A 72089-nucleotide genomic window follows, 5' to 3' on the forward strand; every position below is an offset into this window, starting at 1 on the left:
CCCGAAGAGAAATTACTGCAGTCTTTGAGGAGTTGAACATTATGCAACAAAGTGCCAACTATTGCTGGATGGCTGAGGGATAGCCGGAAATCCTTGATGAGAGGTTAGAGGTGCAGTAAGGAAAGTGGATGAAGATTTGGGTGTGGTCAGCATAAAAGCTTAAAGGTGGCAGGAAAGCCAAAAGACAGAGATGACTTTGCAGAGGGAGGATGTATACAGTATGAAATGCAGGGACCCCAAGTCCAGAATAATGGTGGTCTCCCATCGAGAGAAGTGTGGAATTAGAGGTTTTGGTGTTCCAAAAGATGGAGCACTAATGACCTGTGAGACAATCCAATCGAGAACAGTGTCTTGGATTCCATGGTTAGGGTGGGTTAGCAGGAGGAAGGGGTGGCTGACAGTGTCAAAGGCAGCAGAGTGTTTCATAAAGATGAGAACGGAGGAGAGCTTGAAGTGGTAAGCAAAGGTCAGGAAGCCAGAGACTGGACAGAGTGCTGTTTCAGTGTTGTGGTGGCTGAGGAGCCCTGATTGATGGGGAGGGGAGGTCAGTGAGATTGTTACTCACCAGGAAACTAGTGACCCTGTGGTTAACTAAATACTCAAGGAATTTAGAATAGCGAGGGACAAGAGAGATGGGGGGGGAGTAGGCAAGATCGTTTGGATCCAGAGGAGGCTTCATAAGAATAAGTAGAATGGTGGCTACCATGAAGCAAGCTAGAAATATCCCCCATAGAATGAGAGAGCTTACAGTGAGTGTGAGATAAGAGCAGATTAGCAGTGCTAGCTCTTTCATAGAGGACCAGAACGGTCCACTGTGGGGCTCTAGGGGTCGGCTGTCCATTGGATTGGAGTCAACTCACCATGTGATATAGAGGAACAGGAGTGAAGGCAGGAAAGAGAAGTGATAACAGGAGTAGGTTAGAAAGAGAAAGAGAAGGAAAAGGGTACATCTAGCATGTCAGAAGTAGAGGGAAAAATAATTAGTTCAGAGAGAAGGTTATATGGTTCAAGTCAGAGTTGGAGCCAGAATGGCTTGAAGAGAACAGTAGATTTTGAAATGTGAGAGTGGAAGGATTAAAGGGGTCAGTGAGTTAGATGAACAGCATCTAGGGCTATCGAAGGGATATGCCAGAAGAACCAGAGGGGTGCAAGATGAATGTGAACTCACAGGTCAGTCGTAAACTGGAGGTTCTCTGAGGTAATTCAGTGCTGGAGAGAAAGGTAGATTCAGTGAAGGCATAGGTGGGATAGTGGTTCTTGGAGTTATGAGACAGGCGGGTTTTCATGGAAGGCCAGTTTGATAGAGGAGGCCTCAGGAAGAGACAGAGCCATGAGGAATATTCTTACATCGGCCAGATGGAGGGAAAAAAATATAGTTTTAAACTTGCATTTTAAAATGAAAACTGTAGGGGGAAGGTAGTGAGGGGAGTAAGACAGGTATGTGAATTAGGGAGTGGGCAGGTGAGGAGGGGTCAATAGTTAAGTTAGAAGAGGTAAGGGAGGAGGAAATTAAAACAATTTCAAAATTGTTGCATTGAACCTAAATGGGGAGGACTTTTAGAGAGGTTTGAGAGAGGTCAGAAAGGACACAAATTCTATTTGCCGGGGGAGTTAAGATTTTAGGGAAGTTGAAGTCCTGAAAGAGAGCAGTAGGGGCATCTGTTGGACGGGTCTCAAGAGAAGATCAACATCAGAGAAAATAGATTTGTTTGGGCCAGGGAACTGTAGAACAGTGGGATGATGGGGGGTCGAGAGTGAGGGATTGGGCAGTGTGCTCAAGGGAGAGTGGGAAATGTCAGATGGTGGAAGGGGTTGACTGAATTATCCATGTTAATCATTAGGCCAACCCTTTTGTCTTTCTTGGCTATCTGGGATGAGTGAACAAAAGTAGCATAGTCAATGTAGAGGCTTGCAGGGATTAGGGTATCATGGAGGAGTAATCATTTTCATTTACACCTTAGCCACAAACAGATGGGTATGAAGTCAAAGTGGTCTGCAAAGTAGAATGCTTTCTTACAGCATTATTGGTCATTCTATATGCCTAGAGCTACGGAATGAGGAGAAAGAGTGCTGTACATTTGATGCATGGTTACAAGAGGTAAAAACACTGGTTGCAGCTCGTTAGAATCTTGTGGCTGGTGCGAAGGACAGGGATGGGGTAGGAGGAGGACATAATGGAGGAGCATGGGGGCTGTTAGAAAGGATGTGATGGCATTGGGGTAATGTAGGGAGAGAGTAGTGAGTAGCGGCAACGGGAAATGTAGATGCATGGCAGAGCAGGGGACTGGGAACAGAAAGGAAGAGGGCTGGGCACTAGCATCCTAAGTGCAGAATACAAGATAACATGGCCACCACTGACCAAACACAAAGAGACAGGGTCACTTTCAACCGGGCCAGTAGTGATGAAAAAAAGAAATGACCAGGTGACCAATGACCATATACAAAATGGAGAGATGGTTAATTTGAGCTTAGATTACAAGGGCTCTGAACTAACAACTGTAGAACTGATTCAGGTCGTTTAGCCTAAGTGCCCTTTAACCTTTGAAGAAAGGAACAAGAGAGAGAAGGCATAGGAATTGTGTGTCAATTTTTCTAATAATAATATCATATGTAAGTGTCCCAAGAGTAAGACTAAGAAGAAGGAGGAAAAAGCCAAGACCCGCCACTTGTAAAGGGAAACCTCCTCGTTCTACACTCCCTTCTTTGCCTAGGCTAATTATCTCAGCAGCTAATTTATTTTTCGAGATTGAACTGGCACTCTCCCCAGCCTGTACATTCGATCTATCGAATGTACAGGCTCTCATTGACTGTGGTACCACAGGCAAATTCATGGATACAAGTTTTGGGCAATTACATAAGATTCTATTGATACAAAATCGAAAATCTGAGGCATTCCAAGTGGTAGATGAAAATGGTTTAACATCTTCTTTAATCATGCATTACACTCGGGCAATACCCCTAGTTTGTTAATACTGGCATAATCAGATGTTAATTTATAGTTCCAATAAGGCACCCCATTTTCAACTGATACTGGGAATACTATTCTTGGGGATTGGTAAAGACAAAGAATTCTATTCCAATTTAGTTACTGCAATAATCATTGCCCACTACAAACTGACACAGGGCCAGAGAAATCTGAGGAGTTGTCGCTATAAAGAATGACCAAGACCATTCATTGGGAGAGCTCTTTAATCTCAAGGAAACAGAGAGACTTCCTCCAGATACATCTTATGATTGTCAAATATGTCTAAAACCAGGAGTGAACATTCTGGTCGAAAGGCTCTTACCCCACTTGAAGACAAAAAAAATCTGGCTAAAGGTTTCAAAAGGCCTTCTATATCCTTAGCGTTGACATCCATCTTCATCAAACCTATGGAGAAGGGGACCAAATTAAAATGATTAATCAAGTGTAGGGATGTGTAATCTATTCCTAGTTGGATTTAAAGGGAGCATATCATTTGATTAGAATGAATGCAATGGAAGAATGGAAGGTGGCTTTCAAGAGGAATTTTAAGCCCTGTAATGCCCTGGAGTGCTTCCAAATATGTACAAATGAGATCCTTTAAGGCATTCTACAATCAGAGGCTATCCTGTTCTACTCAGGAATATTGGAACACTTTCCACATGTACAGCAATGTCTACAGGACCTACAACTGCAGCATTGGTTATTTACTACATTTAGCAAATGCACATTTCAACACATCTCTGTAAACTATTGGGCATATATTTTATCTCTGAATGGAAAATCAGTGGATACTTCCATGATGACGTGTATATTATGTTGTTATCTAGACATTTGTCAAAGTCCTGCAATGATTACTGGAAATGACTAATATATACAGATGTTTTATCACCCATTATTTATGAGTCACTACCTACTGACACACCTGTTGAAGAAAGGAAATTAATTTGAGTTGTCAACAGTCACACACGGCCTGTGAAAGATTGCATAATTATCTTACTATACTCATTCTGACTGATCCCAATGCTCATCTTCCTTTTGTTGTTGAAGCAAATTCCTCAGGGACAGCATCAGGATAACTTGGAGCACACAGAGAGGGAAGAAGAGACATTACAATCATGAGTACAGAATCCTGCCCCCCGCACCTGCATAAAGAAAGCAGTATATAAGTCTCTTTCAGTCTCAAATGCAATAAGATCATTTTTAAGGCACCATGGAAATGAAGTAACACTATATGTGGACCAATTCATTCAAGCCACAATTGAAGGAGAGGCACAGCTCACCTCACTGATGAGGCCCTACAAGGCTGAAACACGTGTATGGGGTTGCTGTTGGTACTCTTGTTCAGAAGGGAATTGCCATAGCATTTCGGTGCTGGACTGCCCATGTGGGTGGGACAAAGACTGATATGCAAATGGATATTTCACATCTGTGAAAGGTACAGTGAGCTAAAGTGTGGCTGCGGACTCTTCAGTGGGTACCTTCCCAAGAACAGGTCAATGGGCCGTGCTCGTACTCGCAGAGGGGCGTCTATGGACTATTTTTTGATTGTTTAAGGGACTTCGGTTTTGTCACCCTAAATTTCCTAGGGCCATCCAGACCTGGACCCCTTGCTCACTGTGCTCAGAGAGGCACAGCTCCACCTCACTGATGTGGCCCAATAAGGCTGAAATATGTGTATGGGGTTGCTGTTGGTACTCTTGTTCAGAAGGGAATTGCCATAGCATTTCAGTGCTAGACTGCCCATGTGGGCGGGACAAAGACTGATATGCAAATGGATATTTCCCATCTGTGAAAGGTACAGTGAGCTAAAGTGTGGCTGCGGACTCTCGAGTGGATACCTTCCCGAAGAACAGGTAATGGGCCGTGTTCGTTCTCACAGAGGGGCTCCTATGGACTATTTTTTTTCTCCACAATTGAAGGAATATTGGCATTTGGAGGGGAATTGTAGGGCTGAGAGTGAGTGAAAGAAGACCACGGAAAACCTCTAGAGTTTCACTGAAATTTTTCAACTTTGGTGTTCGAGAAACATGTAGAGTCAAGGAAACTGCTGCCAAATATGCTGTCAAAAGGGTGCATTTGATTAAAAGCATCTTGGTGGATAGCGCGTGGATAGTGCGTGGAGAGGGCATGCCACCCTCGATCCACCAGCACCCACTCTCAGTCTCTATGAGGAGGAACCAAAAGTCAACAGTCTGCCAAAATATTAGATTAGATCAGGACAGGCAAGAAGCACCATAGAGTCACAGATACACATCTTAAATTGGAAGTATTGCGAGAATACTTTGAAAGAAAGAGAGGAAAACTGGGAGAAAAAAATATTCTTAAAATGGAAGATGTTCACCTTCGCTCAAATAGCACATCCTTACCTGGAGTCTCTGACCGGAGAAGAAAAAAAAGCTGATCGGGCGTACTTGTTCCCCTCCTCACCCTCCCTCGCACTTCCGTTTGTACACTTGCACGAACCTGAATGTTTGTTTGTCCTGTCTCCCCCTTTGTCTTCCCTCCCTAGCGTGGTTGCGCCTGAAACACTTCACTCACTTGAACTAGGAGAAATGCTGCCAGGCCTAGTACGCTAATTATTTATTTTTTGTTAGATCATTCGGAAACTTCTAGGCCTAAGAATGACTATTGTACTGTACTACTTTCCCTTGCTCCCTTCCCGCCTTGAAGCGCTTTGAAGCACTTCACCTGTGTATAAGCGCTTTACAAATAAACAATAAATAAATATTACCACATGTGGTAATATGACATTCCAAATTGAGTCTAACTGCAGGTTCAAATCATTCAAACCTTTCCAAACACGCTATATAGTAAATTTGATTCTTCCCAGCTAGTTTGATATCTCTTGTTCCTAGTTTCAAACTGGTAAGTCCACCTGGAGTCAAAAGCATTAGAAGAAATGGTAATGGTACACAGGCTTGCCTTTTAATAAAATCACAGCTAAGATATCCTTCTGACCCTGACAGTTTATCTTTACAATGTAAAGCTTCATAGTTGTAACCAGAACAACAGCTACTAAAAAAGGCTGGCACTTCCCCATGACTGAGTGGTCTCAACAGGGAAGCAATTCATGTTGGCAGAAATGCAACGTGAACGTCTTCTGACTGGAGACAATCAGTATCATGATGATAGTGGCCCCTGTACTTGGAATGGCGCTCCCCCTCTACATCCCGGCTGCGTACATGAATTACAACCACACGCCCATCGTCAAAACATTTGGTAGCTTTATATTTCACTGCTCTATTCTGAGCAGAGGTCGAAGTGGGCGGGAGCGGTCGGGAGCGGTGCTCCTGTACTTTTATTTTAAAAAGAAACCGTTCCGGAACGGTTTAGTTTTAAAATAAATGTGTAGAAAGAAGTTGAAGCTTGCACTTCAGTGCACTGCACTGAAAATTCCCTTAAATAATAAATGTGTTTGTTTGGGGGTTTCGACTGTGTGTGGGAGGGGTGCAGCGATAGGGTTTGTGGAGAGTGGGGCAGACCGGCAGGGAACATAGCTCCACTACTTCTTTTCGTACACTTCGACCACTGATTCTGAGGCCCTTTGCTCTTTCTGCTCTTTCACAGGGATCTTTTTTTATCACTGGAGAGCCGAAGGACTGGAAATGCATGCTTCGCAGGTCTGTCTTTGGAATGATTGTTGCTGTGTGCCTTTCTAGTGTGGGCACCAGCACAATTTGTATACTCCATGCTTGTTCACGGCCTAGAGGAAAGACTTCGAAATCCCAAGCCTGGCTGTATCATCTAGCTATGTTAGCAGGACCTTTCTTACAGTGATTAAGATGTGAAATATGGATGACTTTGGATTCACCCAAGGTCAAAGTCAATTTCCTAGACAGTGACCCTATCTAGAGAACTATCTAGAGTGTACTAATGAGTCCGATATGTTTTCATGTTTGGTGCAGGGCTATCTCTGGTGGTATGCCAACACATTTGACCCGTGATAATCTGTAGCAATTCAACACCGAACTGCATTACTTTATCTAGGATTTTTCCACAGAATGACGCCACAACGAATGGCTGATGGTATGCACACACATCCCCTAAGGAGGCATCACTGCTCACAAACTAAAAGCTGCGTCACTTTAAACGTGCATTTGATGGCTAACGGCAGACCTCTCCAAAAGTCGTTCAATAATTCCAGACATGTTTTAGCGTTCTTTCAACTCTTTGAAGTTGAAGGTAGGGTTTATGTTATGCAGCCTTAATGATAAAACCAGGGAAATCTCCTATTGGAATGCCTATTAAGAAACCTGTTCTCCACTATAATGTATTGGCAACCCTGCTGCCGCCCCAACCACAATCATTTACCTGTGTTGTACTGTATTCATTCTTTCAATTCCGACTACTATATTTTGATTCTGTGAGAAGATGCGTGCTCTTGGGGACGCAAGTTAACTGAAACCCCAGAAAATATAATTGCCTTAAACTATACCAGATCAATGCATTTTTGTTGTTGACATATACAGGTGGGTTTTCAGAGCGGTAGGCAAGGGTCCCCAAATGGGCCCCTGCATATCTTCTGCCGCTCCTGCGGAAGTGGATTGATGGGGATAACAAAACATTTATCTGGAACTGAGGCTGTGCAGGGGAGCGGATCGGGACATATTAGCAGAGCACACTGGGCCTCATAGGGCAGGAATAGCACAACCTTTTCTCACACTCTTTCCAGTGTGGGTCAACAGAGACTAGGGGCCCGATTCTGAGCTCATGATAAAAAGAGTGTGGAAAGCTGACATTCTCCTCTCCAGTATCCAGCACAACCATTCTGAAGTGGGTGGAAGTATTGGAGGGGAGAGGTCCAGCAGCACAAAATATCTTGTTGTGCGGGAAACATCTACTCTAGTGGCATTGCGGACATTTCTTAAAAGACTGCCTGGTTCTCTCTAGCCTTGACTATTGCAATAGCCTCCTCCTGAATCTACCTTCTTCCACTCTGCGACCCCTCCAGCTAATCCGGAATAGGGCAGCAAGACTTATCCTTGGCCTTAAGCCCAGGAACTGCATCGCTCCTGCCCTAAAAAGTCTTCAATGGCTCCCGGTTGCTGCACAGATTCAATTAAAATCCCTCTGCATCATCCACAAGGCTGTCTGGGCCCGGGGACCACACTATCTTCAACTTTATCTTACTCTCCCACTCGACCACTACGTTCCTCTGGAACCAACTCTTTGTGTGTAAAGCGATTTGCTAAACAGAGGGTAGGTGGTCAATCTCTTTCCTCAGCTGGCTCCCTCATATGGAACAGCCTCCCCCTGACTCTGCGCCTTGAGCAGGACTTTCTTAAATTCCGGAAGCTCCTCAAGACTTTCCTCTTTACCTCCTCCTTCCCTTCTTCTCTCCTCTGCTAATCCCACAGTTGTAGTGATTGGTGTTTGTTACCCTAATGCATCCTCGGGGCGCCTGACCTCCCACACCCAATCAGCCCAGCTCCTGTCTACCCTCAGCACTTGCTTTGGCACTCCCTCCGCCCTGGAGGTTTGCACTTACTCCTAACATGGCTCCTGGCCAAGTAGCACTCAACAACCATAGCACTTCATCTGTGGCTCACCCATGAGCTCGGACTCCCCAGCACTTACCCCCTCTACCCTCTTCCTTTCTGCACTTGCACGTTCTTAATACTAAGGCATAGTAAGTCTGTTCTTTCATTTGTTTCCACCACTGTTCTTATTAAATATTGTGTTCTGTATTGTATTTCAATCCCTTGTTCCCTCCCCTTGCACTGCGAGCGGTTTGAAACAGTATTTCACTTGCTGTATAAGCGCCTAACAAGCAAACAATAAATAAATAAACAGCCTCTACCTTGGAATACTGGAACACCTGCTGAGGAAACTGCAACATATCAAAAACACGGCAGCCAGACTCCTCCTTAAACTATCACGAGGGGACCACATCACCCCAGCGCTAAAAATGCTACACTGGCTGCCAATCAAACAACAAATCATGTTCAAAATGATGTGCATAATGCACAGAGCAATCCATGGCCAAGGAGGAGAATTCCCACAAAAGAAAATAACCATCTACTAACCAACAAGAACATTCAGATCAAGCAACAACATCTGCCTGGAACCAAAACCATACACAAGAAAAAAACTTGGGAGATCCTCATTCTCCCACCTGGCAGCAAAAACTTGGAACACCATTCCGAAAGAAATACACAATACAAAGGACCACCTAAAATTCAGGAAACTACTCAAAACCTGGCCCTTCACCTCAGAACCAGACGGAATCAACTAACAGACACCAATGGAAAAAGAACGCGCCACAAACGCACGTGGCAAGAAGTAGCTGGGGAGGGAGGAGGTCCAGTATTCACCCTGTCCCACGCCAAACCCCTATGCTAGGCAAAGCCCAAGGGACAGGGACCGTAGTTGGAGCTGAAGGAGCATTAATCATTAACTAGCACCCAACAGGACAGGGAATGCTTAGGACTTGAAGGTAAGGGACCGCGCCCTGGGAGCTCAAGAACGCAATGGCAGGAAGACCCAACTGACAACCAAAAAGCAACCCAAAACGTAGTGCTCTCAACCTGGGGAGGCCCTCACCACCTTCACACCCACAGATCACTAGATAGTCACAGAGGCATGCCACTGCCTCGCGCAAAACCAGACTAATGAACCACCAAGTAATGCTCCAGCAGACAGCAAGAGCAGAGACACCTAACAAAGATGTCCCAAACAACGAGATAACCCCACTAACCCACTTGCTAAAAACCTCAATTCTCTGCTTACACCGCTTCACGCCGTAAACAAACACAACCACTTTCTTGCACAGCAAACAGCATGCACTTCACTACACTGCAACAACAAAACAAACCACACATTATCTATCACAACAGCCTGTGGGAGCCTGCTGATCCGTAAACTGCACCCATGCTCAGCTTTGTTAAACGGACTGAAGCTGCCAACAGGACATCTCAAATCTCGCTCTACCTTTATCCCGCTACACCCTACTAACCCTCCCCTACCCTCTTACTTATTCAGATCCGCAAGAGCGCCTGGGGACCACTCCGGTGGTGTTAGTGCACGGTATAAATATCTTTTAACATTAACATGTAACTATATTTATGTTGCCTTTGCCCTTAACACCAGTAAAATAAAAAGCCAAGTCACAATAAGGAAACATGCCCTCCCCATGGAAGAACACTCATGTTGGCTTTCCCCTTAATGTGAGTACAACCTTCCATGCCACAGTAAGACCTAGCCAGGCCAGCCCCACTGTAGTATTCGACCCACTCCCACTCCAACCTCACCATCACATAAAAACACTCAAGTTGGCTTTCCTTTGCGCAAAAACAGCAGTAAAACATGCCATGCTCTTGTCAAAAAATTGTCATGCTTCAATATCCCTCCGCAGGCCCCAGTGTGCATACACACAGATACGCACAGAGATATAGACACATTCAGACAGATTCACCCACCAGTCATGCACCCACACAGCTGATCTGTCATTCACAGGAGCACACATAACGTTTAGACTGTGCGCTCATTAACACGTGCAGTCACACCCATGTACACCATTCACAGTGCATTCATTCATAGGTGTGCACTTTCAGACACCTCCTAGCATACAAACATACACCCACTTACACCCTCCCTTGCATCTATGCATACATGCATCCATACATGCATGTATACATACAATCCCTGCATGCACAGAAATACACCTTTTTAAGTAAATGGTAATTATTGAAAGCATGGGCCATGTAAAGGCTGAGCCAGCAGTTAAGCCTTTAACTGCAACATGGGGGTTGCAGGGTCTACTGATGGCAGGCTTTTGTCCTCTGCCTCTACCTTCACTTAATTACCTGTTTTCTCACCTTGGAAAGCGTTGTATTTGCATACAAAGCTCTCCGAGGTGATGAAATGTGACAGGTTCTAGCAGTCTGAGCCCTGGGCTGGGCGTAATGACAGAGTGTTGCCTGATGCATCAAAGTGGGGCGGGGGGCTTTAGCCCTCCCAAGCCCATGCCTGGCGCTGCCCTAGACTGTAAACATTTGCAAACCCAAGAAAATATTATACTTGTTTCGTATTTTAAGGGCTAGGCCATTGCGAAATGGAAATTATCTTCTTAGAGCCCATTGAGATACTTTGAGGAGTATGAAACCCAGGAATTTCGCTTCAGTGGTGTGGACAATATGCTTCTCCACTTTAGCGAACTGGCTGTGATTTTGTAAGCATACTAACACGTTTAACATGTTTCACGGGCTCTTTTCTTTGGCTGATCAAAAAACCAGAATATCATCAACGTAGATCACTGCAAATAGGTCCAGACATCCCCCTTTGTACCTTCTTTATGAAGTATTCAAATGCGGCAGGCGTGTTGCACAATACAAAAGGGATCACCTGATAGTCATACAGGGAAAATGTGTCCTAAACACGGTTTCCCCAGTTCGTCTCCAGGCCTTACACAGCTGATAAACCCCCCTCAGGCCTAACTTTGTGAAAATGATTAACCTCGAAGGAAAAATGCAAATAAATGTGCACTAAGGATCTTTATGGTAAATGCCATTGCAAGTTGAAATAATGTAGCCATGGAAAGTGTGTGCATTAGAAAAACAAGGCCTCAAATTAGTCGAGAAATGGAAACCATTTTGAATAGTGTGTATTCAAGCAGAATGGAGGTGAAAAGCTTTGCAAACAATGATGCACTTACTCACACGTTTGGAACTTCTGCACCAGCACTTTATTTAAAGGAACATCCACTACCAAAAGATATTGATAAAGACTGCTTTTCTACTGCCACTGTTAAGAACATTTTCTATGCTTAATTATACTTGTTGCTTGCAGCTGCAAAGTTATCTCACGTACACTTAGTTTTGACCTTGAGCATCTGGGATGACCTAGCTACATTTGCTAATGTACTTATTGTACTAGACCAGCCCTCCCCGGTGATCTCATGGAAATATTTCTGTTGCTGTATCGAAACTACTGGAATGATGAATGAAGAGAAATAATTGTAGGGGGGCAGGAGATAATGAAGGTGACGAAGGGTGAGCGCAGCGAGTGGAGGAGGCACCCCGATAACCGGGGCAGGGGCCTTCCTCCTTTACGCGCTCTTGCCCCTCCCCCCCAGGGGTAGGGGAGAGGGCGGCAAAGGAGCCAGAAGAAAGGGCGCCAAGAGCCCCGGAAAGCCCGCGAAGGGCAACAAAAGAAGGAGGCGGGGCTTGGAGCATAAATACAGCGGGCGCCCGGCTTAGGAGCACTTGCAGCTCTTCCAGCAGCCGGGCGCCCGCCAAGAGAGGAGGACTTCGTTTTCGTTCGTCGTGGGAGGAGAAGCCAGTAAGCAGAGCAGAGAGGCAGCCGGGATCTGCAGGTCACGGCCAGCGAAGGGAGGCCAAAAGGTTTACGCGGAAGAAAACCCCGGCAGCCGATCGGCGAGGCGGCAAGGAGCTGCAGGCCCACGGACAGCAAGGGCGGAGGAACGGCTTCCCTCGGAGGAGACGCAGCGGCGGATCGGCGCGGGACGAGAGAGGTCTAATCTTTGGCAGAGGAGCAACCCGGGGAAGCATGCGGTGAGCCAAGGCATCAGCTGAGCGCCGAGGGAAGAGGCGGCCGAAATAGCGCAGTTGGAAGAGCGTTAGACCGAAGAGCTAAAGGTCGGTAGTTCGATCCCGGGGATCGGCTGGGGATATTTGACTTAAAAAACACCGACAGCATCGGAAGGAAGGAACGTGGGGTGCGCACTCCTCAACCAGCCCAAAGAACGTTTAAAGAGCAGCGCTAAGGCAGAAGCCCGAGGAGCGGCACGAGTTGAGCAACAAGTAGTGTTCGTGTCGACAAACTTTTGCCAAAACTTTAGCAGGAAGGACAACAATTGCGAACACTGCCATTTCGCCACACCTTTTGGAACTAATTAGCTGTGCGGGCGGCATTTGAACGCAGTAAAGCAAGTAAGACATTGATTGAGAGGACATTGGTTAAGGGGAATCATGCAGATGCAAGGGAAAAACCAGGAGGACCAACAGAAGGATGACTTGGAGGCATTTTTGATGATGGCAAGGAGGGCTAGGGACAAATATGGCACCAGCTGGGTGCAGTTGATGGCAGCACAGGTGGGAGCTGAGGTTGCAGGGCGCAACCAGAGGTCCGAGTCACCGCTCTTGTTTCCACCTACACCCATCGAGGAGGCATGGGTGGAGGTGCACGCACAGGAGGGGGAAGAGCTGGACATCGCGGAGCTCGAGGAAGAGGAGGAGCCAGTCGTTAAAAGGAAAAGAGTGATGACCAAGAAAGTGAGGGACAGCCAGCAGCAAGCGTCTGCAGCTCAGAAGCGGAAAGCCAAGCCCAAAGGAAGGGGGAGGGCGCAGGAGGTTGAAGCCACTCCGGCACCTGTTCCTGCTGAGAATCCAAGGCCAGTGGGAGGTCCTCGCAGCACACCTGTAGCCACACCGGCGGTAGCAGCTGAGGTGCCAACCACCTTGGAGATGGTGAAAGGTATGTTCAGGGAGTGTATGGAAGCCTGGGAGACAGGTGTAAATGGTCAGTTACCTGTGAATAATAATGCTTTGAATCTAACAGGTAAAGGGACACAAGGGGGAAGTGGGGTCATGGAGCAGCTTGTCCCGGGGGGAATCAGCCTGGGGTAAGCGTGGGTCAACCAGTGGTGGGGGTGAACCCGTGGCAGGTGGCGACGCAGGGGGCAAACACCGCCTACACGCCGCAAATAGGGGGAACACCTTGGTGGGGAGCACAGGCTCCGCCACAGGTGCAGGGGCAAGAGCCGGCCAGCAATAACACAATATACGGGAGGCCCATGCCGGGGTTTGCACCGGCCAGAGTGGCGATTAATGCATTGGCTTGGCACATCCCGCTGGCATACAAAGAGCGGGTATGGAGGAAGGAGTTCATGGATATTATGGAGTTGTTGGGGATGGTTCCATCGGGGCAAGGTTTCAGTGAACCCACCGAGAGGGAAAAGGAGAAGAGGGAGAGGCCTAAAGTAGAGCTCAATATCCACACCTGGTTGAGGGCGTTCAGGGTCTATGCCACCATTATGTTAGAAAAATACCCACAAGATGGCGTGGCATTGTTGGCATACGAACAGTATATTCATGAGCAGTACTTGAAGCATGGGGGAGATGCATGGAGTAATTATGATAAGGGTTTTAGACTCAAAATGCAGGTATGGCCAGCAATGACTTGGGATGAGTTAGATGTGGGGGGGCGCATAGACACGAAAATGGTCCCAGCCAGGCCAGTAGATGAGAGTGTTGCAACCGAGAGATCGGCCCTGAGCAGGGGCAGGGGGTCCTACTCGAAGGGGAAGGGGTCCTTTCGTGGGAACTCCTCTTGGAACAACCGGGCCAACTACCAAGGGGATTTGCCAGAATGGTGGTTGTTTGCAGAGGGGAGGTGCACCTATGGAAATGCATGTAGATTCAAGCACTCAAAAGCTGCAAGCGCAGGGAGGCACATCCTCGCCAGCCGAGAGGGTAAGGCAAGGGCCAGCGCAAAAAGCAGGGATAAAAGCAAGCAGGATTAAAACAGAGCTGCCAACGCCTACACGGTTGCAGGCCATGATTCCTTTTCTGAATACATATTGTGACAGGGGTGATGCAAAATTGTTATGGGAGGGTTTCAGGTGGGGTTTTAAGATTCCCTTCCACGGGCAAGTAGAAACAAAGGAGGCGTGTAATTTGAAATCGGCGTTAGCAATGCCTGAAGTCTTGATACAGAAGGTAGGGAAAGAGGTGCAGTTGGGGAGGGTGGCTGGCCCCTTCCGCTCACCTCCACTAAAAAATGTTGTTGTGTCTCCGTTGGGCCTGGTACCTAAAAAGGAGAAGGGGCAGTTCAGACTGATACAGCACCTATCTTTTCCCGAGGGGGGGTCCGTGAATGATGGCATTTCTGGAGAGGAATGCAAGGTTCACTACGCAGCATTTGAAGATGCGGTGGAATTGGTAAAGTCTGCGGGGGTGGGGGCCCTCATGGGGAAGGCCGACATAGAGTCGGCTTTCCGCTTGTTGCCAATTCACAAAGACAGTCAGCATCTGCTGGGGTTCAAGGTGTTACAGGAGTATTTCTACGACAAATGTTTACCGATGGGGTGTGCAATTTCATGTGAGTATTTTGAGAGGTTTAGCAGGTTCCTCGAATTTGCAGTAAGGCAAAGAAGCAAGGTCGGGGGGATGCTTCATTACCTCGATGATTTCATGTTTATTGGAAGGAAAGGGACGCATGATTGCAAGGAACTTATGGCAGTATTCCAGGAGTTGATGGAAGAGTTTGGGGTCCCTCTGGCTAAAGATAAAACTATGGGTCCGGTCACGTCATTGGTGTTTTTGGGGATTGAAATTGATTCTGTGGCAGGCGTGTGCAGGCAGCCGGGAGACAAAGTACGGAAGTTGAAGGAGGTAATTGCGGGACTGTTGGGCAAAGAGAAAGCCACTTTGAAGGAGCTTCAGTCCCTAGCGGGCAGTCTGAATTTTGCGGGCAAAGTGATCCCGTCAGGTAAAGCATTCGCTAGAAGCATAGAGCTGAAAACAGTGGGCTTGAAGCACGCAGGTCAACACGTGCGCTTGGGTAAGGAGGTTAAGAAGGATCTGGAAATGTGGAATACCTTTTTGGACCATTTTAACGGGGTGTTGGTGTGGAAGGAATCCCTGGGGAAAGGAAATGGCCCGAATCTGGTTACCGACTCATCAGGGGCTCTAGGTTTTGGGGCCATCCTGGGCGAAAGGTGGTGCGGGCAGGCTTGGCCGGCCGAATGGTGGTTCGAGGGGATCTCCAGGGACATTACGGTTCTGGAGTTGTTCCCGATAGTAGTGGCATTCAAACTCTGGCCAGAACAGATGCAAGACAAAAAGGTGCTAGTTTGGTCGGACAACCTAGCGGTGGTGCAGATTATCAACCAAGGAACTAGCAAGAGTGGTAGGGCGCTGGGGCTACTAAGGGAGCTTACAAAGTGCTTGCTGCAGCTGAATGCAGAGGTCAGGGTACGTCATATACCCGGGGTTAAGAATGTGGCCGCTGACGGTCTTTCTCGTTTGCAGTGGGGAAGGTTCCGGGAAAATCATCCAGAGGCGAGCGCGAGGATGACCCCCTTCCAGACACAATGGTGGGGATTGGTTGGGGAGATCTGAGCGCACTGATCGACACGGCTCTGGCAGCAGGCACTATGCGAAGATACAAGGTGTGCTGGGAACGATTCGTGGCCTTTCAAAACAACATCCTGCCCGAGGGCGAAAAGGAAAGGCCTGTGCGTGCGTTTGTGGGATGGTCTTGGCAGCAAGGAAGGTCCAGGGCGTGGGTTGCTTACCACCTGGCAGCGATTGCTCATTTCTATAAATTGTGGGGCAGGCCCGACCTCACTAGAGAGCATTACATTGTGATGGCAATGAGAGGTTGGGCCAAACAGGTGACGGTGAAACCTGACGAGAGGCAGCCCATAGATGTGGGGAAGTTGCACAAATTGATCAGAAGCCTGGGGGTGGTGTGCAGGGACGAGTACGAAAAGGAATTGTTCGCAGCAGCCTTCTCCCTGGCATTCTTTGGGGCTTTACGGGTAAGCGAGCTGCTGCCAGCTAACAAGAAAGGTAAAGGTTTGAGTTTCCTTAGGAGCTGTGACATAAGGGTGCAAGGGGAGCGGTTATACATATTTCAGAGGAGATCCAAGACCGATCAGACAGGGAAAGGCAGACAAATTACGTTAGGGAGTACCAAGGACAGTCCGGTCTGTCCAGTAGGATGCGTAAGCAGGTACTTGAGTCGGAGGTGTCACACGGGGGACGAGGTCCCCTTTCTGGTACATAACGACGGGTCAGCGCTAAGCCTGTTTCAGTTTAAAAAGGTGTTGGACAGGACACTGGGAGAGGCGGGGTTCTCAATGGGGGTTTATGGGACGCATTCCTTCAGGATAGGGGCCGCTACATCTGCGGCAGGGATGGGCCTGGGAGCAGAGGCAATCAAACAGATTGGGGGTTGGAGGTCCGGTTGTTTTAAACGGTATGTCAGGCCTGAAAAAATGTAAGACTAACGGTTTCACCCTCCTGTTTCCTCGCAGTAGCACCAATGCAGGGAAGGCGGCGGTCTGCTTGGGTGGTGGGCCACTCGTTTGTGTCAAGGGCCAAGGGAAGCTGGTCCGCCAAGCAGGAGGTGCTGACTGCCGGGGAATACCGGGTGCAGTGGCACGGAGTGCCGGGTATGAAATGGGCACAGCTACAGGGACACATACGCAGTCTCCTGAGGGGGCACCGGAGGCCTGATGTGTTGGTGGTACACCTCGGCGGCAACGATTTGGCTGGTCTGGGGAGGGGGATCTTGCTCAGGGAAATGATGTCATCATTTCAGGAGCTATCGGCGGAATTGGAGGACACGGAAATCGTGTGGTCTGAAATCATCTCGAGGCGCGAATGGAGGGGCGCTGAGAGTCAGGCAGCCGTGGAAAATTCGAGGAGGAAGTTGAACTGGGCCATGGCCAAGTTTTGCAAAGGGAGAGGCTTTCAGCATATCAGACATGGTTTGATCAATCTGAAAAACAAGGAGTACTACTTGGAGGACGGGGTGCACTTGTCGGAGCAGGGAATGGATCTGTTTTTCTGGAATATTTGCACGAAATTACTGGAGTTATAAGCTAGGAAAGGGGGGAGCCTCGGTGGGCGGTAACCCACCTTTGGCGTGGCGGGTTGTGGCAACCTATGATAAGACAAAGACTCCTAATGAGCCATTGCTAAACCGGAAGGGGCTTCGCCCATTCTAGACAGCGCCTCCTGGGAGCCTAAACGGCGGGGGTGTCTGGCGGTAGCAATTGGGGCTCAACTTCCCCCCAACAAACGGCGCTCCCCCATTCCGCAAAGACCTGCAGGGGCAGGCGGTTTCTCAGACTCGAAGGCCTTGGGGGAGTTGTGCCTGCAATCAGTATGGAGGTAAAGGGGGAAGCAGGACGAGGAGCAGTCGCCACTCCTTTTGGAACTAATTTTTAATACCTGTTTGCAGTGGTTATGTATATGTAAAAATAAATCTGCGGCCTTGTTATGCCAAAACAAAGTAAATGTCTCATGCAGCACCTTACTGGAGGGGAAGCGAAAGGGGCTGACAAAATGAGTAATGTTGGATACAAACGGCATAACTAATGGACAAATGCCCAGGTTATGAAGGTGACGAAGGGTGAGCGCAGCGAGTGGAGGAGGCACCCCGATAACCGGGGCAGGGGCCTTCCTCCTTTACGCGCTCTTGCCCCTCCCCCCCAGGGGTAGGGGAGAGGGCGGCAAAGGAGCCAGAAGAAAGGGCGCCAAGAGCCCCGGAAAGCCCGCGAAGGGCAACAAAAGAAGGAGGCGGGGCTTGGAGCATAAATACAGCGGGCGCCCGGCTTAGGAGCACTTGCAGCTCTTCCAGCAGCCGGGCGCCCGCCAAGAGAGGAGGACTTCGTTTTCCCACCCTCCCACCCTACAGCTATGACAGAGCCTGGACGTCGTTGTCGCAGGATGGACAGGCTGGTTGTGGCAACCTATGATAAGACAAAGACTCCTAATGAGCCATTGCTAAACCGGAAGGGGCTTCGCCCATTCTAGACAGTGCCTCCTGGGAGCCTAAACGGCGGGGGTGTCTGGCGGTAGCAATTGGGGCTCAACTTCCCCCCAACAAACGGCGCTCCCCCAGTCCACAAAGACCTGCAGGGGCAGGCGGTTTCTCAGACTCGAAGGCCTTGGGGGAGTTGTGCCTGCAATCAGTATGGAGGTAAAGGGGGAAGCAGGACGAGGAGCAGTCGCCACACCTTTGGATGATCAAAAAAACAGAATATCATCAACGTAGATCACTGCAAATAGGTCCAGACATCCCCCTTTGTACCTTCTTTGTGAAGTATTCAAATGCGGCAGGCGTGTTGCACAATACAAAAGGGATCACCTGATAGTCATACAGGGAAAATGTGTCCTAAACACGGTTTCCCCAGTTCGTCTCCAGGCCTTACACAGCTGATAAGCCCCCCTCAGGCCTAACTTTGTGAAAATGATTAACCTCGAAGGAAAAATGCAAATAAATGTGCACTAAGGATCTTTATGGTAAATGCCATTGCAAGTTGAAATAATGTAGCCATGGAAAGTGTGTGCATTAGAAAAACAAGGCCTCAAATTAGTCGAGAAATGGAAACCATTTTGAATAGTGTGTATTCAAGCAGAATGGAGGTGAAAAGCTTTGCAAACAATGATGCACTTACTCACACGTTTGGAACTTCTGCACCAGCACTTTATTTAAAGGAACATCCACTACCAAAAGATATTGATAAAGACTGCTTTTCTACTGCCACTGTTAAGAACATTTTCTATGCTTAATTATACTTGTTGCTTGCAGCTGCAAAGTTATCTCACGTACACTTAGTTTTGACCTTGAGCATCTGGGATGACCTAGCTACATTTGCTAATGTACTTATTGTACTAGACCAGCCCTCCCCGATGATCTCATGGAAATATTTCTGTTGCTGTATCGAAACTACTGGAATGATGAATGAAGAGAAATAATTGTAGGGGGGCAGGAGATAATGGAATGGAATTGTACATGTCTCTGTGTTCTTCTTGCCAGTGTTTTCCTGCACTGCTTCTATTCAAGATTTGCTGACCTAACCCCACCTGAAATAGAGTACAGCAAGTGATTTCTACTACAGTTTGGTGCCATTCAGTCCTCATATCTTTGGCTGAGGGTCACTATAGAAGGATCTCGGGCGAGCTGTTCTGCAATGCTGCTGGGGCCCATCAGAGCAGGTAGGACAATTTGGTTTTAATGCGGATCTCTCGGAAGGGAGTGCCCGTGGGTCGCTGGAGGCTTCGGTCAGCTGAAGGATGAGACCTTTTTATCCAGTGATTAGTCTGGTAAATATTTAAAATTGTGACTAGTCTGCATTTGTTTTTTTGTGTCTTTCTCTATTAACTGTAATTGTGGGTCTGACAGGAGGAGTGTTTTTAAAACCCCATCTATTTGGGGAACAGCCAACTTCTCCACGAAGCACTTGCATCCAAAAGCTATGCAAATGTGGTGTCGTAGTGAGGACCTCAGTATTCCTGTATGAATATTTCTGGATTGAATGTATAAAATGTATATCTGGTCCATGCACAATTGAAAACTGTCGGACAAACTTTGTATCTACCTGCTATGGTTGTCGCATAGGGCAAATGAGAGAGAATACTATACAGTTGAAAAAAAAAAACATGTGAACGGGTTCACGTTACCTCTTCCCAAACACGATATATTTTTGCAGCTATAGCTCTGATGCCTCCCTCGGGGTAAGCAACTTCTTTCTCGAGTCACCTTAATTCCCATATTCTCCGTTAGTAGATGATATAGTGTCAGGGACACATATTTGAGTAGTCTCAGTTACAGTGACTACCATAAAGGTGACACAAGTACCAGAGACACTCACAGAGTCCCTTTTCCATTTCTATACTTCTTGTTTTCCACCCTAGCAAAGTGATCTCATCAGTCTTGTCTGCTTTTCAAAAAACAACGAATGTCAGGTGGAAAAACCACCTAGAAGCAAGGTGCACTCTAGTAGGGCCAAAGGCTTTCGAATGTGTATCCAAATAAATATCCAGAGATGTACTGATAACAACAAACAGTTTTTATATGATCATTGTATATACAATTCCATTAAGTCAGATTGTTGCACTGGAGAGGGCTAAACACTCCAAGAACATGCCCAATGTGTTTCGGTGCATTCATATCTTCAGGGACATAATATAGCAACTATCCCCCTTTTGGGGACTACCAGGGCCGGTAACTGCCCACCAGCCTGAGCTTAGGCAGGCATGAGCAAAGCAGTTATTCACACCAGAGGTTTCTGCCAGGGCGCACATAGTTATTATTTAGTTTTATTTAACTTGAGGACTCTGTGTGTATTGCATGAGTATGATCTCACATAAAAAAATAACAAAATGAAGACGGCTGCCATCATATAAATCACAAGGGACTCTGTCCCTTTTCTAGTTCTATGACGGCAGTCGGACGGGAAGCAGCGGCGCGCCGGGAGCGACAGCATGTAAATGGGGTGGGGTTGGGTGAGGGATGGGGGATGAAGTGGGGTGGCAGGGTGAGGGTTAGGGATGGGCAGGACCAGAGGGAGTTGGAGGAGTGGCTGAGGCACCAAAAATAAATTGTGGCAGAAGGAGAAGGGCCTTGAGTGGCTGTAAACGTCGGCGACACACTGGCAGTTCTCGCCTGTATTTCAAGCCTCCTGATTGGCTGGGTGCCCTTCTCCAGATGTAAATTCTTCTTAACAAAATAACAAACAAATAAGGGTATCAGTACTGGTGATAAAAACAAAACGTGTGATTCATTTTTCAATGGCAGTTGTAACACCCTTAGTACGAAATTAACATTGTAGATTGCTTTGTTTTCGGTTTGTAGGTTAAAATGAAGAGATTAGACTCAAGGAAGTTACCAGAAGGATTCGACTTGTATAACGGGCCTTCTGTAATACGTAAGACTTTGTGTTAAGGTATTTATTAAGGTTTGTTGTGGCCGGAAAATGTGATGAGAGAGGCTTGCCATATCTTATATTTTTGTTTTTATATTTAAGAGTCGGGCACCCTGGTTGAGACTGTTTCACTGCCATATACAAAATTAAATTAAAACCAGTATCAAAGAATAATCCACTAATTTTATTCCTGACCCTCCTAAAAACAAGTACACCCTTTCCATTTATCCAAGGTGAATACTACAAATACCCCTGAGGGTGTATTCAAATGCCAGCCATCTCAGGCAGCAATCAGACGTTTTACTCCCCTAAAGAGAGTCGACTGGCTTCAGTGCAGTTTGGTTGTTATATTGCCTTCTTCAGGATTGGAGATGCCCTTACTTGGAGGGCTTTTCTGATGCAGAATGCCATGAGTTACGTGCACTCTTTTTTGTCACTTATCCATGAGTAAAATGTCCCAATATCTTGAGGATCCTATCCGGTATCAAATACCTTGCATTATCCATGTTGCACACTTCTTGCTTGCTGGCAACACAGATAACGCAAGGATTACACGGAACACAGTAACACAGTAGCACAGTAGCACATGAGGCATGGCATCCTGCACCAGAGAAGTCCTCCAAGTAAGTACTAGTTTTAATTTCATTTTAATTAGATAGGTGACGACACTATGGGGTTGTACACACTCACAAGGGGCAGTAGAGACTTTCTATAGGGAGAGATAGTGACTTGATTTGAGCACATTTGCTAATTAAGAAAGATTCTTTCTTGTTTTTTTGACATGATATATAGGGTTTTACAAAGAGCCAAGGTACTCTTCAACCCTTGTTGTTGCTTTTGCAGAGAATATTATGGACCCATGTTGTGGTCTGAGAGATGTATTTAGGCAGTGACAAGGGGGCAATCAGAATAGAAATCCCAAGTTGATTCTAGGTCTTTCCTGGGAAAGACAGCTTCTGGTGAGAGAGAGGACATGGTTTTATTCAAGAGTTATAAAGTACCTGAAGCAGACTAACATCCAACTGGTCATCTATTAAAAGTCTTGGCTGGATGTCACTCTATAGCAGCAGCGCTGTGGAAATATTACTTTAAAAATCGTGATCGTTTTCACTTTTTCTGAACCACATGGCTCTTAATCCCAGTTACATTATGGAAATGTTTCTAATGGCAAGAATTGTTGTTTTGTATGTTGTGTTGAATGATAGCCATTGGAATCGCAGGCAGAACTGTCATTGTTCTTGCACCGATCCTCTGCAGTCTATCCACCAGTGGTTTGCAGCTGTTAAGCAAATCACAGTGCCCACTGGATCCAGCAGGAACAGTTTGATAACTGATTAAATCAAATAGATTTTCAATTTTAGTTATTTTGGCCAACATTGTCATCCCAGCAAACCCAGCAGCTACATGATTCCACCATACTCTGCAATGGAGTGCGTACCACATTGCAAAATCCCCTGCATCAGAAGAAGACCCAAAAACATAACTGTTGGCTGCCGAAGGAACAGTGAAGGGTTCCCATCAAATCCACATATCCCCGCACAGGGAAAGCATTAGCAGCTTTGAATCTGAATAACCACTTGAAAACCTGCACACACAATTTAACTGGATTCTAATTTTCATCTCTTGCAAATGGTGTGGGTTGCAAATGCTGCATCTGCAGAGTTGTTTCCAGGAGCCCAGACGTGCCGTCATGTATTCGTAGGTTGTCTGGGTGAATAATGAGATTTGGATTTTCGGAACATCAAATGATCAGTGACTCATGGGCAACCAGACTCCTAGGTACATTCATTTTTTGAACTTTGATTTCTCATTTGCGAAACTGTTAGCCATCATGAATCTAACCATGTGGACAGCAGCAGTGGTCTGCATCCTCATAAGCCCAGCTTTCGGTCTAGGGAACTCTTCAAACTGCGAAGAAATTTGGGAACAAGAAGGAGAGTTCTATGTGCTAGCTATCCTTGAAATATGCTTGATCAACTACCCATACATCAGGTGAGTCATTCTACAAAATGCATTTGTCTCTTGCATGTTTTTCTAATGTCAGTACCCCGATTCTTATTTGTTGGCTAAAACATAAGGACTATGATCAGTGGTGTAAATGGAAGTAAAAATGTAAGAGGTATGGGAGCAATCACCCAATTGGGGCCCAAACTGGATCTTTCATGGGTTACTTTTCAGAAGACTTTGAACATTTTTACTTTTTAAGTTACATTGGGCCTCATTATGAGTTTGGCAGTCATTCAGCAGTAAATCCGTGGAATTACTGACAACATTGTTTACCATTTCCACCCCTTGGTCCCAAGGAATCACCACAGTGTTGGCAAGGCAGTATACACCCCAATGTTTGGAGCCCATAGGACTCTGTGTGGATTTACCACCCAAAGTCTTAGTACGGCAGGGCAGGAAAGAGGCAGTAAAGTGAAGCTAATTCAGTTACTGCCCTTTTACAGCCATTTTCTCCTGTACCGCCATACCCGTAACAAGGCCCATATGGATTTGTCGAAACAGGATTTGTCAAAACGCGACAGATTAGCTTCACAACTCTGAAAGGGTGTTTGCGTCTTATTCACTCTTGGCTATACCTCCCTAACAAAGATATGTTTTGCAATGTTTAAATATTTTTAGCATATCGGTTGCAACAGAGATCTTGGCCCTCATTACAACCCCGGCGCTAAACCATGGCGCTATTAGCACCATGGTTGGTGCCGGTGTTGTAACGAGTCCGCCATGGTGGAATGGGGAAATACCGCCCCATTCCAAGGTTGGCGGGGCGGTATTTCCCCATTTCACCATGGCCCTTCCCTATTCCCATTTTCGCCCCATAGGGCTCAATGGGACTGGGGAAGGCACTAAGTACGGTACAGCAAACTGCGGTACCGTAATTAGCACCGAGGTCCCTTTGCGGCACCCTACTTTGACGGCTGGTAAAACCAGCCGTTAAGGTCGGGTCCCGCAAAGGGACCTCGTAATCAGGTGTTAAGGATTTGACGGCGCCGACACCTTTTACGGCGCCATTAAACCCTTAACACCAGGGTCGTAATGACCCCCCTTGGCTGAACTCCTAGTGCATAAAAACTCAAGCACACCACAGCCAGAAATGCATTGCAGAGTGCATGCTCTTGCCCCACATCTGGTGATTCCATCACTTGCATTTGAGAAGTGGCATCATCAGTCTCAAACTATAACTGGCAATGCTTGCCTATCAGTCATCCGTGGATTTGCCATCATGTGAGTAGAAAATTAAATGTGAGTGGCAGGTGGCTCAGCAGTATAGTGTTCAACTCAGAGACCTGTGTCCTTTAAGACGAGGCAGCAATACTTAAGAGGTGAACAGGGATGCAGAAATTACTGAAATATCAATAATCAAAATAACTCAGGAAATTGGCAAAGTTTGGTTCTGTTTTAATATCAATTATCTAAAACAGGGAGTTACAACGGACATCATCCGACATCGCAAAGGACGATCTCAACACAATTTAGAAAAACTCGTCATCACTGATGCATGTTACCAGGCAAACTAAAAAAACCTACGAATAAGGCGGTTGGCTTTTAGGGAACATCTAAGTATAGGTTCTATATAGCCGAGAGTTGTGATTGGGTATCTAAATCAGGTGGGCAACTAAGCCCATCCCAAGTGAAGGGTCATCTTCATCGTCGCTACATATACGATGATCAGTTGGTTACACAAACTGTTGGGCTCCTAACTACGTGCCCTCTATAATTGGTTTGGCACACTTATACCCTTTTGGAATATTCCACATGCTAGCAGAATGCAGGCTACCATCGCAGGTGCATGGAGGGTTGGTATGGTCTTGCCTCCCCACCAATTAGCACAACATCTATTATCACTACTACAGTCTGCCAGACAATTAAGGCTTTGAACTCGACCTTGTAGAAACTGCCTGTGCCTGAGAAATAAAGGGAGTGTGGCATTGTTCTGTTTTCGTTTTTTCGGTGTAGCTTGACCTAAGCTATTTCTTCTCGACCATGTGACTTGGAGACTACTCTTTTGAGCCTTTTGCTGCATTTAATTCTATTAAATGATGAACTCTTGACGCCTTCAGTGTTTTTTCATTCTGCATTAAACAGAAGTTTGTTCTTTTCTCACGTTCGTTGTAGCCTTTTTGACACCCAATTTCACTTTGGCCTCGTCTTTTTGGTGCTGGGCCAGCCAAGCCTTTCTTGAAATTCTCCTTCGCCAACTGCGCCACACTGAAATCTTCTACAATTATGAGTTTCCAAGCCTTGCTAAAGTGCATCATGGAATATCCAGGGTCTGTACATTCCGATATGTATACATTGGTGCATCGGTACATCTAATTCACTACATAGCCAGCCTTTATGGTTACTTTTCCCTACTTGCGTTGCTGCATCTGTACAGGTGTAAAATGACTTTGCATTTTATTAAATGCTGCTTTGCATGAGCATCTTCACTTCAATCCCGAAATGTTGCTTATTCGATACTTCATCTTCAGTTTCTATAGAATATCTGTATCTTCTTATCATGTGTCTCTCTTCTAGGTGCGTCAGTTCTTACTTCGCATGACATAACCAGTCTCCTTTTCCATTTAGATGCATACTTCTTCCGGAACCCCAGCCAGAAAAGGACTATTTCTTTGTGCATGTATGTATGGTTTTCTTAATGGATACCTTGTCTCGAGGATTCTTTGTGGTAAAGGCATCCTCACTGGTATTGCTCGTGTAGCCATCTCTGGTTCCCAGCATATAGGTAACATGCTTTTGATGGGGATATTTGGGTCCACCTCTACATTCCCCCCTCTGGGTGACTCATCATCCAGACATCCTCTTCTGAAGAAATGCTTCTTTGGGACCCATATCCTCACGACTCCTTTCAGGCATCCAGGTGATTTCACATGCTCATCAACACTGCAGGTGATAATACTGCATTGTCCACTTGGACTGCAGTAAATCCATCTTCCCACATACTTCTTGTGGTGTCTTTGTTCCCTGAGGTGCATGAATGCTGGCTTTCACGTAGTCTCTGATTTCTTCATCTGTCGGCTCTTTGGGTTCACATCCTGATTCGACATCAATCATGATTTTCATTACTACTGCTTTCTTTGCAGTCTTCTTGCATTGTGCAATTATTTTTCTGATCACACAAAATCCAACCATGACCATCACTATCAGGGCTCCAAAAAACATGAAAATGTCTGCCATTCATTGTGTAATCCTTGAGAAGATCGATTCAAACCAACTGTCATCTGCAATATCCTCCACTTCGTCTAACATCTTAACGTGCAGGTTTGTCAGCATCGTTATGGCCTCTGTCAAGGTGCCATTCTCGTCGTCGTGAGAAGGTATGAATGTGCAACATGATTCCCAGATTTTGGCACAAACACCTCCACCCATAGCTGTGATCATGTCAAGGACATATCTGTTCTGCAGAGTCATCAGTCAAATGGTTCTCAGCTCTTCCTTGATAGCATTGAATCCCTTTATGGTAGTGTTAATAGTCTGCAGGAGCTCCCATCTGGTTATCTGTAACCATTTGGTGTTTGCGTCCGTTTCAATCCTGGGCATGAAGATTATTGTGAATATTGATGAAGTCTTACTAAATAATCTGTGTTCATATGGAATGGAATCAAAAGCTTCTATTAACTTTGTTGAGAAATAGTTTTCCCATTTCAATCGATTCAAGAGCTCAGCAGATTTCTTCTTTCTCAGGTCAGCATCTGCCTTTGGGAACTCACCAATGTCCAGGTCACTTTTTGGAATCACCAATGCCGGAACATGAACAATCACCACAGGCCCAGTAGTGATGCATTGTCAATGCTGTCCCAATGTTCATTCCTGGCACATCAAAGATTCAACCACACTTTTGATTCTCTCCAACTTTTCTTGTGCCATTATTTCTGAAACACAGCTTTGCACTACCTAGAGGCACTATCTGCAAAGGACCTCCTTTGTCTTCGACCCAAGTCAGTAGTTTTGTAAGTTTTGGCCATAAAGGTTTGCATCCATTTTCCACTATGTCGATAGTTGGTTTGAGGCGACCAATTATTACCCAGGCCCTGCATATAACCCCACCTTCCTCCCAGCCGTCTGGAGAAAGTACTGATCCCCAGATCTGCATCTGGCCTCTTTCCTTCCATCTTTTAATTTCTTCTGCAGTCTTTCCTGGGCTTTCAAGTCTTCTGTTTACTTCCCATCTGATTCCTGCTCCCTTCACTCAAGGCTGGTCATATTTTATCACATGGTTCCTGGTGAATGTCCTTGCTCTTGTCTTTATGTCTTGAACATAATAGTCTTCATCTGGAGCTGACCATTCTGTTGCCCATACCAAAGATGTTGTTCGGCCCATGAACTGACCTCTTGCCCAGCAGAGTGCTATGTGAGATAGGCAATGTGCTGTTTGGACACCTATTTCAATAGCTATGAAAACAGACTTCCCCATAGTATAAGGCAGGAGTGCACATACATAGCATTCCTCTTGAGAAGTTTGTTTGCCCACCTCTTTCATATGCTGATACCACATATTATTTACCAAATGTGCCGTACTGTCTAGATAATTATTTAATTCATAATCATCCTCTATTGGGTGTCTCTTGGGTCTCTTTCCTGCATAATAACTAGGCAACCAAAGATCATGAAACATTTCTAGAGCAGATCTCCGTCCAGAGGAAGCTCAGACCTATTTGTCATAGAACTAGGTGCTTTCTCATGCACCACTGGTGTAGGAACAATCACATAGGGCCTTGGCTGCCTTACAATATCTGGCTCTGCTTTGGTCACTGGGGTGGGGGGAATTAAAAGAACACTCCCTTTTCTTGGGCCAACAACATACACAGCATGAATCAGCAAGATTATGAAAACCACAATAAACATTGAGCAAGCATATATTATGCACCAGTAGAGCTATGTGGTTTAGTGACCACATGGTTTGCCTCCAATTACTTTTTAAGGAAAGAAAGATTATTTTTATTCAGGCAATCTCATGAAATACTGTGGCAACTGTTGAATCTGCTCCACAAGTTCCACAAGCAACTGGCTGATTGCTGGACGATTGATAGGATTCCGAATTAACACAAAAGTGTTATCCTTGCGCCAGACAAGATGAGGGTGAGCTTCAAGCCAATAATAAAAGATCAAGGCCAGTAAATTTTGAATGTCATCTCTCGACAGGACCATTTGCTCATTCAAAGAGATGTTCAGGTAATTGGGCCTCATTACGACCCTGGGGGAAGACCATTGTGCTATTAGCACCATGGTCCATGCCGGTAAATTACCGACTCCGCCATGGAGAAAGGGGGAATTACCACCCCATGCCAAGGTTGGTGGGGTGGTAATTCCCCCTTCCTCCATGGCCCGTCCCCATTCCCATTTTTGCCCCATAGGGCTCAATGGCAAAGGGGAAGGCGCTAAGTACGGTGCCGCAAATTGCGGCACCGTAATTAGCATCAAGGTCCCTTTGCGGGTCCCTACTTTAACGGCTGGTCTACACCAGCCGTTAAGGTCGGATCCCGCAAAGGGACCTCGTAATTAGGCGCTAATAGGTTAACGGCGCCGCAGCCTTTTACGGCACCGTTAACCCATTAGCGCCTGGGTCGTAATGAGGCCCATTGTCTAATCTGGTCTAAAATTGATGCCAGAAGACATGTAATCGGTGGGCCATTCTTAGGATCTTGGACGAAAGTGAGAACATGAACACGACGGTCAACAAGAGCAGTGTAAGCTCTGAGTATAAAGATGAAGACAGCAAGAAGTAGTCTGTGTGCGTCGGCATCAGTGAGCACCATGTAGCGCACCAAAGAGAAACTCGGTTTGGAAAGAGTCCGGGAACTGCTCTCTCTTCCAATCGTCAAACACAAAATCCAAATCTGGCATTCTTTGCTTTTCTTTTTGAACTCCAAAGTCCAATGTCAACACACTCCTGTGGCTTAAGAACAGCAATGTTTTCACTCCTTGCTGTAGCAGTTACAAAAAATGTTTTAGGGGAGCCATAGTTCAATGTCACCAAGTTCCTGTGGGTCAAGAACAATTGCTGCTTGCACTCCTACCAAGTGGCTGTAAGAGTGCTCATAAAGGAGCAACAGTCCAAAGTACCCTTTGTCTATCTACTGGATAGTCTCTGCGTCCTTCTTCCTTGTCATCAATCTAGTCTGCCCATGCTGAACTTCTTCTTGACTTGCTTCCGAATGGGTAGGGGGTTTGTCGGTCTCTCCAGCGTAGGCTTTCACATCACCTTGGTAAATCCACACTGGTCTTCCCAGGACTTTGGCTGCTGATGGAGTGACGTCCTCCACGATGAAAGGGCTGTTAAACTGAGGCTCGTGCCACCTCCTTGTGAAATTCCTTATTAGGATCTGATCACCTGCAAAGAGTCTTGGTGTATATCATTTTTGAATGTCAGTTGCTGTATGGTCTTCATCTGTGTTCTGAGACCAACACCCCGTCTGCTTGATCCGATCTGAAATGACAGAGATACTAACCGTCATACATGTTAAGTAATCACGTAACTCAGCACCTGACAATTCTGCAGTTGTTTGAGCATACTCCTAGTCTTCGATGGAGGAGTTAGAGGCATTCTCATTTGCCTCCCTGTGACTAGTTCGTGGGGTGTGAGGTGGTTGTCTGAGCCAGGCTGATTTCTTAATGCATATAATGCAAGGGGTAGGCAATGCAGCCACCCCTTCTTCATGTTTAATTTCAATTTGGCTATTCTCTCTTTGAGCAGACCATTGAGCCTCTCACATATTCCATTCGCTTGTGGGTCATAAGCAGAAGAAAATGTGTGTTTTATGCTGAGCAATAAACTAATTTGCTCAAACACCTCATTCACAAAATGGGGACCATTATCTGATCTCAGCACCTCACATAATCACCACCTAGGAAATACTTCTCGAACTAAGAACTTTGCAGCGCAAGTGGCATCTGGGTGTGTGCACGGCCCAGCCTCGATCCACCTTGAGAAGGGGCACACTACCACTATCATATACCTGTATCCATTACAAATCTGCAGCATGTCAATATGTAAATGCTGAAATGGACCCTTCGGTCGAGGTATAACTCCTCTCACTGTTTGCAGCGTGTGCCCAACAGTAAACGTTTGACATACAATGCAATTTACTACATAAAAAGCAACGTGTTCTAAAAGGTTCATTACAAACCAATCCTCTGCAATGGTTGCTGTGAGGCTTTCCCTAGTGACATGCGCAGGTTAGTCTAGCTGCTCGCCACCCTTAAGGCGACAGGCATCACCGGTTTACCAGTGCTGTCTTGTTGCCACAGTGGGTGGTGGGGGATAAAGAACCCCCCCTCCGTATCCACACGTCTTTCTCCTCTTGTGGAGCTTCACCTTGAATTTCCATTAGTCTTTGGCAAATGATTAAAACCTTCTTTCATTATTACAGCCATGATTTCTCTCTTGCTCACATAAGGGGTATCAAAACTCGAAATGTCTGAAGAAGTTGTAAGTCTTTTGGCTTTTTCATCCACGACTTGGTTTCCGCGTGAGATAAAGTCAGTTCTTTTAGTATGTTTCTGCGCATTTAACTATTGGTATGGCTGCTGGGAGCTGTAGTGCTTTTATTAGTCTATCCAATAGCACAGCGTGTTGCACTGGAGAGCCATCCACTAGGCGGTAGCCCATCCTTTTCCAACGTGCTAATCCTGCGTGCACGGTTGACATCACATAGGCAGAGTCACTGCACACCGTCACTTCCTCTCCTTCATATTTCTCGAGCGCAATAATAAGCGCTACGAATTCTGCAGCCTGTCCTGAAAAGTGAGATGGTAGCACTATGCTTGCCACAATGTCAAACTCGCCATTCTCTCTATACCTCACTACAGCTGAGCCAGTCAGTCTTTCCCCATTATTTTAATTAATTTTTGAAGAACCTTCAATAAAGATGGTCTCTCCTTCAGATAACATGTTTTCTTTCACACGCGGTACATCTTCATGTGAGTCCTCATAACTCGAGCAGTCATGCACATGTTCACCCTCTCCCACAGGTTCAGCTACAAACGTGGCAGGGTTCACTATTCTGCATGTGACTATCTTAATGGCAGGATTCGATATGACCACCTCATAAGCAGAGGCTCTTTGAGATGACAGCGTACCCTTAGGTTTCTCCAAAACAGCAAACAAAGCGAGCTCAACAAATAAGGTCATGGAACACCCTGTCACTATGCTTGTAGATTTATCAATCACGAATGTGGCTGCAGCCAAAGATTGTTTGCCAGGGAAGTGACCCCTCATTACTGGATCCAGAATCCCACTGTAGTAGGCTAAGGGCTTGTACCCCAATGTTGTTCTCTGTGTGAGCACTGCTGTCATAACGGTTCTATTTCTGTGCGAAAATAAAAAGAACGCCTCAGTATAATTGGGGATTCCTAAAACTGTAGCCGTGCAAATTGCTTTTTTAACTCATCAAACCCCTCCTCCATCTCCTCAGTTCATTCAATCTTTTTCGTATTCCCCTGTGCCTTATTTAGGGCTTGCAACAAGGGTCTTGTATATGAACTATAATCAAATACCCATGCTCTCACATAATTACATAGTCCCAAAAATTGTTGCATTTGCTTAATCATGTGTGGTTTTGATGTTTTCATAATCACCTCACCTCTTTCAGGTGTAACCTTCTTTCCTTCATGAGAAATTAACTGTCCTATGTAGAACACCTCTTCCTGACAATACTGCTTGATCGGATTTGCCCTCACTTACACCCTTTCTTTCATTCAGTTTACATCCCGATTCCACATTCACACGATATTCCCTTCATATTTTTCGCGAGGGGTTGAATATGGCAGTGGACGCACTGCAGAGCATGCGCAGTGGCAACCATGCCAAAATTTGCATGACCTCAATCGCAGCTCTTATTACACACATGACGAGTCTGTTGGACACCGATCGTACCCGTTATCAGTATTTTCCTGATTACACGTAATATCAGATTGATAGACATTTTTGTTGATAACATGCACACCAATTGGCTCATGTTGCTTTGGCGTCCATCCTGCCCTCCCGTTGCCATGGGAGGGTGGGACGCAAGGCGTACGTGCTCCGGCTGCTGCTGGAGTACGATGCCTCGCCGCATCACCCTAGAAACATTTAAAAAGAAAAACCGTGCGGAACTGCGATTTCGCTATCCACAGAGGACAACACGACTTCGGAGGTAAGCAGCCATAGCGCACACATTAGTTTCAGAGCACGGCACTTAGATACTAGATGACCAGGCATTTATGTACTTGTTTCAGGCACACACTCCAACCTGAAGGACGGAGGTTAGCTAGCATTGAATAGATACGAGTTACTTAAGGCATTGGATGAGGAACACATTTAAGACAGCGGTATGCTTTATCTCCTATGGCATATCAGATATATTCACATTTTTGATTTAAATATGAAATCAGCATTTTGGTATAGCCACTGATTATAATTTGTCTTCTATGATTTTTTGATGATATACATGAAAAGCACGAACACGCTGTGTTATGTAAATGTTTTGCATTACAATGATTTCTTTAATTGTACAATATTTTTTGGGTTAATAATTTTGACAGATTGCATAGCCCTGAAGATGGTGTAGATACACCGAAATGCATTGGCTTACATGCTTTAGACTGACCATGTATTTGATTTCTGTCTCAATACTTGCCTCTTGAAGTAACAATGTGACAGGAATGCACATTAAACATCTCCTGCACTTTTGAAAAATCTCATTTGAGTTTGGTTTTCAAAAAGTTGATTTAATTAAAGGAATCAACATTAGTAGATTAATTTAAAATTATAGTGCAAGATAACCTTACCTACAAATCGAAAACAAATCTTTTCTGCACATTGTGGAGCCAACTGAGAGCGTCAGACTTGTTGAGGCGTTTCCACCTCATCATTTTCTGGCTTTCGAATTTTTTGGTCCTTGAGTCATGGGACCATCATTTTTCTGACAGCTCCAGGCTAAAATTAAAATTGAAAACTACGAATAGCCATTATAGCTAAGTGGACTAACATAATGTGAACCCAAAAGTGGTACCCACCCCTTCTCCATCCTGTTTCGCTTCCATACCCACCAGCTTCTTAAGCTGTCTCTGTACCTGTTCTGGCAATCTCTGACATAATATATGATAGAATACTGGTATAGATTTTCCCCTTGGCTCTCGAGTTTCAAGGGACCACTGTTCTTGAAAATTTGGAATGTAAAGAAGTGGATCCTCGCCATCCTGCATTTTGCATGCCATTATAGCTCCCATATCTGACGTGCCCGGATACTGTACTCTAAGTGCTTTCCAGACCGCCCAAATGTCATCAGCCCTCTCCCCAAGGATAGCTGCTAGGAGACCCTTAATATCCCCTATGGCCAGGGTATTCCCTCCAGTCATCTTTTCTAACTCATATATCTATTTTCCTGCACCCAACATTAAACTGGGCAACTTACATCTTAAGTTGTCCTTGTCCATTTGGGGCCACGGTATATACTGCGGTCTGGTCCCTCCTTTCTCTAACAAAGGGTATTGTGAAATCCCAAAAGCGCAATCGGCTTCCATTGTTTGCCTATCCATATTAGGGTCAATGGTTCCTGATCGCCTTCTTCCTGGTAATGATCTTAATCTGTTCACATGTGGTGGCGATTCCCCTCTCTCACTATGAGATTGCCCTTTAGATCGTTTTGTGCATGCCACGGATTCTGGCGTTCTTTCTTTAGGTAGGTCCAGATCTGACCACCTAACTTCCTTGTCTGTCTGAAAACATCCCTCGGAGCTCCATGCACCAGCTCCCTCCTCCCCACGGAAGGTTTCCCTTTCTTCGTCTGATATATCTTGTCCCCAACTTATATGGCTGTCCTCTTTCTTGTTTCTATTTAGAGTCAACCTGTTCAAAGACAAAGCTTGGTTCTCCATGCTAAACAGACTTCCCTCCTTTCCTCGTGACTGGGAAATCTCAAATTGATCATCTTTCCCTTTGTTTTTTAATTAACTTTTTGTTTTCAGCTCGTGATATGCTTTTGCGATTCTATCTCCTATATTTCCTACTTCAAAATCCTCCTTAGGTTTGTCTTAGAGAGCCCCTGTATCGGCTCTTGTGGTGGGGCGAACTCCTCTATGTCCTCCCATGCTACCACTGGTCTTGGTTCCAGTAACTCTTTTTCAATGCAATCAATGTTGCACTCTCTCTGTCTTCTTTCTTTCCATTTTCTCATCAAATGCCCTTTGATTCTTGGCTTCTTCTCTAACCCTCTCTTCCTCTTGTCTCTTCACTTCTCTCCTCTATTTTGCCCTATGCACCTCTTCGCCTTTGCATTCTTTTCTCTCTTAATTTCTGTTCTTCTTCTTCTTCTCTCTTCTTTTGTAGTCTATCTTGTTCTTCGATCACTCTCTGCCTATTATCATATTTCCTTTGCTCTTCTGTCCTTTCATCCTTTCTTAACTGCTCTTCTTGATACATGTGTTCTCATCTTTGTCTACTGTTTTGTTTAGCCTCATCTTCTTTCAATCGTTTCTCTCGTTCCCTATCTTTTCTATCTTGCTATTCCTCTTCTTCCCTTTGCTGTGTTTCCTCAATGCTCTTTCCATCAAGTTTGAGCAATATCTGTCTGCCCATCCACTCGTTCTGTATGTTCGCCATCTCGTCAGATTTATCTTTCTCTCCTTTCCATCTTTTGATTTCTCTTTCTATGTCTAAGGTCAAATTTGATCGTTCACTTCTCTAAGTCTGTGGGACTTTAGAGATCACGTCTTTCTCTAGACCTTTCTCTGACCTCTTGTGACTGCTATAAGAAGGCGGTTCATACGTCGGATTGCTGTATCCTGCCTCTGCTTTAAGCTCCCTTAATGGATACACTCCTTCATCCTATGCACTATCGCCGTTTACTTCAGGCGCGGTGGGAGGAGCAGAAGGCTCAACACCCCCCTCTTTACACTGGTTAAGGATCGAGTCCTCGGGAGGCGGATCCACCCTTTCCTCCTGGTACATCTTCCAAAGCTCTAAGCTAGCTAACCTGTTTTCCAATTTCTTTCTTGTATATGCAGTGTGCAGATATGTGGTCATGTGTTGCAAGACTGCCTTTGACAACGATCCCCCTTGTGGCTATGGCATGAACATTTTATCTGCTGTGCCCTTAACCATTCTGCACTGTACTGCTTAAGCTTGGGGGCGTTTTGGCAACAGTTTGCATAAATGTATAAGCAGAGTAACATCCTCCACCATGACAAGTCTCAATCGACAGTCAATACTTACCGTTCTTTACACAAAATATGTTTTTCAGAACAATAATACAATATGAGCGTGCACCAATCTTCGCAGCCCCAAATCTCTATATCTCACCATACTTTAATCTACCTACTCAATCAATAGACTTAATGACTAAATAAATAAATAATGTTTTACTCTTGTGTCTTAAAACACAATCTGCTTATTGGTTGCTCTTCAACATTTAACTTTTTCCTTTACACATACAAATACATAACATACAATACACACAGGCAAACTGGCCAGCCTACATATATCTCTCCCAACGCTCCTCGTGGCCACTCTCTGCCCCTAACGTGACTCCTGATGGATCGCTTCTCGTCCATATATTTTCACAAAACACTTTCTATAATTATCTTAACACCCAACCAACCCTCGGTTACTTTTTCCCCATTATCCTTTTCCCCATGCACTGCGCGTTTGCCACTTTTCTCAATCTACTCACTATTCGTTTTTTCAGCCCCTGACTCTCAGGATTGTCTCCTCCTTAACCGTCTGCTGTAGCCTTTGGCCCGCTCAGCTGCCTGTAGAAACTGGGAGGAGATTCTGTGAAAGAGGGACCTGTCCCACCTATATTCAGTGACTTGCAAGTTTCTTACTGGTGGCCGCTATCCACAGGGAGCTTCGCAGTCCTCCAGCTAAAGGGCGAAGTACGCTCGATAATCCGAGACCCTAAAGCTTGCTAGGTCCAATGGGTCTTTTAAACCAACCTCAGAGTCCTGAGTCCTTTAAGACGAGGCAGCAATACTTAAGAGGTGGACGGGGATGCAGAAATTACTCAAACATCAATAATCAAAACGACTCAGGAAATTGGCAAAGTTTGGTTCTGTTTTAATATCAATTATCTAAAACAGGGAGTTACAATGGACATCATCCGACGTCGCAAAGCACGATCTCAACACAATTTAGAAAAAACACAACTTTTAAAATCAAAACTCGTCATCACTGACGTCATGTTATGTGGCAAACTACAAAAACCTACGAATAATGGTGGTTGGCTTTCAGGGAACATCTAAGTATACGTTCTATAGGTGTCCAGACATTTGGTCGACCTAAAACTGGTCGAATGACATTTGGTCGAAGCAATTTGGTCGAAAACCAAATGGTCGAATTTTTTTTTTTTTATTATATATTTATTTTTCGGGTTTTCGTTTTTTACAAAAATGGGTTTTTAGAAAAAAAGGGGGTTGGGGGGACCCCCCCCAAAAAAAAAAAAAAGGTGAAAATAAAAAAATAAAAAATTCGACCATTTGGTTTTCGACCAAATTGGTTCGACCATTTGTCTGGTCGACCAATTTTTTTCGACCAAATGTCTGGTTACCCGTTCTATTTAGCCGAGAGTTGTGATTGGGTATCTAAATCAGGTGGGCAACTAGGTTACACAAACTATAGGGCTCCTAACTACGTGGCCCTCTATAATTGGTTTGGCACACTTATACCCTTCTGGAATAGTCCACATACTAGCAGCACGCAGGCTACCATCCCAGGTGCATGGAGGGTTTGGCGTGGTCTTGCCTCCCCACCAATTAGCCCAACATCTATTATCACTCCTACAGTCTGCCAGACAATTAAGGCTTTGAACTCGACCTTGTAGAAGCTGTCTGTGCCTGAGTAATAAAGGGAGTGTGGCATTGCTCTGCCTCCTGGTTTCGGTGTAGCTTTACCCAAGCTATTTCGATCTCGACCATGTGACTTGGAGACCACTCATTTGAGCCTTTTGCTACATTTCATTCTATTAAATGATGAACTCTTGACGCCTTCAGTGTTTTTTCATTCTGCTTCAAACAGAGGTTTGTTCTTTTCTCACGTTCGCTGTAGCCTTTTTGACAGGCGCCCATTTTTACTGTGGCCTTTTCTTCTTGCTGCTCGGCCAGCAAAGCCTTTCTCGAAATTCTCCTTCACCATCAGTTTTAAATCCAACTGCGCCACACTGAAATCTTCTCCAATTATGAGTTTCTAAGCCTTGCTAAAGTGCATCTTGGAATAGCCAGGTTCTGTACATTTCTATATGTATACATTGGCACATCACTACATCTAATTCACTACATAGCCAGCCTTTATGGTTACTTTTCCCTACTTGCATTGCTGCATCTGTACAGGTGTAAAATGACTTTGCATTTTATTCAATGCTTTTTTGCACGAGCATCTTCACTTCGATCCCGAAATGCTGCTTGCTTCGATACTTCATCTTCAGTTTCTATAGAATATCTGTGTATTGTGGCAAATTGTTTCGTCTGAGGAAATTGACTGAGCCTGTATGCCACCAAAGGTAGTTTAATCATGTCATGCATTGCCTGAGAAAGGGTTTGTGAAAGTGGGAATCTGGAATGTGGCTGGGTTGGGTGGCAGACTAGGAGGTACAGATTGGTTAAGCTTTGTTAAGGATTGGGATGTAGTTCTGTTCCAAGAAACATGGGCCACAGAGTGGTGTGCTGGAGGAGCATCTTTCTGCCCTCATCCCAGTTAAAAAACAACAGTAGGAAGACATTCGTTGGGGGCTCCATGTGCATATCTGCCAGGAAATAGGGTACACAACAAAAGAAATCAAGGTGGACTACACTTTGAGGCAGGTGACTCCTTGCCTTTGGGAGAATTGGTTGCCTTTGTTGCTGGTGAAGAAACACAATAATCTTTTTAAGAAATCAGTCAGTGAAGGGAATCCATCCGTTATTGACTATGCTCTGTAGGGTATCAATCACTGGTCTCTAATTTTAGAGATGGCTGTAGTTATGAGGGTAGCAAGTGACCACAACGATTTAACCATTACATCAAAACCACTTGTTAAAATTATCTGGCAAAAGTATAACATTTGTAAGGCAGAAGAGGTGGTCCTCGTCCATACCAGCTTTAACCTGGGAACATCAAGAGGTAGGGCCAATTGCTAGTTCACTGGTAGAGATAGCAAGACAAGGACTTCACAGTCCTCTGCCAGAGGACTTTGGGACTACTAGTGGTGTTTAGGCCTTTGACCTAAGATCCGTCCAGCTCCAAAGGGAGGCTTACCTAAGCTCATAGAACTGAGTGGTTTCACAAACAGCGCAAAGATGGGAAAACAGCACTTCTATTAGCCACGAAGAATGGAGACATCGAGCAAGGAGAAGTATGGAGGGCAAGGTTAACTTTACAAAGATATCGACATCAAAAGCTATATGAGTTGTGCAGGCCAGGCTGGGGTAACCTGGCAATATCTGCACAGTCAAAAGATAGTCAGGCATTTTGTTTGCTGATTACGTCTGGGCTATGTAGCACAGGTTCAGTGTACAATAAACCCACAATGAGTGTTACAATTTCCCAGAAGAAGTGGGTCGCCCATTTCAGGGCACTGTATAATGGAGGATCAAAAACAGAGGAGGTATTATGGCAGAGGAATTATTTAGCTCAGCACTTGAGTGATCTAGAAAGTACTGTCAGTGTCATTTTTCCATACAGTTTATTTAAGCACAGAAGAGCAACCAAGCACCTGGCCCAGACTGGTATCTGGACTGCCTCTGGGGTGAACCGACAAGGCTGAGTTAACGGGGTACTTTAAAGGGTTTAGTAATTGCATGGATTGCAGGGGTACAAAACAAATCATATTAAATGATACAGGAAGTACCAAGGGAAATGGCTTCTTTGGTTGAGACTTCAGGCAAATCTCCTTAGCTTAATTCTTAACAGTTTTTAGGTGGGGGCTTGCTTGGTGTGGTCATGAGGCCACTACACTCTTAATCTCTATGGTGTATAAAAATGGGGGGATCTATCCAGTTTCAGGGTAGTCCCTTGGCATCAGGTGCAGGCTGGCGGAGTCAATAATTTATGGTAGTCACTTTCTCAGGCCTGCTGATCTGGATGGAGCGAGGTTACTGTAGTAGCAGAGTATGTGTGGTTGAGTGACAGGCCAACCCGTAGGGTCCCCTCTATCTAATGTGTGTTGTAGAGCCTCAGCTTGTCCTGCCTTCCTCTTCACCAGGCCACAAGCTCATGTGCCCTCCCACCATTGGTACCTCCCCTTCAGATCGGGACTCATCACCAACCCAGACCTCTTGTTCTTTTCCTTTTGGGTTTCCTCATGCGGATGCTGTCCACCTCTTCCTAAAGTAATTTACCTCCCCTGTGATTCTTTCATGAAAATTCCCAAGTCCTACAAACAATCTCTGTTCCTCCAACTGCTTCCACTTCCCTGATGTCATATATCTTCTTTATGCTGTTCCCAAATATCCTGCATTAATCTTCACACATCCTCCAAACTCCTCCATCAATTTGCCAACACCGTTCGACAACCTCCTGGCCTTCTCCTTGGCTCTGTCAACCCACTCTGTCAATACTGGCAGCACCTCCTTACATTCTCCAACCCAAACCTTACATTCTCAAACCTCCTCCATCAGCTCTCCCACCTCCTTCTTAAGTTCTGTGACCTCCTCTGATAACTGTCCCATCTCCTCCTCAACTCTGTAACACTTCACGATCAATTCTCCCCAATCCTCTTCCTTCTCTCCAGATGGTAATCCCTCCTCCAATCCTTCTCCTACCTCCAACAACTCTCCTGCTTTTAAGCCTTTTTCCACTACTTTTCTTTCCTCAACCTTCTCCACCCCTTAACGTTAACCATTTTCCTTTAATACTGTCACAATAACCGTCTTCCTTCTACCCCACACCACCTCTCTCTCAACTTCCTTCTCCCCCACTTACCAGTTTGCCACCACTCTCTGCTCTTTCAGCCTCCATCTCCTCCTTGCTCCACACTGCTCCTTTTGCTCCTTTTCTAACACTCTCCAAACACTATATGCACTTCTCTTAAGCAACCTACAAACTGACTGAATCTGCTTATATTGGAGGCCAGTTCCTCCCCTGAACTGGTCACCAAAGCAATAGACTGTGTCTGTGACTGCAGGGGAGAACTGTGACTGACTGCAGGAACCACCTTCCTGCAACTCCTCAGGGGGGGACCTAAATAAAGCAGAGGCTATAAGAGGTGGGGCCGTCATCTTGATTTTCACTAGTCTGCCTTTCCTAACTCTGTCTGCCTCCTGCCGGCAACTCATACTCCCTGCCTACTACGGAAAGGCGCACTCTTTTTTCCCCTGAAATTGCATGTGGCCTTCTTGTGTGTTCCTCAGGTCAGTTCTAACATTATAAATTCCTTTGGAGAGAGATGGAGATTGAACTAACAGTTCCCTCCCTTTAGTCTTAAGAAGGGGAGCAGGTGTATGTTCTCTCCTCTTGTTGACAAGGAGTGTGGGTTTCCCTGTGACATCTTCCCTACGGTTTGATAAGCACAGCTGTGGGATAGCCCACTCTGTCCCCCAGTTCCTCTGTCCCTAGAACAATGAAGGTCGTTTCCCAGTCAATTCAAGGCGTTCCTACAAGAAACCAGGTGGATTCTGAGAGATATAATGTTGTTTTCCAATATGTCCTTTAATGGCCTGAATAAGTGATGGTAGGGTAATTTTACGTGGAGTGGTTGCTATCATGTGAACCATTTTACTCTCCCCTGCTGTTGAGGAAGGGGTGTGTCAGAGTCGACCCAGAGGGTTTTAGGATCATGCTGGTAAGCACCCCCGAATCCCAGCAGGGGACCTCATCCACTGGTTATCCCAGCCCTGATCTCTTTAAAGGCAATGTGGCTCTATGGGCCTCGTTGTGAACTAAAGTGGCAAAGGCCATGCCAACAGCCTGCATGATGCAAGAATAATGGCCTAAGAGGATGAATCCGAGTGATTTGCCCGCGGCTGAAAGTACTGCGGGCAAATCGTTTGCATGAGAAAGGTGCGAACTATCAAAAGTTTGCACCTTTCTCATGCGAACACACATACATTCTCACACCCACACAACACCCACAACACACCTATTACACACACCACTCCCACACCGTCAGCACACCCCCACCCACACCCCCAACAAAAACCCCACTTACCTTCATCTTCACGCTGGTTCCTGCAGTGCCAGTTCCCTTTCACTTCTGTGATCGGGAACTGGCGCTGCAGGGTCCTTTTCTTTTCTTTTTTTTTTGTAACGGAAAGGCTGCGTGGGTGTCCCCCGCAGCCCTGCTCACTATACAATAAAGTATAGTGAGCGGAGCGATATGGTATGATAAGATATGATAGGTTATTTATAACGCGCTTAATACCCAGAGGTTTCTAAGCGCGGACCCAGGGATCGAACCTGTGTTGCTCCGTGTCTTCTTGTTTCCAAGTCGAGCACGCTGCCGCTGAGCTATCCTCCTGGGACGCTGCGGGGGACACCCCCGCAGCCCCCGTTTTTGTTTCAATGCTACCACCAAAGGTTCAAACTTTTGGTGTTCGAACCTTTGGTGGTAACATTTTTAGAATTTTTGGTTCTTGCGAACCTTTGGATGTGGGAAAATCGTCCTAAACCTAAGAGGATTATAGTTCAGTTTTCCAAAATCTAGCATGTTACAGGCCCATTGGCCTTCTTGATGCCTCAGTCTAGATCAAGTGCAGGTTCCTCCTTCACCATATCGAGGAATGCTGCTCTATCAATAATATTCTGATCCAAATGTAGTGTTGGTTTAGGAGGCATCCTAGCAATATTGAACAGTGTATCTCCACCACATGTTGGAAAGGCATCAGAGGTTGGTGGGTGAGTGAGTGTTGGGCCTGATGTTCATGGACGTATGAAGTGCACTCAACCAAGTCAACAGAGCTATGCTCTGGAGTGCCCTCAAGGAGATGACCATGTAGGAGTCTTAAATGCACATTCTAATACAGCTCGATTCAAATTTGCCAAATTCACTAAGGTTACCGGCACTTGCGCATTCTCAATGTCACTGAGCCTAGTAAGATGGTTGTTTTGTCCTCCCATTGTTCCCCTCCCTTGCCTCGTCGCGCTCTGAAACACTTGTGTATGGGCACAATATAAATAAAATATCATATCATAAGGTTTGATATATGAGGAGGGGATCCCCTAGCTTTATGCCCAGTAGGGGAGTTCTCCAAGTTTGTGCTTTGACCCCTTTTTCTTTTTTGATATATATTAAAGGCCTGGAGGTCCTAGAAATAGCCATGCATGACACTACGGTGGTTGATGGCAAACAGCCACTTTTGACCTCCTGGTCACAGCATACTCCATTTAAACATGGATGACACACTGTTCCTTGCCCAAACACCCATTACACCCCAACGAGTGGTTAATAACTTTGCGAAATGTATTGGATGTCATTTCTCAGGCTTTAAAGTTTTCACATCTTTCTGTTTGGTTTTCAATGTTGTGGAATGCAGCCTGCTTACTAATATAAAATATCATGTATGAGACCCTCAGAAAATATGTGGCATCATATCTCATGGCTTACCTTAGTGAAAGACTGCTTGGTAAATTAGGGTATGCCCAACCTTTTGAGAGCAGTCTTTTGCCTTGGCAAAGCAGATAAATCGGCCCTGAAGAAAGTGATAAAATGGCAATGCAACTGAGTGGCCTCAGATTGCATAACAAGTTAAAACATATGAGCACCTGGGGCGGGGGAGCCAGACAATCAAGTTGGTCAGATTGTGGGCTGAATCCCAGGATCCAAGCCAACGTTCCAAGCAATCTAAAGCTTGCATTCCCGCTCTGCAATCCTCCCCCCATGCTCCCCTCAATCCCCTCTGGTCTCCAGTCCCTTTCCTTCCCACCCCCATTCCACCTACCTGATTCCTTCGGCAGTGGTGCCAATGCCGCCATCGCTCTGCATCCCCACTGGCCGCCATAGAAATGGAAGAGGGACACTGCACGGAGCCCCGCCTCCCATCTCCATGGCAGCCATCTTTGGTAAGCATTTTGTTTGAATGAACGGGATGCCGCAAGTGCATCCCTTTCATTCAAACAAAATGACATCGATGTCAGCACCCCGTGTTTTCTGATTTAAAACCTGGGGTGCTAATAGCAATGAAACCTGATCTCAATCCTGGCCGTTACCACCAAATCGGATTTTATTTATTAAATAAAAGTCCACAGTTTAAACAGGATTGCTACAAATCTTCCCCAGACCAAATAGAAAACTCTGCAATCAGATACTTGATCACGAAGGCCGAGTTCTGCCCAACGTTTGTTTTCCTTAGAAATAAATGACTTGCCCCATATTCTTTTTCATGCTGTTTTCGAGAGACAAAAATTTGTTAACTCAAAGCCAAGAAGTATAGTAGAACAGGTGGTAGGGTTTAAATTGCAGTAAACAGAGTGGGATAAATATTAGTCGCTTCATATTCTATAATGTTCAATACTCATTTAAGATACAATGACTAATTATTTTTTTTTACAATGGTCTAATGATGATGAGATGTTGACATTTGGAGAAAATTATTCTGTTTTGTAAACTCATTGAAAACGTGGATGAGATGATAATAATTTAGGGGATGTTTTTTTTCTATGTTGTTTGATGGTTTAAGCTAATGCTTATCTTCTAAAGGCTCTTCACTCACTCAGCCAACTGTATCCTTGTATGAGGTGTGGACCTGCAAGTTATGTTGAAGTCAGGGGACCTCCTGCTGCCTGCACTGTGATCCAAGCCCTGAGGTAGCATGCAGAAGATCCTCGAAGACCCACTTTCCATCCCCAGCCTCACGTAAAAAAAAACATAGCACTCACCGGGGGCACCTTGGGGTATCGGAGTAGCATAGGGGTCCTGTGAAAATAAGGGGAGACTGCGAAGGGGAGACTGCGAAGGGGAGACTAGTGGCCAGTGTTCGTCTGCAACCCCCACAGCATAACAAGAGAAACTGAAATGTTCGAAAGACTGAGTCCCAAAGAGCATGAGGGTAGATGGAATCCGACCCCACACCCTCACAGTGATCTACGAATGTGCAACTCGCAGGACTCTGGGAATGCCCTAATGGAATTAAGCATAGCGGCTTACTGAGACTCATGACAGTAGAGGAGGGTAATGGTACAGAGATGTGCAGGAACATGCTTCATGAGAAAAGTGAATCCAAAATGGTGTACACAGATCTTGTAACCTTGCCTGGCTCAGCCTAAGGGCTGTCTGATAGCCAATGGCTCACAGCTGAGGATATTGTAGTTCACAGAGATCCAATCACAGTTCATGCTCACACAGCTAAATCCGCTCAGGCAATCACTCGTCACAGGCCCTAGAATGCAATGCAAATAATGGGTGAATGTGTGGGAGTTAGGAGTATGGAGAGTGAGGTGCAGGTTAGAGCATGGTAGTTTAGCCAGGAGATAGAGAGAACATGTCGGAGGAGGTAGAGCAGAGAGGGAGAGGATAGTGAAGAGTAGAGAGAGCAGAGGAGGCGGCAAGAAGCGAGAGATGTTCAGAGTTGAACGAGAGAAGAAATATAGATGTGGTGGAGATGGATAGGAGGAATAGAAGAATGGAGGAGGGATTAAAGTGAGGAAGAGGAGCACAGGAGGAGACAAATCAAGAGTACGAGGAGAGATGACGCAGGAAGGGGAAAGAAGAGATCAGAGACAAGAAAAAGAGTGGAGGAGATGGGAAACAGAGACAGAAGTGGAGGATAAGGGGAGAGATGAAAGTGTGGGTGCAGTGCCAAGGTAAAGAAATGATGGAAAGCTGCTGAGCATTGAGAAGGTGGAATCAAAGAAGAGAGAAAGCACAGGGGTGGAGGAAGGGTGAAAGAAAGAGACAGGCGGAAGAGAAGAGCGTTGAAAGGAAAAGAGGGGAGAAGAACAGAATCCAATCAAGAGCAGCAGACAAGAGGTATGAGGCCAAAAAAAAAAGAAAATATGGGTGTTGGAAAGTGGGAGGGGAGGTGAGTGTCCCCTCGCTCCAATTCTAAGGAGAATCTCATAAGGCAAAAAGGTCTAACCTGGCATATGAAGATGCTATTTACCACAACCAGGATAGAACCCTGATAACTCATGGGGTACTAGGAACCAGACACAGTTTTATGACTGACATATCCAGATGTCCCAAGGCAACAGGGATGGTGGTGCCAGGCAATCTACAAATACTGGTTAACCAATGCGCCATCCTTAAAAGTCAAGAGGCACTGTAAACACTGTAGTAAAACCCACAATGCTTCACATAAGTTGCTAAATTCAACTAAACCATGCTTTATGCACATATCAAAGAACAATTAAATATACCTATCAACACATCAATACCTAATGTCAACATGTTTAATCTCTTTCTAATTATTCATTATGGCCCTTTGTTAGTAGGCACAAATCCATATTGGTACCTCCATATTGGTACCCGGCGAGGGACAATGAGATTGTAACAAGCAATCTCCTTGGCCCTCACTGATCCGTTACCAGCCTGACAAAGCCTTTCAATGCTCGACACATTCTTGAATGGCCGCCATGGAAAGGGAGAATGCACTACGTATTCTATTCCATGGCGACCATCTTTTTTTTTCTTTATCCAGTTGCTAAACGCTGAAGCGTTTGTCAACTGAAAAAATACTATTAGTACCCCAGTCTAATGAGTCAGCGTATTAATAGCAATAAGCCCCGAGATGGGGAGGGGCCTGTAACTATAGGCCCGGGGCATTACCTGAAGTGATAATGCCCCCAGCTTGGTGCTTATTGCTTAAATACTGTATTGTGGCAGTGGTTCCCTCTGTAATCATCCAGTTGAAAGTGTTAGTATACAAAGCCACTAATTGGGATAAGGTATGTGATTGGACATCAAGCGACTTTTTCTACTAATCTGTACGAATTCAATAGAAACCTACTCTTAGGGTTCCCTTTGGCAGTGGTGGAAGACTATTTAATAAACCACAGGACAGGTCAGTGCGGTCCCAGCCATAGCAGTCTTAAAAAGAAGTAAATTCTTTAGAAGATGGGCCAGTTTGTCACTTGCTGATGCAACACAAAATACTGTGTCTGGATTATACGAACAGGGTTAGCTTATAAATTGCTAAAGAACCTCTGAATACACACCAAGGTCATTCCAAAGAGAAAAGATGCATTGAGGGTCATTTTAAGTGGGGCATGTCATGAGGAGGGGAAAACCTTTGCACACTGAATAATTGATTTAGCACTAGTTTTATTCTGAGACCATTAGCTTCCCGTTTTGCAATAGTTGCTCACGAATTCAATACAGGGGCAAGACCTGTAGCTCCTCTCTTGCCATAGGAGCTCTCTAATCTTTTACAGAAATAAGACCAGTAGTTTACTCACTTGCCTTACGGGTTTCTCTGGGTAAGATTACCCCCACCTAGGTATTTGTCAGGCACAGTATTTATGATCGCCAAGCCAAGGGTTTCGCCACAAATGCAAACGTCTTTAGTTCGTGCAGGTGACTGCAAATACCAGATTGAGGGCTGGCGCCTGCCAGCCTCTGGGCCCCGGTTCGTGGTTGGCTCTCAAGTCTTGCATCCCAGTCACCGTAGCCTGTTCTACATTTCTACAATGAGGGGTCACTTGGCTTAGCCACATCCTGTTCTGCACCTTTCTTACAAAATGGCCCACAGGGTGTGGCCGCTTCAGGTTCTGTCTCTCTAGATCTTCTGCTCTTCCTCTCTCTGTAACACAATTTTGTGGAGCACTGTCTGAAAAACCTCCAATGTTAGGAGCTTTCTTCCTTTAGTTATTAGATATGCTTGGGCAGTACTTGCCCTTACAAGTGTTATGGTTGGTGGGTCTGTTTTCCCATTTGAGTGGGTGTTTGTGACAAGTTCATTCCAAATGGCTCCAACTCCTTCCCAGCGTCTATCCCTTATTTTCAATTAATACTGTTTATTGCACATATTTTTATGAATGGATTTGGCTGGTGCCCTTGGCTCAAGTCAGAGCTCTCACAAGACTTGTCCAACATGTTGGGATCAGGCCGTGGCATCATGGCAGCTGGCCAACCCAGCTTTTCAGCTGCCCCGCTGGCAAGTAAGTTATTTTTTCTTTCCTTTAGTGTACTCCCACAGATGCTTGCTCTGCTTGTTTTGGCTTGTTGCGGTTGATTCTCATCAGGCACTGGCTCGTGTTCAACGCCGGGACTTGTGCACCTTAGGTGAGATGTTTACCAAGTTCCGCCCCACATGTTGAACCAATAACAGGCCCAAACTGCATGGTAAATTACTTCCTTGGTTTGCATGTATCAACCACCTTTCCTGGGATGGTTTTCTTGGGTTTCTTCTAAGAGTAGGGTTTACATCTGGACATAACACTGAACCACCTCCTTCCGTACTTATGAGACCTATTTCCCTTTGGGGGCATAAGGGATTTTTCCTGACAGGGGTTGCTGCTTCACCTTTGGCAGGAAGCCTGTGGGAGGACAGGGGGAGCATGGGGGATCTACCATATGCCACCTCTAGGGGTCATCACATAGCTTGAGGCCCCCCAGAGTTCACCAGCCCGTTCAAACTGTGATTCATAGATGACTTCATCGCAGGTCATAGGTCTGCCATAAAAAAACACTTGTGAAGCCCTCTCCATAGGATTTCAATTGTTTACTGTTCAGGGAGGACAAAGGGAAATGCTATCCTGGCATATCTTGGTTACAAACTCTTTTTTGCATCCTGATCAGTAAACAAGCATTAAAGCTCGTCTCCTTGTGCCCACCTCCTTAACTCATATGTTACCCTCAACAACATGTATAGTTCTACGTTGCTTCCTAGCTGGGTTCAGGCTACAAGCAACCTCAAATACAAACATCAATGCAAATGTACATGCATAGATATTGCAGCATAGCATTGATATCTATGGGTTCTGGTTGCCTTTTACACTTGTTAAAAGCCTTCATGAATACATGGGGATCATACCTCTCTGCATGAATCCATTTGGATTCATGACTCTCTGCTGAATCTTAATTAGATGTGGGTGGAGACTCTGGCAGTGTTCCGGCATACAGCACCCCACCACTATGTCTAGGAGGAATTCTGGTATGGAATGCTTTGGATGGTAAAAAAAACATGTTGAGAACTTGTCTTCGCCTGTTTTTTTTCTTCCTCTGTGTTGTTCTGGTTGTCAAAGCGCAAATTTGTCTGGAGCATAATTTAGCTGACAGATTATCATTCTTTAATTATGAATTTCTGTGAGAACTTGTCTTTGCTGTTTTTTTTCTGCTCTGTGTTGTTCTGGTCGTCATAACGTGAATTTGTCTGAGTCGTAATTTAGCTGACAGGATTATATTATGAATGCCAGCTTGTTGTGGCATCTTGATGATCAAGTCTCAGGAGGCGTGCCGAGGCTACAGTGTGATACGCACCATCCCCGTGCTCAGAATGGCGTTGACTGGGCGAGCATCGCACATCCATGCCGGCAGTCTCGTAATACTAAATCTCTACATACCTCCTTTTCTTGAGCAGCTTGGTGCCACTCCTGGACAAAATCTGCAAAGCGTGCTGGTCTTTTCCTCTCTCGTTGGGGGCGGGTTTGTCTGCCCCTCCTAACTTTGCTGCACCTTCTCTGCAATCTCACTCAAATCCTCTTGCCGCTCACATTATGCCTGGTGCATCACTTCTTGCTCCATGGAGCTTTCTGACATCTTACCACAGGCGGGTTCCTGCATGTCACTGATCGATTTGTCACCCACAGTCTCCTTGTCCTTGTGCACTTGTTCACGGCCCTCTTGGTCATGTGGTTCTTTGGCTCTCCTTTTGAATAGCGCCACTTGCTCCAAGTTCCACCTTCTCCCATCTTGAGTGCAGACTTAGTTAGACCCTCTTTGCCACACCCTGAGGGGTTTGCTGAACCTGCATCCTGTCACTGGGTCCTTATGTTGCACTTTAGTCCCTTTCCTGAATGTCAATGTTCTGGGCGGCTCTCTTTGTGTCGTTCTAAAGTTTCATGCATGTCTTGCCTTTCCTCCTCCTCCAGACCAATTTGTCCATTTCTACGGTGTCATCCTCCCTTACTTTTGAAAACAAAGGCAGAACCAAAGAGGAAGCTTCTCTGCGCCCTCTCAACAACTGAAACAGTGAAATATTGGTGGTCACATTCAGAGTCAAGCGGTGGGCTGCAACTGCTTCCTTGACCATACTGTAAGGGTCCATGCTGGCTGCCGCAGCCAGTTGTATTGCTCGCTTGATACGTCTATTTGTTCATTCCACCAGTCCATTGGCCTGTGGATGATATATTGCGGCTTTCACCTAATGTATATGGTTGTAACTCAAGAACTTTACCATCTCTCTAGAGACAAGTTGGACTCTGTTTTCTCTGACAAGTTCTTTGGGCAGTCATTATCTCTGAAAGATTTCTTTGAGTATACTGACGACTGTAGCTGTTGTCATGTCGGGCACAAACTCTTCAATAGGTAGTCAGCTATAACAATTCTGTGTCTGTGCTCCGGCAGCATCAACTCCAAGGGAGCAATGAAGTCCAGGCCCAGCTTGTGCCACACACCTTCCGTTATTTCTGTGGGGTGTAACAGAGCTTGTCTCACTTTCAGCCTCTTATTGCTGTTCAAGCACTCATGACACCTTTCCATCATTGTTCTTATGTCCTGATCCATGCCAGGCCACCAATACGACTCTCTCACATGCCTCCTCATTATGCTACTCCCTAGATGCTCTGCATGGGCCCTGCACATGATGGTCTTTCTCATACCAATTTGTGGCATAACTTGATCGCCTCTCATTAACATGCCCTCGCTCTCAAAGATCTCTTCCGCCACCTTCCAACATGGGGGCAAGCCTTTAGGAATCAGTCTTCCGTCCTGCCACCCTTTACTGACAAATTTCGTGACATGTCTCATTGACGCATCATTTGCCGTCTCTACTTTCCAGTGCCTTTTGCTTATTTCGAGATATTCCTTGCTTCTGAGATCTCCCAATGACGCCACCACACACTCGAACTTGAGGAAGTTGGTTGATGCATCACTGCATTCGGGCACCCTGGACATGCAGTCTGCCTGGGCATTCTTCCATCCCCTCACATGTATATTCCTGCAACTTGGCAGCGATGCGGGCTAAGCAGGACGTGGACGTTTTTGTCCCTCCTGTACTGAGCATGTGGACCAATGGCTTGTGGTCTCCCTATTGGAATTGTGTGCCCCACACGTATGTCCAAAAGTAGTCCACCGCCCATGCCCAAGTCAACATCTCCTTCTCCACTGTGGAGTAGTTCTCTTCCGGGGAGAGTGTCTTGGACGCCGAGGCCGCTATGTGCTCAACGTTGCCCTTCTTCTGGGTCATGCCGTACAAGCTGGCATCAATGGCTATGACGGTTTTCCACAGGGGATTAAATGGCTGCACCACAGGACATGTATGATACTTTCTTTGGCTCTCTCAAACGCTCTAGACTGCTCTTCACCCCACTGGTACTCGCCACCCTTCTTCAGTAAATCCCTCATGGTGGCGGTCGCATCTGAAAAGTTAGGAACACATTTTGTGTAATATTGTGCCATGCCCAATAATGACCTCAGTTCTTCTTTGCTGGCCAGTGCTGGCGCCTTCACTATAGCTTGCAACAGGTTCCTTTTAGGGTTGATTCCTTCTCTGGAGATCTTGTATCCCAAGTATTCCAATTCCTTAGCTTTTATCACACAGTTGTTGAAGCATAGTCTAACCCCGGCTTCTTGTAAGTTGGCTAACGCCTTCCAAAGCACAAAGTTATGTGTCGCCCAATCTTCGGCGTTAATCAAGATATCATCCTGAAAGTATGATACATTGCCTATATTGCGTAACAGAGAGTGCATCATGCGCTAGAACGCAGCCGAGGACAGGCCGAACGGCATGCAGGTAATCTGGTATGTTCCAAAAAAGGTTAGAAATGATGTCATAGGCCTCGATTTTCTATGTAGGCTGATTTGATAAGCATCTCTCATGTCGTGCTTTGAGAACACTTTTGCCTCCTTCATTAATAGAATCAGTTCATTTATGCTGGGGAGTGGGTAGCTATCCATCACTAATTCTAGATTTAAGCTGAGCAAATCGATGTAGACCTGTAGATCATCGGAGTGCTGTTTTTTTATAAGGACTACCGGCATAAGGCCATTCAGATGACTTGACAGTTTCTATTGTCCCATCCTTCAACATTCTCTACAATTGTGCTTGTAGCGCTTCCCTTGCTTTCGCCGGCACCGGTCTCACCTTGCGCTTCACTTGGACGGCACCTCGCTTCAGCACTATTTTGTGCAATAAGTCTTGATCTTCCCCAGTTTGTCGGAGAATAAGTCTGGAAATGAATCTCTGGACACCAACGCTCCTCCTGCAGTCATCGATAACGCTTGGTCCTCCCTGCTGGGGTCTAATCTGAGCTTTAACTTGGCCTGGTCGACCCTACCTGGCACGGCCAGGCCCTTGTCTGAGAAGTATACTTTGGTTTTCGTCACTCTTTCTATGAACTTGAAGGTACCCAGGATGTATCCTAGCAGTTGCACGATGGCACCTCCGGAGACTTTGAGCTTGTGCTTCGTCATGCCTACTTCAACCCTATTTTTGCCGACCATATCGTTATAGGTGTCGAGGGGTAGTATGGTAAGGTCTGAACCAGATTCTGCCATCACTCGTGTCTTGTTTCCGTCGACCTTGATAATACATTGTCGTTTTTCTCTTCCAGTCGTGCTGCAGTCAACCATGATGACGGTGGGGCACCCCACCTCATCAGAGGAGGCCTCTCCCCAGGTCTCGTCACTGATGCTGTCGTTTTCTTTCCTAGCCACATGCATGCTATTGCAATATGTTCGAATCTCCTGCAGCTCAAACACTCTTTGTTTCTCGCTGGAAATATTCTGTCATTGGCCAGGTGATGGGTGCACCTGTGACACTTGAGTGGTTCTCGTTTTTCTGCCTTTTTGTCTTTGGATTTGGGCTGCAACTTGTATCGCTGCCCCTTGAATAGTATGGCATGAACTTCCGGCCCTGGGAGGCTTCCCGTCATCTCCTTACACCTGCACGAAGTCTCCTCTACTGCCCTGGCTATTTGGATAGCCTTATCCAGTTGTAGCTCTTTCTCCAGTATGAACTTGTCTTGGACTGTCCGGCTATTGGTGTGTACCATCAGCATGTCACATATTCTCTCTTCCGCTGCCTCTACGAAGGCACATAGCGCTGCCATTTCCCTCATTTTGATAACATAGACATCCACTGGTTCAGCTGGCTCCAGCTTTCTGCTGAAAAACCTGATCCTGTGCAATACAATGTTTTCCTTGGAAGAGAACCTCTTTACTATGCGCCTCACCACCTCTTAATACACATTGTAATCCTCCCATTCCATGACTTCGGGCTTAATGCCTGCAAAAAACCTTTGGCCTTCCACACCCAGCACATTCAACATCATGTCTCTTTCTTGTTGAAGCATAGCCTGCGCTACCCACAGCCTCCAGGTATGTCTCAAATAATGATTCCCACTGTGGCCATGGTATGGTGGGCTTACCTGGGGACTGTAGGAAAGCTGGTGGTGGTGTGTCCCCTCGCATCATCTTAGCAGTGGGTTCGTAAATCCTCGTCCTCGTCGCCAATTATGTTGTGGGCCCCAATGATACTAAATCTCTACACAGGTCTTGAATTACAACAGTGATTTATTTGCCAGGGGATGGCTAATGAATGGAGGCCAACCCTTTGACACATGACCATCTTCCTCGAAATAAAATACTTTACTGCATTTCCCTAAAAACCCACATCCTATCCAGTGTCCCTGAATGAGCAGAGAGCCAGTCAACAGTCAAATGAACACCCCATCAAAATCAATGCAAAAGATTAACCCAGAGGGAATCCGAGAGGACACTTCATGTGTGTGAAGTTTGTCATCAGGGAGAGTAGTTTCGTAAAACTCCAGACTAGGCAACTACAGGGCTTTTCAGCTACTCTTAACAGCAAAGATTTGTGGCTGCACCATTCATTTCACAATGAGGCTCCCCATCAATTGCTATTGCGGCTAAAAATCATTCTATGTCAAGACCGGAGGCAAGCATTATGCTTCAACTTCTATTTATTCCAGTCTTCAGCAGTTTCAACAAAATCAAAAAAAATGTAAACTACATTTCCCTTTCAACCATGTCCGTTTTGTAGTCCATATCATCGCCTGTCATATGACCTAGTTCTTCCTGTTCCTCTGTCCTGCCTCTTCTTTTCCTGCTCTTCGGCAAGTTAGGTACCTATTATCTTAGCTGCAGGAAACTTGACATTATGTATAAGGACCTATGAATGTTTTCACCAGATGAGTTTATCAGAAGACAGAGACCCTAATACCTTAGCAGAAAGTGTGAAGGTTAGCATTGGGTAGGAATGCTTATATATAGTCGCTAAGTGTGTACAACAGTGAGGTAGCGCAACAAGAGCATGAGAGAAACAAAAGGCTGAAGCGCGAGTAACAGACCTATAAGGCAGGTACACACACAAGTATTAGTGCGGAGGGCTTGGCACGGTCCCGTGCCACATTACCTGCACACTCGGGGACCCGCCAGCTCTCCCCAGTCAAGCAGCAACAACGCCTCCCTCCGGCAGAGGAACGGAGACTGAGGAGCGTGACGGCCCCCACCCTTGGCGCCCATAATACAATCGAGCTGCCGATTAGTCGCACCAGGCAGAAACAAGTGCAAATTAATTACGGAGCGCACAATAGGATTCTCCTGTACAGGGAGAGGTTGCATAAATATTTAACAAGTCGGATTCCGACTGACAGACACGCGAAGCAGACCGCACACTGACACATCAGCAGAAGCTGCATCCCAATCACTTGTGAAGCGAGTAGAAAGCTTGTATAAAATAAAGCTCAACAGGTGCAGGCCACAAACAAGCTCCACAGCGCAGCAGTCGATGTGCCACACAACCTGGGTACAGGTAAAAGGCACAAGCACATAATCTGAAGCAATGTCTGAATTTGAGTGGAGTGAGGAGGAGCAGGCAGACGACCTGGCCCACAGCTTCAGAGAGCTGCTGGAGACCTCGCTAGTGGAAGCAGTGGCCCAAAGGGGTGAGACCCCTACAAGAAAGGCTGGCTACAATAGAGACCTTTTTAAGCTAGAAACACGAATGCACCGGATGAACAGAAAGCACATCCACAAAGGTCACCTTACAAGGGCCACAGGGGTGTACTGAGACCCGGAAGAGGAAGGCCTTTTCTGACCCCCCTGGTCAACCTTACAGGGCAGATAAAGAGACCCCAGAGGCTACCAACGCTTTTAACAAGCTTAGAGATGCATTCATGCGTAAGTCGGCAGCGCCAAACCTCACGACCCCCAACCCAGGGGAAAACAATATGGGAAACGATGGCTAGACTGGGAAAAAGAGTCACCAGAGACCCCACAATCTTCTCAGTAAGAAGAGGAGAGAACAGAGGAGGGAGACCTAGAACTCACCTGGAAGAAGAAATTAAGAAAAGAAAAACACATAGAGGATAGCAATGAGATTTTGGACATGTTTCAACCAGAGAAAATTAGGAATCCCAGATCCTCGGGCAGGCAACTGTTCCCACAAGTAGCAAAATATATGACGCAGAGACTGCGTAAAGCACTCAAATAAGAAGCGAGACAACGCATGAGAGCGGAATGCCCAAGGCCAGAACTACCAGGAAAAGTAGCGGAGGCACCGGAGCTAGACCCCAAGATGTTAGCTTTTGTGTCTAAAACATCCAGAGACCCGCGCAAGTGAATAGACAGATCCTGGAGAAGCTGCCAGTAGAAAGTGATAGATCTAGCTGGATCATTAGCCAAGATAATGGACCTAGAAGAACAGTCCCGAGACACAGGAGAGGAAGTGGACCCAGACATCCTAGCAAACTGGGCACAGAGAGCCGCATGCTTGCTGGGAAATGTGAACTGGGCTATCTTCTCAGAGAGGAGGCGAGGCCTCTTGCTAAAGATCGACTCCAAACTAGGAGACGAAGCGGGCGAAGCAGCTCAAGCGCTTCTCTTCGGAGAGACCATTGGAAAAGAAATGGGGAGATTTGTGGGAACTTAAACCTCATTGGAGAAGGCCCAAGCATCCAGTAGGAAATTATTTCCAAGACTTTTTACCGGGACCGGTCGAATTGAGGTCAGGTGACCAGGAGCTACCAGGACACTAGAAGACCTCAAAATACAGACCCCAGTACTGGGAAAATAAACAACAAGATCCCTTATTCCCCGCCAGAGGCAGATTCCCGAGAGGACGCTGAGGAAGAGGGCCGGGAAGAGGACAAAACTTCCCCACAGGTGAGACACACCACATACCTTCCACTAGGGGGCAGAACACAGCAATTTTGGCAGAACTGGCAAGCGTTTTCCACCGACAGCTGGGCGCTTCAGACAGCCAAAGGGCTGCAATTAGAATTCACACAAGAGCCACACCAGAGCCAGCCTCCACCTCCGATACGAATGGCTCAGACAGAGAGAGCGAGCCTGCACAACGAACTCCAGCACCTAGCACACAAGAGAGCTACCTGCGTAGCACCCCCCCCCCCCAAGATTTGTGAGCAACATGTTCCTAGTGCACAGGAAAGAGAAAGTGAGGCCAGTGATGAATCTAAAATATCCTAACAACTGGGTGGTATACCGTCACTTCAAGATGGAAGGGATCCACCAGCTGTGGGATACACTAAGACAGGGCGACTGGCTCACAAGGATCAATCTAAAAGATGCATACCTCACAGTACCAGTGCAGGAGCAATACCGACCCTTTCTAGCATTCGCCTGGGGCGATCGAAACTGGCAGTTCACGACGATGCCTTTTTGGCTAGCATCAGCACCATGGGCCTTCAGGAAACTCATGAGACTGATAGCGGCAGCTATCAGCGAGAAGGGGATCCATATGATTATATATCTGGACGCTATCCTGCTGCTAGCTCAATTACCAGACAGAATGGGTGAAAGACCTACTCTTGTTTCTAGGATTCCTAGTGAATCAAGAGAAATCTGACACAACGAGGAGGATAGACTTCCTCGGGTTCATTATAGACACCAAAACAGCAACACTGGAACTACCATTTAGGAAAGAGACATAAAAAGAGAAATCAGAGGATGCCTGGACAAGAGCATAGTGTCTCTGAGGGCATTAGCGAGAATAGTGGGCCTGCTAGCAGTGTGCATTCAAGCAATCGGCCCTGTAGAGGTTGAAAATAAAACACCTGAAGCAAGGGCTGGGATACCACCAGACAGTGCCGCTAGATGCCGAGTCCAGAACAGAACTGAACTGGTTGCTGCAGAATATGGACGCCTGGAATGGGAAATCCATGTTTGGATACCGGCCCAATCTAATAATAGAGTCAGATGCCAGCAGAGTGGGCTGGGGAGCCCGCTGCAGAGAGCAAGAAACAGAAGGAAGATGGAGCGCAGAAGAGCTCAGGCTACACATAAACTGCCTAGAATTACCAGCAGGATCCTTCGCGATGAAGGCATTCACGAAAGGCAAAGTGAACTCATGTATTCTGCTGAAGATGGACAACATCTCAGTGGTCAGGTATATCAACCACCTAAAGGGAACGAAGTTCAGACTCCTAGCAGAGCTAGCGAAGGGCTTCTAGCACTACTGCCTCCAATCGGACCTCTGTGACAGCAGAGTATCTTCCAGGATCACTCAACGTAGTAGCCGACTGGAATTCCAGGCACTTGGCGGATACCAGCAACTGGAAGATAGATGTAGAAGTATTTCAGTGAGTAGAGCTACTGTGGGTCCAATTCAACACAGACCTATTTGCATCCAGGTTGAACGCACAGAAGAGCAGCTACTTCAGCTGTAGATTAGAGCAGTCAGCAGGAGGAGCGGAAGCGTTTCTCCAAGATAGGATAGGGAACTTGCATTAGGTCTTTCCACCGTTCATAATGGTGAGCAGAGTCCCAGCGAAAGTGCGCAGGGAAGGCACGAATGTGATTGTGATAGCTCTGATATGGAAGTCGCAGGTATGGTTTTCTACACTGATGGAACTACTAACAGACCACCCGAGAATACTTCCAGCGGCAGAAACCCTGTTCACAGACCCAGTTGGGTCATTTTATTCTCTGAGAGTGAAAGGGAATCTCCCATTAATGGCGTGCAGGATAGGCCGAAGCACTGGGCTCTCCCAGGCATTTCGACACAAGCTGCGCGACTCATAGCAGAATCATGGGTACCATCCACGCGACGGAGCTACGAGTAAATAGTCGTGGTGGTGCAGCAGGAGACATTTTCATCCCGTTTCTGCTCCTATATTAGGGGTCCTGAACGTCCTAGCAGAACTGCTGCAGGACGGGAGAGCATTCAGGACTATAGGGCTGTACAGATCCGCCATTTCAGCAGGACAATTACCTATCGACGGTATTCCCGTAAACGCGTCAGTGATAAGACTCATAAAGGGAGTTAGATTTAGAAAACCCCCAGAAACAGAAATGCATGCACATAGCGGTAGTATTGAGAGTTCTCGCTAGTTGGCCAGCAAACACATATCTGTCCCTAAAGCAGCTGTCGGGAAAACTAGCCATGCTGTTATGCCTAGTATCATGCAGGAGACAGGCAGACGTTAAAGCCCTAGATGTGGACAGGAAATAGTTTGGAACCGAGGGAGTTACTTTTACAATTGTCAGGAGGACAAAAACTGATTCTGGATTGATTTCATATTCCTACTTACACAAGCACCCTAAATGGTGCATAGCAGCATGCATAAAGGAGAACAAATATAGGACAGCAAAGATGCGATCAGCAGAGACAACGCAGTTACTAATAGTGTGTAGGAAGTCATATAAAGCAGTTGCGGCAGCCATCATAGCCACATGGGTGTGCAAGGTAATGCAGCTAGCCGGGGTAAACCTGACTAAGTTCGGGGGCGCACTCAGTGAGAGGGGCAATGGATTTCAAAGCACTAACGCAGTGGGCGACACTGCAAGATATTCTCCAAGCAGCCGACTGGGCCAGCAATAGTACTTTTAGAACATTTTACTTTAAGCCTGTACAAACAGTGGCAGCAACAATGATGGGAAGCTTTGAACAAGCATAATTCTTGCCTCCGGTCTTGACATAGAATGAAGATTACCCCTGCTAATAGCGCAGGGAGTCTTGATTCTATTAAAGACAAGGAGGAGAGCATTACACTTTCCCACCCAAGATACACGCTGGAGAAGTTATATGTTACTAAACTGTAACAAATCATTACTCCCAGTTGGGAATAGGGCAGTGTATCCTCCTCCATAATGCATTCTTGGTATCTTGTCAGGGGATGACCAGAAGAACAATTGAGCCAGAGTGACTAAGAGCAAGCTTAAAGAGGCTGGCAATGCCAGACAGGAGATGGAGGAGAGCAGCCCAGAAGCAAGGGACAGAGTTCTACCTTTTGTTGAACAAGTTGAAAGTTCAGTTACGAATTTGAGAGTGCAGTTCAGAGCATTCAAAGAAGAGGCAGGACAGAGGAACAGGAAGGACTAGGTCACATGACAGAAGATGAAATACACTACAAAAGGGACATGGTTGAAAGGGAAATGTAGGTTTGATTTTGTTGAAACTGCTGAAGACAGGAATAAATAGAAGTTGAAGCATAATGCTTGCCTCCTTGTATTTAATAGAATCAAGACTGCCTCCGCTATTAGCAGGGGTAACCTTCATTGCACACCTGTATGTGCATGAAGTTGACAAAAATTTAGTTCTGAGAATGAAAATACTCATAACCACATTTGCGAAACTTTATTACTGTTAAAGTTGGCATCCCATTTTCTGATTTCCGTTCTAAATACATTTGAAATGTCACCCAAACCGAAATTATTAACTCTAAAAATGTAACAAGTATTTACAACTGTTTAGCATGAATACAAATGTGAGGCTTACAGATCAGACCAATGGATGCATTTGGATTCTTACAGTCATGAGGATTCGGCCAATCATCACTCAAAGGGCAGTCACATGAGAAAAACAGGAAAAAAATGTGGCAAAGTGTTTAGTCTGCTGGTGGGCTGCCTTGAATGCATGGCCTGTTTATCCTTTTCAACTCAGCAAATAGTGCTTTATGGGAATATTTATTTGCACAGACTTCCTGTGTTCCATTAGTAGAGTTAGTTTTTGAGTTACAACTATTTGCAGAGGAGAAACATGTGCAGCACCACCAGAGTAGCACATACTGTGGGAATACAGCATGTGCATATGTAAATACCTACAAACCCCAATTTGGTCGTATTTAGCAGTGTCTGTGAAAAAACTTTGCAACTTTTTGAAGCTTTGTAGATGATTGTGCTAAGTGTAGTACGTAAGTGGAGTACTGCAACTTTGCACACTTCAAGCGTGTAATATCCCTCGTCAGAAATCACTACCGTCTGTTATGTAGAACCCACTCCTACCCAACCAATGCCAACTCCCGATCCACCTGTTTCACAAACGCCTCCCGAACACGCAACCTATCTGAGTCCACACCTTAACAAAACAGATCTGTACAGGTAGCGTGAACAAAATCAGGGTTAATGTTGAGATTCACACCCTATAGAAATGTAATCCAGCCCATTCTGTTTATGATCTTCAAACCATGCAAGTCTACACTGAACTAAACAAATTACCCAACTTAAATATAAAGCGTCATAAGTGTGCCCGTGTCAGATTTTCGCCTGTTCTTCAGCATTGTTGGACCCATTTAAAGTTAATGTGTTCTTTGTTTTGCAGCTTGCAGGATGCAGCCCTGGCCCAGCTGATCAGGTTTGCCTACAGGAAGGACAACAACACTCATCACCTTGGCTACTACATTATATCCTGTTGTGAATCGCCACCTGATTGCGTCGTCAAAATCCTAGGGCGCATATGGCGCGCACACCTAGCAGACACGAAGCGTATTGTAACTCTCATTGCGTCATTTAGTCTTAAAAACGATGATGCTGTGGTTTTTTTAGAGGCATACCTTCCTACGGTAATTAATTTGTAGACAAATACTGTTATTTAGGGGTATTGACTTTGATGCAGTGTTAGCCAATTGGTATATCAAACTGTGTGTGAAACCCAGGGGCAGAGTGTGATGAAAGTCACAAAGCCAAATTGACATTTTACATAATGCAAAGTTTACTTCACCAACTTTCACTCTGGGCTTCTTGGTTTATTAAACGATACTTCATGCCAAAGTGATATAATTCCTGTTTATTTGAAATCTCATGAAAATAACTTGGGGAACATTTTAAATACAATGCTAATTGCATTCCGGGAGCCACCAAATCTTGCACTTACTGTGTTGCTGGTGACCTGCATGTAAGTTTCAATACTCTGAAAGTGAAGTTTAAATGTAACGAGTATGGTGAAATCGCCTTTACTCTTTACTCTCTGCTTTGGGAGAAATAAAACGCTGCCTGCAAAAGGCTTTACAGGCAGCGTTTAACGATGGAGTCCTATGGAAGCTGCTGGTCCTTAGGAGGTGCCAAACCAAGTCTCTTTCCATTGGAGTCGTTTTACGCCGGCATGAAAAATGAAAATCTCACGCAGTCATAAAATCAAGTGCTCTTCCGAATCGGAGGAGGAGTGGGAGGAGTGGGGAGAGGAAAGCATAGCTGAGATGCTATCTCTGCGTTGCTGCTCTTCTACGCCTTACAACGATGCTAAAGCTGGCTGGGGTGGAAAATAAAAGAGTAAAACCAATTTCCGCTGAGTACAAAATGACCCGCTCCCCAGCGCTAACTTTATTGAGCCGCATAATCCCGCGGTGGGGCCCCAGTACATGTAGACATACACGTAGGCAGGTTCCTGCCACCCAATTTGGATCATTCCCACGGTGGATTGAAAAAGTGCAGGACAAAATGCGGCATACAAGTGTGTACACCACCTTTTGCCCTGCACATTTGCACTACGCCGTGCAAATTGAGTAAACTCTGCCTGCCATATAGGAATGGCAGGCAGCGTTTACAATAGATCCCTATGGGTTGTGCCTGATTTTTGCTGGCCCATAAAGTAGCCAGACGGTTGGGATCCACAGCATTTGCACTGTGCCGAAAATCCATGAGTGCCCAGAGTGAATGCAGATTTTCTGAGGTTAAAACTGCAAAGCTTCTGCCACTTTAGGGGATGTATTATAGAGGTTTAGCTTTACTTAATCGAAAATGTTTGACCTTTTCCATTTTGACCAAATTTCTTTGGGTCGTGTATTTGCTCTAAAATGAGGGGGTAGGCTCCCCGGATCCCCCCACTTACCCCCACCATAACCTATTCCCTTATCCCACCCCATATATAGATTTAATGAATTTGATCGAAATTCCCCCAAAAACAATCAAAAGAATTAGGTCAAATTTAAAAGGTCAATTCTTTTTCAATCATGTATGCTAATACCATTATGGATACTCAATTTTCCTTAATATTTAGAAAGACTTGTCTCAGCGTAATGTGTCTCAACCCTCATTACATTGCCTACCATTTGTGCTATGAGGCATCAATATATGTATTGTGTCTCTTTAGTGTGAGCTGCACAAGCAGGGTCTATCCAATGGCAGCATCATCTACATGATATTTGGGGTTGATTTGTGATTTTTCACTGCAGCACACCTGGGTTGTCAAACAGGAAGTATACTAATATTGTGCAAAGTGTGTGTGTATATGGATTTTTAAACAGGTAGTCTACTGGGATTGTCAAACTCAGAGTTTACTGGAATTGTGTAACTGGGATTATACTGTGTTAGTTAATCTAATATGAGCACATAAACTGGATGCAAATGGGGTTGTAAAGCTGTACTTGTACTTGTCAACCTGGACCTGTGATAGGATTGTCAAACTGGGAATATATTGGTAATGTTAAACTGGAATGCAGTGGCATTCTAAAACCTGGGCATCTCAACCCACACGCATCCTGGGATTACCAATCTTGGAGTATAGTGGGATTCCGAGGCGAGTATGAAAACAGGATTTGTGCAAAATACTGGGTTCTCAAAATGGGAATTCAGTTTGGACAGGGAAGGGAATGAGCAAACTGGGGCTATGTTTGGTTGTCAGATGAGGAGTAAACTGGGATTTCTGTTTTAACCGAGATTATGCTGAGGTTGCCCAGGTGGAAACATGCTGGGTTAGTCAAACTTGGGTTGCCAATTTGGGGCCATATTGAATTGCCACACTGGGATTTTACAAACTGGCTGTTTAGTTTTACTGTGTAACTGGAACTATGACATGATTTTTCAAATGGACACCATTCTGGGGTTGTCAAACTGGTAGTATCCTGCATTGCAAAAACTTAGAATGTCAATATATTGTAATTGTGAAAACTGGGAATGTCAGGATACTAGGAATGTGGAAACACAGAACGTTAAACAAATACTATTATGATGAGCACCTCCATTTTTGGCCTTCCATCACATTTGAATCACCTGCCCCCAGGCTGTCTTGTAAAATCCAGTGCCAGAGCCTAGCTAGGTGGTGTATGTTGTGACAGGCCCATCGTCAGCCCCAGCCCTGTGGACCGCTTCCTTCTTGCCTTCTGGCCTTCTACACTTGGAACTTTTCTCACACCTGTGTCCGTGGTTAGGGACCTGGGAGTGAAACTGTCATCCTCCCTTTCTATGGAGGCTCAAATTGTGGCCTCCTTTCATGCAGGCTATTTTCAGCTGAAAATCATGAGGAAGGTTCTTCCTTTTCTTCCAAAGCATTTTCATGCCCCGGTGGCTGCGTCACTGGTTATGAGTCATCTTGATTATTGCAACTCTTTATATTTGGCTCAGCCTTTGTATCTAATCCACCATCTCCAGCGTCTTAAAAATCAGGCAGCCGATGTGGCTACTGCATCTCCCTGTGGCACACACACTTTACACCTATTTTGAGGACCCTGCATTGGCTCCCAGTGAGAAAACGCATTGAGTTCAAGTCTTTCTGTGTGGTCCATTACAGCCATTACATTTTGATCCAGAACCTGGGGGTGGACTAGTGCGGGAGGATCACCTGGGTGAGGGGTCTTCAAGAAGTGGAGATGAGGCAGCTGATGGGAGATGCAGTATTCCCCCCTATTTTGTTTATCTAACCCATCCTATTTTTTAGGATTCTCTGAGGTCCCAACTCCCCCCTCCCCTTTTACACAAACGCTGGGCCGAGGAAGAGGGTGACAGAGTAACAACATTAACTTTCATACATCGTACTGGACATGTCCTGCTAATCTGGTCAGGCAAAGTCAGGCACTTGATTCTAAGTGCATACACCTGATACCAATTAGCTCTCTTCACACAAATAAAAGGCAGAACCTAGAGTCACACACTGAGCAAGGCAAAACACGAGTATGAGCAGAGCTTCCAGGATGAAGGCAAACCTACTGGAGCAGAACAACGGACCAAGGGACGAGAGAAGAGGGTTGAAACCCCCAAGAGTTCCCTACTTGAGATTGTTGCCTCCGACAGGCCATGAAAAACAAGTGGAGAAGGCCAGATCCCAGTGCGTCCCCTCCCGATCCACAAAAGCCCATAATGGAAAGGAAACTCCCTTCTTTCCATTCCATGGCGGCCATTTTCTTTGTTTACATTTTTAGTTTTTGAATGCCCACGATGGAAAGGGAGGAGGGACTACTGTAGTCCCTCCTCCCTTTCCATGGTGGCCATTTTAATTGTTTACCTTTTTCCATTCAGTATGAATGACCGGTTGAGACTACTCCCATCTTAGCTATAGGGCAAAGTAGGAGTTTTTCCAGCCCCAACAACTTCAATAAATGTTTTACAAATTGTACCCATTGTGTCAGTGTCATAATTGTGATACTCTGCCTCCCCTACATCACCTGCATCATGCAGGTAGGCTACATGCATTGGATAATCTGTGAGCACACCTCATATAAAATGCACCCCAAGAGCACAACCAACCTCTTTGTGCCATTCCAAGTGATAGTATGTCAAATCTGAGGTACACGACAGGCAGGGAGAATATGAAGGTGGCAGCAGAGCAAGAACTTTTGTGATTACGTCATCCACCTAGCACTAGCCACTGGGCACACTACCAGAGATGATGACCAGAAATGCAGGCAGGGACGTCATTTCCCAAAATGCCAGGGGTAGCGCAAGTGACATCACACAACCCTTGACCTCTGATGACATCACGGGAAGTGATGTAATTTCACCCAACCCGAAGTGACATCACAGGAAGCGGTGTAACACGACCTTTCACCCCTTAACAAAACAGGACGTGGCATCACATAGCATTGTTCCTAAGTACACTACGTAAAATGTGGTTGCGATATCACTGTAATGTGATATACATTTCAATCAAGAATGGATCACTATATGTATCATTAATATCAGTGTGTATAGGCCCAAATGACCAAATTACTGTGAATGCAAGCAGACGTCCAAGGCCAAATGATAAAGATGTGTTATTATACTGCACCTACGCTCTAAATAGAACAAATATACATACAGTATCACCCAACCTGTATTGGTACTCTTTTATCGACCTCAGAAGGATGAAAGGCTGAGAAACCTTTCCCGGGATTCAAATCTGCAACCTGCAGATCACACACACATCGCAGCAGTGAGTGCTCAACCCACTGAGCTACCTTACCAGCAATAGCTATGTTAACGGCTATAGTAACATGAACAATTACATGTCTGAATGTTCTCAAAGTCACAAAGCAAATTACACTCTGTAGTGGATACCATTAAACTGGTAACTGAGATTTAACAGCAGGTCAGTTCATCTGCAGGTCTGGTGGAAAGTTGGCCACATGTCAAGCCTGCGTGGATCTACTTTTCAGGCTTCAGAGGTTGGCAAAATACATACCATCGGTAGGGTTCATAACTGTGTGTTAAAGAATTTAGAGTAGCGCAGGGAAAGCAGTGTGATATAAACTGAAGCTCCTTCTCCATAAGACCAAGACCAGAAGGTAAGTAGTTTACATGTAGGTTTTATTCTCTTAGTAAATCGAGAAAGCACTGGGACATCCATCTAGCCCAGCAGCTTAGGTCCAACTGCCACCAGTAGAACTCTGCACACCAAACATACATCAACATTCCACCAAGAGTCCCAGTGACATCACCACACCAACACTCCACCTAGAATGTTAGTGACATCACCACCACCACAACACTCGTAGCCATAATCAATCCCACACAGATTATAACATATGTCCCTCTCTTCAACTAACACAACATTCATTGCCATAATCATGACCATCATAGATTATAACACAGGGCACTCACGGCATCGCATACTCTGGGCGCTCGTTACCTCATACATGCAAACATCCTGAACAGCATACCAGGGAGAAAGGAAAGATAGACACATCACAACAAAGCATTAATTGTGGCAAAGGGCCACTTTATGTGCTATAGTCAAACATTTCTACACTGTAGACAAGCAAGGATGATGCCAAGTGACCGAGGATACCGAGATGGAATGTCATGTGATGATCGTAACAGAGACAATGGCAGAAAATATGCTATACCGGCAACTTACGAAAAGCAAAATACATAGGGCCTCATTACGACCCTGGCGGTAAGGGGTTTACGCCAGCGTTAGCTGCGCCGACCCCTTACCGCCAATTACGAGGTCCCTTAGCGCCATGGAGGTTTTAACACCCGCTTTTAGCGGGTGTTAAAATCCATGGCGCTAAGGGACCATGGAGTTAATTACGCCACCGTAATTTACGGTGGCGTAATTAACGCCTTCCCCACTCCCATTATGCCCTATGGGGCAAAAATGGGAATGGGGAAGGGTAAATGGGGATTGGGGACTTACCGCCCCGCCAAGGTCGGAATGGGGCGGTAAGTCCGCCAACCACCATGGCGTAAACGTAGTTTACGCCATGGTGGTAAAGTGACGGCCCAGGCGGTAACTTACCGCCTGGGTCGTAATGAGGCCCATAGTTCAAAATGGATGCTTATTCTAAGTTTTTGTCTGCATTGTGAATTTGGGGAGTTTAAGAACAGACTAAGGGCCTCATTACACGGTAGGCGGAGGACCAAGGTGCTATTAGCACCTTGGTCCATGGCGGTAAAATACCGGCACCGCCTTGGTGGAAAGGGGAATTACCGCCCTATTCCAAGGTTGGCGGGCGGTAATTCCCCCTTCCCCCATTGCCCTTCCCCATTCCCATTTTTGCCCCATAGGGCTCTATGGGAATGGGGAAGGCGCTAATTACGGTGCCGCAAATTGCGGTACCGTAATTAGCACCCTGGTCCCTTTGCGGGTTTGTTTTTAACGCCTGCTAAACAGCAGGCGTTAAAGTACCTACCCTCAAAGGGACCTCGTAGTAAGGCGGTAAGGGTTAACGGTCACCAGTACCATTACCGGTGACCGTTAACCCTTACCGCCTTCCGTGTAATGAGGCCCTAAATCAGTGACTCCCTGAAGTGTGCCTGAAATAAACCTTTAATGAATCTAGAAATTATTGTACAGAATTCCAGAAAGAGAAATTATTAGTTATTCCTATTCTTTATTTATTTAGGGTCACTGCTCAAAGTGTTACACTTGTGGAGCCCACTATTTTCTTAAGAGTTCTGAAGAAGAAAGCCAGCCCCTCCAGAAACAAAGATCCACATGGTGCTGGCCACAGCCTAGGAGCTTCCGTTTAAAAAGAAAAAATGTTTTAAAAAAATGTTTTAGTATTGTTTTTAGGGGTAGCAATGAAGACCATAGGGGGCCACAGCTTCGACCCCTGGTGACCCCCAAATGACGTGCCTGGATGCAGGATAGCAGGCCTGAAATCACTGTAAAACACAGCCCAATACAGCAACCATCTTGCTATGGGTCAACACCTCTGAATCCACAGACCCTTTTAGTACAATGAACACTTGCACCATCCCCATCTCCAGCAGGAGTGACATTGTAGCTACTACCACCACTGTCACCATCAGCACCACTATCACGTGTAACTCCCTGGCCACCATTTTACCCTTGTGTCTGTCTCTGAGGCTCTTACCACCACTGTCGCCACTATCACCAGCGGCTCATATTTTCCAGTGCAAGTCCAAAGCTACATCCCCTGCACTCCTGTGGGCTACAGGATGGACATTCAGCTGCTGTACACATACTTCTTCCTCCCTCTCTCCCCATCACTCATTGCACCTTATCCACTGGCCACACACTGCAGTGTCACTATCAGCAGGACACTGATGCCACACGGCCCACACCTGATATGTCACTGCATTTGCAAGGGTTTGTGCATCAGGGAGGAGGCTGCACTATGACCCAGCATCCCTAGCCGCCCAACACACCCTTGACATGATATGGGAGAGAATCAGCCAGAAGGAGCAGCAACAACAATGTACAGCGGTCATAGCACAGGAATAACTGGGCCCTTCTCAAACCATGCATGAAGCTGTGCAGGGTGCATTGAGTTGCGTGGCCTTCTTCTTTGAGTGGCAGATACGGAGAATCACAGATGGGACTGATGCAATCACTGCAGTTGGAGAAAGAAGGCGAGAGTAGGTCGAGTTAATCTTATCAAGTATTGAGACCATACTGAGGGCCATTACCCTCACTCTACAGCATACCATGAGGGTGTGACTCCTCCAGCTCCATCTGAGCCAAATCCACAGAGGGGTCGATCCAAAGCAGCCCAGTGAGGCACTCTCACTGAAGACTGCAGTCCTCACCACCAGCAACGCAAGTATATGGCTATACTTTATGGTATGGCACAGAAAGCGGTTTGTGGAGGAGGATGGTGGGTGGTCCAAGGTGTGTGCCTATTTAAATAAAAAAGTTTGCATTTCACATCCGCTATGGAGCTGTGTAACCCTTGGAAGTGGTTTTGGGGTAGTTGTGGACCTTACAAATACACTGTTGGATGCATGTGGATGCACCGGTGTCTTCATGTTACTCACCTTAATGTATGTACCTCCACCTTTAAGGTCGTGGTAACTGTACTGACATTTTGGAGGAATTATAACCAGCCTTTGCTGCTATTTTGGTAGTATTGCACCTTGTAATATTGGTGAAAAAATATTTTCTTTTTAGCACACATTTCTCTGTAGGAATTAGCACTGGAGGAATTACCACCTTTTCCTGGTGGTTACCCCTTCCACGCTAATTCTTTGGATGGAGGTATTAACACTGGTTTTATGTTGCTTGTTATTAGGCGGTGTAGCAAAATTGGCAGTGATTCCATTAACGCTGCTTTTTATCATTATCACAAATCTCGTAATCAGGCCCTAAGTCATTTAAATTTGGTAGTAATTGAGCTGTGTTCTTGTTCTCTGCATTTTTATGCCAAAAAATGACCTCTGAGCTCGGGGTAAGCACGCCATACTCATGATCGGGCGGACCCTTAAATGCAGCAGTAACCCCGTAACCACTGATGAGACCCACAGTCATGAGATTAAGTTCTTGGGTTTCATGAAAGATCTAATGCACAGATCTCTCAGACTCCGAGGGAGCGGAGGAGGAAAATGGGTATTAGGTCTTTTGCCCATGATCTATTGATTGCAGGCCAAAAAGATTGAATACCAGAGCCCACAAGCCCACCAGCACACCAAGCCATGCCCCTCGCCACACACAAGTGTGCACAGGGGTTGAAAGACGTTGGGACCAGGCAGCTGTGTGTGTGTTCGTGTCTGGGGAGATAGGGGGGAGGGACTGGGCGCAATGTTCATAGAGAGGAAGGCAGGGGACCAGGGAACGATGGCCGGTTCGAGTTGTGAGAAGGTGGGGGGTGGTGGGGGAGCAGCTCCCAGGGGGTCCCTGTGGTGAATTCCCCCCAGCCCAAAAAAATTGTCATAATCCCGGCTGTTGAAGGCAGTACAGAATTGCTCTAATTAAGCAGTCCTTTTCAGTGTGGCTTTCAAGAATCAGGATTATGACAGACCCAGAAAATGAGGAGAAAGCGGCAGAAGGCTTCGGGCAGCTTTTATATAGTTACCATGCTGGCTAGTTTGTTAGTTTTCTATGTTCTTGCATTCAGGCTATTTTCCCAAGCCATTGTGTTATGGAAGAGGCATGTTCGCATGTACACCATGAAGTCCAGCCTTTGTACCAGCTAAGTGCTTTACTGTTACAGTAATATGCTGTCATAGGCAGATGAAATGTAGGCCCTGTACCACCACCCAGGCTATCACCTTACTCTTGTCTTCTCTCTAGCTAACTGACAACTCTGGAACCTTTTCTCTAAACCATACCCTAATATTCCAGGGCTGACATGCCTGCGACATCCCTAGTCAGTAATAGACCACAACACATTGCCCTACATGGCCTTTCCGAAGTCGAAAGGGGATCATCTGAGCTGGGGTAAAAAAGACAAGTTACAAGCTACTAGATAGGCTAAAAAGTTAATCGTCACCTCAGTTCTACCAATACACAAAGCACACCATTTCTTTCTGGCCAAGTGTCCGTTTTCACCTGCCATAGTGGCAAGTATACATTTTAAGGCCTACTCTGACAATGGGCCGGGCTTAAACAGATGTGGTGCCGCTGATGAAGGAGGCAAAGGAAGGATGACGATGGTGGGAGAGAGACATTAGTGGAGAGGTTATATGGACACCTGGGATGGACGGGCCTCCTTTGTATGTGTACCAGAAGTGCCAATAGAGTTGCATACAAGATTAATAGGATGAGAGGAAATATGAAGAGGTGGCAACGGGAGGAAAATGTTGAGAAAATTAGAGAACACTACATATAAATGATTTGAAACTTGTATCATGATTTTTCAGTGTCTGCCATAACATATATATGACTAATTTGGGGGTAACATGTGTTGTGTGCTGGCAGAATTGGCAAAGGAATTCTGGCATTGTCTAGATAGGAATGTGCCATTTGTGCAGTGTATTCACAAAGGCTCATGAATACGGTGGCAGATTGGAACATTCAATTACCGGGGGAATCAAGCCAAAGGCTAGGGTTAGTGTGGGGTTCATGCGAGATTAGCCTTTTTTGAGACCAGATTCATCGAACACATAGGAGAAATGTTGCAGTTGCACGTCAGACCGTCAAGCAAAGGGATTGGATGTGCTTCAACAGGAATGATGTTTGGGATGAATGCCTTCTTCAGTATGCATTAATAGAGGGGACACAGGTGAGGGTGCAGTAGGGTGAGCGTCTTTGATGGATATAGTGGTGGATGCCCACTTCATGTGCCACATTGGTCATGGATCTGAAAGTCTCATGAATCGCTTTGCATGAGATGGTGCTGCAAGGGCAAGTGAGGCTGTTGGGTCTCAGGATTTCTGGGAACGGTGGTATGAGCATCACCTATCGGCAGGCGCTAGGCAACTCATGCATGTGTCAGTGACTGCAAGGACAACAGATGGTGCCAGGAAAATGTGAGAAAGTGGGGTGCTTGGTGCAGGAAATAGGTTGGGATCCCATATTAGGATCTTTGGTACACATTGCCATCCACTTAAGTAAGTTTGATCAGGAGCTGGTGTAGAGGATCCTTAATGTATATTGGTCAGCAGCATCAGGGTTCCATTTGTAGTAGCAGGGAAGAGAGGTAGAATGGAATGCTTTTGTATGTAGATTAATGAGAAGCATTTTAATAAAGAGATTGCATCATAAGTGATATCCATCGCTATGGAATGTTAATTTGATTTGATGCCACAGGTTCGGTATAATGGCCGGAGAGTGGAATGTTCAGTTTGACGAGGTTGATGTGGAACATGGATATGCTTTTGGGCTTGTTCAGTAGTGTTCTGAAAGGGCAGGCACTGAATGGTGCCAGACATGTTTATAGTCAAGGGTGTGTATATCTCTTATTGAGAAGTAGGACCAATACCATGCCAACTATTATATGTTGCGGACATTTGAGAAGTTGTGTGTGGTGGCGTGTTTGTAAAAGTACCCCGAAAGAAATAAGGTGCTCAGAAGACCACGAGCGAATTAGGGATTGATTCACATAGGCCACCAAATAAACCAGTGGCAACATCGACCATTGCCAGTTGGGCAAAGAAGGCTGTGTAAGAAGCTTGTGTGGGTGTGAATATATTTGAAGAGCACTTGGTGAGAGGCTTAGTGGCGTTCAAAGTATAAATAGTACGGGGCAATTGGAGGGCATATTTAAGTCTGCTGATGGGTGTAATTAATCCGTTTTTAGGCAATACTGTTTCATATTGATACAGAGTGGAATTGAGACTATGATTGCCAGGGTGTGAGCTTTCATAAGTATGTCCTCGATGTCTTGCAGCAAAATGCAGATGTTCCACATCCTGGTGGGAAGAAAATTATGATTTGATATAAGACGAGGAGAATGCCTTCCCAATCAGAGATTCTCCTCCTGTCCTGAGGGCCTGGGCACATCCCCTCTCCCCCACCACTGCAAAAAGCAAACTGTACTAAAAGTCGGTATACTTTCAATGGAACTTACCCAAAATCTGGTCACCAGCACCCACGGGAAATTCAAAAGTTGGCTCCATTGCTCCTGAAACGGTTCCCTCTGTGGTTGCCTTTGAAGGGCAGTGGGAGTCCAAGAGGAGAGAAGATGGTGGCAGCCAATGTTACTGAGAGCATTTATAAGGTGGAAGGAAAAGGCCCAAATAATCATGGCAGGATGGGTAAACATTGCAGATGATGAAAGCTGGCAGACTGTTCTAAGGGAAGGAGCAGTAAGGCGTTAAAGAATGTTGATACATTTTTAGTTTGAAAATCGTTCTGAACTTGCTGCTATGAGTGAAGCAAAGGAGGAAGAAATTCATAATGTTAGATTCCTTGCCATTATTTTCTTCCCACCAGCCTGTGGAAAATCTGCATTCTCTTCCTACTATCCACATTCTCTTCCCATTGTTCAAGGCCAGAGATTACCTTCCTATTTACAAAAGCCGGGAATTCTGTTCTGTCTGTTTGAGATCAATGGTTTTGCTTCCACTATATTAGGCCATAGATTCTCTACTAATTGCTCAGATTTAGTAATACCTTTATTGACAGGTATCATGAATTAACAATCTCATGTTTGCA

The 72089-nt window shown here is 45.7% G+C and overlaps 1 long non-coding RNA gene across 1 annotated transcript; it reads right to left on the reverse strand.

The window, feature by feature from the left end:
• Window positions 1–3182: 3182 nt before the first annotated feature.
• On the reverse strand, window positions 3183–43255 carry LOC138521038 (uncharacterized). The gene is made up of 3 exons (XR_011282923.1): window positions 43200–43255; window positions 3963–4041; window positions 3183–3370 (listed from the first exon to the last, which is right to left on the reverse strand). It is a non-coding gene; the product is annotated as an uncharacterized lncRNA (long non-coding RNA).
• Window positions 43256–72089: the final 28834 nt, after the last annotated feature.

This window comes from Ambystoma mexicanum, chromosome 1q, assembly GCF_040938575.1.
Source record: "Ambystoma mexicanum isolate Mex_15411 chromosome 1q, UKY_AmexF1_1, whole genome shotgun sequence".
Classification (NCBI taxonomy): Eukaryota; Metazoa; Chordata; class Amphibia; order Caudata; family Ambystomatidae; genus Ambystoma; species Ambystoma mexicanum.